General features: G+C 33.4%; 3 protein-coding genes, 1 long non-coding RNA gene and 1 other non-coding gene across 8 annotated transcripts; 4 read left to right on the forward strand and 1 right to left on the reverse strand.

The window, feature by feature from the left end:
* Positions 1-2,086: 2,086 nt before the first annotated feature.
* LOC132057136 (RHOMBOID-like protein 1) lies at positions 2,087-10,973 on the forward strand. The gene is made up of 6 exons (XM_059449597.1): positions 2,087-2,636; positions 5,383-5,546; positions 8,980-9,143; positions 9,265-9,524; positions 9,973-10,099; positions 10,700-10,973. Exons 1-6 carry the CDS (start codon positions 2,314-2,316, stop codon positions 10,820-10,822), a joined length of 1,161 nt encoding a protein of 386 aa, XP_059305580.1. The 5' UTR covers positions 2,087-2,313; the 3' UTR covers positions 10,823-10,973.
* Positions 10,974-13,875: 2,902 nt separating this feature from the next.
* On the forward strand, positions 13,876-32,063 carry LOC132057135 (ribonuclease II, chloroplastic/mitochondrial). Of its 4 annotated transcripts, none has more exons than XM_059449593.1 (14): positions 13,876-14,160; positions 16,245-16,404; positions 16,515-16,628; positions 16,727-16,804; positions 16,872-17,000; positions 25,676-25,897; positions 26,084-26,266; positions 27,289-27,351; positions 27,473-27,579; positions 27,659-27,808; positions 28,169-28,328; positions 28,865-29,260; positions 29,668-29,892; positions 31,192-32,063. In XM_059449593.1, exons 1-14 carry the CDS (start codon positions 13,886-13,888, stop codon positions 31,315-31,317), a joined length of 2,388 nt encoding a protein of 795 aa, XP_059305576.1. In that variant the 5' UTR covers positions 13,876-13,885; the 3' UTR covers positions 31,318-32,063. The 4 variants fall into 4 exon arrangements, with proteins under 4 accessions (XP_059305576.1, XP_059305577.1, XP_059305578.1 ...); XM_059449594.1 differs by lacking the exon at positions 13,876-14,160 and adding an exon at positions 14,802-14,820; XM_059449595.1 differs by lacking the exons at positions 13,876-14,160; positions 16,245-16,404; positions 16,515-16,628; positions 16,727-16,804 and adding an exon at positions 18,626-18,992 and having other exon boundaries at positions 16,886-17,000.
* LOC132057137 (uncharacterized) lies at positions 19,003-19,774 on the forward strand. The gene is made up of 2 exons (XR_009415081.1): positions 19,003-19,128; positions 19,181-19,774. It is a non-coding gene; the product is annotated as an uncharacterized LOC132057137 (long non-coding RNA).
* LOC132058636 (U6 spliceosomal RNA) lies at positions 26,564-26,668 on the reverse strand. Its single transcript, XR_009415360.1, has one exon. It is a non-coding gene; the product is annotated as a U6 spliceosomal RNA (small nuclear RNA).
* A 17,876-nt stretch (positions 32,064-49,939) lies between the features above and the next one.
* LOC132057138 (expansin-A9-like) lies at positions 49,940-54,192 on the forward strand. Its single transcript, XM_059449598.1, has 3 exons — positions 49,940-50,229; positions 50,952-51,270; positions 53,449-54,192. Exons 1-3 carry the CDS (start codon positions 50,076-50,078, stop codon positions 53,756-53,758), a joined length of 783 nt encoding a protein of 260 aa, XP_059305581.1. The 5' UTR covers positions 49,940-50,075; the 3' UTR covers positions 53,759-54,192.
* Positions 54,193-72,089: the final 17,897 nt, after the last annotated feature.

A 72,089-nucleotide genomic window follows, 5' to 3' on the forward strand; every position in this document is an offset into this window, starting at 1 on the left:
CAAAATATAAAGACCAGCCCAAAAGAAGGGCACTCCGCGCAAAAAAATGATTTACATCACGACAAACTTAACAACCGTTCAGGAGTATAGTGTGCATAGCGTGATGTATGAGATTCCTTCATTCTTACGTAAAGGTCTCGAGTTCGAGCTCTGAATATGAAGAAATTACGTAAGGAGCGTGCCGTTATGTGCCCCACATAACATAATTTAAATTAGTAGATTAGTGAATTCCAAATACGAACTGATTATTACTTAAAAAAAGGTCGAAACTGATTGAAGCATTAAAGGTATGTATTATGCATTCTTGAAGGAGCAAGTCCTGGAGATATAAACGTGTGTACAAGGACACACAACCACAGAGACATAACTCCAAATATGTCGACATTTTCTTTTCCTGGAAATTAAATATGTCAAAGATTTGACTGAGTCAAAATCCTAAGAACAGTTCAAATGCTCACCATCTATGTAAAGCATTGTGCTCATCACATATTTTGTCACTTTTGATTCAGAGAGAATCACAGGAAGGCACATATTAGGCAGAAAAAAATAAAATGAATGACCGTAAATACTAAATACTTATCCGCATTCATCGTTTAGCTAAATCAAAAAAAATTAGTTAACCTGAAAAGTTACAAATTGAAATGGAATTATATATCGGTTAACCATAATATAAACATATATGAAGAAAATAGGTTGAATACATCGACAACTCTTTTAATTTATCAGTAAATTTTATTTATACATTCAAACTATGAACGACATGTTCCAATTGAAAGATCTGAACACATGATAAAATATTCACAAGCGTTCATTACCTAGATAGGTTAATCACATAAATATGTCTCCTCCTTCAATTATATACATTAACGACAATTGGCCGGAACATGCATGAGTAGTTTTACGGCCTTTGAGGTTAATGCGTATAATTAAGAGACAATGGTAAAAAACACACCTTTTCTATCACATTTTTGTGACTTTTATACCCCAACTACTGGTTGTTCGTTTTATCAAACTGAACTATCGCCATCTCTATATATAACCCACCCCAACTATCCGTTGTTCCATTTTCCTATCTGAAAACCCTAAATTATATTCGGTAGGAAAAGGAAACAACTGATAGTTGAGGTATAAAACTTACAAAAACTGGTAGGTCAAGTGTGTTTTTGATCATTAACTCTATAATTAATGAAATGACAAATTTTAAGATTAACTTATCTATGTAATGGGGCTGAAAACGCAAACAAAAATATGAAAATTTTGAATCAGAAGATTAATTGTTATAATCTCTTACAATTAGTTCACAAACAATTAATGTCACGTGGAAAAGTACAATTGCATAGGTCTGTCAAAAAATGCATTTGACCAAAATCTACACAGCAAGAAAGTGGGTGTTTTCACTCAAAAATTTGTCTACACAGCAAATATAATGATATTCAACAAAAGTATATACCTTTTTTAAATCAATTTTTATAAAAATAAATAAATAAAACTTCTGATTTTAATTTATTTTTAATAATTATATTTTACTCCCTCCGCCTCAATTTATGGGACACAATTTGATTTAGCATAAAGCTTAAGAAATAAATAAATAATTTTGAAAGGTCTAAAACAAATTTTAGACATCTATATGGCTATAAAGCATTTAAGGATAAAAACAAAATTTTAAAATTAAGTTGTTTCTAATTATAAAGAGAGGTGATATTTATATGGCTATAAATTATTTTATTACACCTCATAAGTAGTGTAAACTTTTACAGTATAAGGAGTATAAAGAGTATAAGTATTTAAATTTAAAATTGTTATTTGTACCCTGTATGTATTCGAAACTGAGTCATATAATAAAATTAGTTAGTGTAATCAACCCTTAATCATTATTGGATTTCCGTAATCTTATTTATTGTAATTTAAACAAAAAACAAAACAAAAAAGAGGAATAAGGCTACAAAAGGAGAAGAGTGTAGGAAAGTAGAGCTCGTCGGCAAACAAAAGCAAAAACATCTTCGTATATATCAATCAACCTGTTTTTAATCCTTACACTTTATCCTCTCTTCCTAGACACTTTAACTCCTTACCAATCTCCCCAAAGATAGGAAGAGAAAAAAACTTAACTTTCAAGAACCAATTCTTGATTTTCCGGCAACCAATTCTTGATTTTCCGGCGACCAATTCTCAACTTTCCTGCAACCAATCCTTGATTTTCCGGCGACCAATTCTTGACTTTCCGGCCACCAATTCTTGATTTTCCGGAGACCAATTCTTGATTTTCCGGCGACCATTTCTTGGTTTTCCGGCAAGTCTTGATTTTCCGGCGAGATGGGCGGAGGTGTTCCAGCAGAACCAGAGATCCAAATCCAGGTCCATTCAAAGAAAGGGGGTAACTCAAACTCAATATATCCAGTAGAGCCAACAAAAACAGGAGGACCTGGACCTGGTGTTTATAGAGAAATTAAGCATTTCAAGAAATGGTTTCCATGGTTGATACCAACTTTTGTTATTGTTAATGTGGTGACTTTTTTGGTGACTATGTTTGTGAATAACTGCCCACAGAATTCGGTTTCTTGTTTTGCTGGATTCTTGGGTAGGTTTTCCTTTCAGCCTTTCAGTGAAAACCCTCTTCTTGGACCTTCTTCTAACACGTACGTATCTCTCTTATCCCCCCCTTTTTTTTTTTTTTTTTTGCTTTCTATAAGTTGATATTTTCAGTATTTGTTTTGTGAAATCTTTAAAAGCTTTATGGTGTATTCATGCTCATCTCTTTAAGAGAAGCCCCATGGGGCGTAGCAGAGGCAGAGCCAGGATTTTTAGTTTATGGGTTCTGCACCATAATTAGATTTTTTGTACATATTTAATGAATTTCTTAACAAAAACACATGGTTTGAGCTAAAGTTATTGGGTTCTGCTGAACCTGTAGCAACCATTGTGGCGCCGCCCATGATGGGGAGTCTTAGTGGTTGAGGCCTAGGAGAAAAACCTTTTCAAAAAAGAAAAAGAAACTTTAGATTCCAGGTTTAAGTTGGTGGGCAGGTTTATCAGTACCTATACTTTTGGGCTTTAGCAGGTTGCCTGGTTAATTAATAATTAGTGGAGGGACAGCACGGTGGCCTAAGGGATGGATGGGCCGGGGGAGCTTGTGGAAGCATCAATTTTTATCACAAGTTGAAGTTTTTTTCTTGTATTCACTTATAGGTGTGGTCGAGCTTAAGTTGTTTAAATTAGCTTGAATAAGAAGAGACAAAACTCAATTTGATTATGGTTGTGTCCTTTTGATCAAGTTGTCGATAGCCTGGGCTCTATGATAGGCCTTATTTAGATGAGCTTATGTAGAGAAGGAAAAAGGGGGTTTTGGGTGTGTGTGTGGGGGGGTGGGGGGGGGGGAGGTATCATCGCTCTCGTCTGAGATTTGACTACCGAATCTTTCTGTCTTGGGTAATTGGAGAAGAGGATCTTATTGGTACAGATTGAGTTAGGCACACGGGAGGCGCAGAAAGTAAGCCGGATCAAAAGAGAGTTGCACATGCTTTTTCAGTCATTCTTTTATCCTTATCTTTTATGAGAATCCAAATCAAGCTACGAGGAGCTTTTTATTAAAGTTTGTGCTTTAGTTTACTTAGCTTTATCTTGTACCATAGGTTGCACTTACATTTCTAGCTTCATACTGTATCAAGAGAGAGTGAAAATTGCACAAAAAATGATGACCCCAATGCAGAAAAAGCAAAAACAAATCAACTGGCTCGTCCTCTTTGTTAGACATGCAGCATCTTTTGGTAAATTTCTTCACCTTATATGGAGGTCTTTTTTTCTTGTGTGAAGATCATTTTGTGAGCACCAGACCACGATAACCCCTTTAGGAAAAAAATGTATTTCCAGGTAGCTTTTGTAGGGAGAGAACAGTCAGTGAGGCTACACTTTGGTGACATGAGTTGATTGGATTTGGCATATTTTAAGGGGTAGCTTTTACTTGAATGCAACAGTTTGTTGCAGAAGATGAAAACTTTGCATTCACAAGCTAATTTTGTTTTGATCGATAAATAAAACTAATTTTGTTTGTGAAAAGGGAGAAAAAGAAGAGAGGAAGACTTCTTATTTAATTGGTTTGTGGTGAACAACAAATAGGAGGACTCCTTATACTGGTGTTTAAACTGCATCAAATGAGTTCTTAGAAACAAATAGGAGGACTTCGTTTCAATTTTTTTTGTCTTACTTTCCGTTTTAGTCTGTTAAAAAAAGAATGCCACTTTCTATATTTAGTAATTCTTTACCCCCAACATCCTAAATGGCATAATTAAGACCACAAGATTCAAAAGTCTTCTTTATTTTCTTAAAACTCTGTGCCGAGTCAAACTAAGGCAAGGAAATTGAAATGGAGGGAGTATATGATAATGGAGATCCTTTATGCAATTGAGTGACGTTTCCTGGTTGAGAAGTAAGTCCAGTTTTGCATTCCTCAGCCTTTTTTTTTTTGGTTCTCCTAGAATCTGCTGGCTTCCTATACTAATATTCATCTTTTGTATCAAGTGAGCTAATCGATTTAGTTAGTACTTTTTCTTATAATTACAAGTTGGTTCTAATATAGGTTGCTTAAGTTAGTTCGTTACTCATTATGTCTGTGTCCATAGTTCCATATTTACTTTATCCTTTGTTTGACTAGCACTACTTTGACGACAATAATATGAAACCTAAATCACGAATTAGTTGTGTAAGATATATGAATCCCCTATATCCATTTTTCTCTATTTGGGCCCATTTCATTCCGCTACTCATTAAATTTATCTTTTAGGACAATTCAAGGGTCTTCTAAAATGAGAGATTCTTTAAATTTCATACCTATCCCTACACTGTCTGCAATCTTTAAACAAACTAAAATGACTCATGTCAAATGCCGGAGTTATTTTTTTGAGAATGTTTCAAACACCGGAATTATTGTAAGTGTGTTAATATCAATTAAACCTTAACCCAATTTATTTGTATTGACTATACAAATATTTTGCTTCCGGTGTGTTTCTGATTTGCTAAAACAGCATGGATTGAAAAGATTATAGGTCTTTTGGAAAAGCTTCCATTTCATGTGATTATTGGTTCCAACTCATCCTATTTTAGCACATTCAACATCCTTATCAAAATTTTAGAACATCCAATAATCGTCATGCCACCTTTGAGCCGGCACATTTGACTAGTCATACACTTCAATATTTGATCAAATTACTGAAACTTGCTGATCTTTTACTGCATTGAGGTTGATGAATGAATTTACGGCATTCTTTTTTGTGTTGATTTTCTAGGCTAGTGAATCAATTTTTCTTGCTTAAACGTACGCTGCATTTTTGGAATAGGTAAACATCAAAATCACATGTAAAAAGCCTTTTTTCTTTCCTTTTTATTTAGACTAGAGAAGATGGGTGCTTTAGACGTGGATAAGGTGGTCCACGAACATCAAGGGTGGCGCCTTTTTACTTGCATGTGGTTGCATGGTGGAGTTTTCCATTTACTGGCCAACATGCTGAGTCTTTTAGTGATTGGCATTCGGCTGGAGCGAGAGTTTGGATTTGGTATGTTGTTCTTATACTCCTATAATATTCAGAGCTCTTACCTGCATTTACATTTGGGTTTTGTTCTACGTTGCTCCTATCAAAGATCTGTTTCTGAGATTAGAAAAAACTTTTTCTTGTTGCAGAATCACAATAGATGTTATGTTGCATTTCCAAAAGTACTAAGATTCCAGATGCTAAGGCTTAGTTGCTACAATTTTCATTTCATTTGTTATTCACTAGATTTTTTTTCCATTAGGAGTCGCGAGATTTATGAGCTCGTGCTTCTCTTAGCTGATATTAGAGTTTGAGAAAGCATAATTTAAGACCTACTTATCAGTATAAAAGATTGAAATGGGTACTTGGATTTAGTATGTTGCTGACTTGATAATGTTACGCCTCACTTTTCTTTTTAATGAAGGTAATAAAATTTGATTAAAAGAAGGGCAAAAACAGTCCGTTTATAAGAAGTATACCAAAAGACAGAAAACCTGTAAAATATAGTTTTCTGCGAATGATAATTAATCTTCTATAGATATAGGAACCATGTGGGTGCACCAAATAGAATTAAGGGATAAGAGACTACTCCTCAAGTGTACAAAATCCTTCTCTACTCAATCAAAACCTCTCATATTTTTCTCTCTCCATACCATCTAAATAAGTGCTAAAAAAGCAACATCCCATGCCTTTCATCTTTTCTTTCATCTTCCAAGAATCCAGCTAAACATGCTTCTTTAACCATGTAACATCACCCACTGAAGTCCCAAACCATCTCAGTATTACCTACCACAGATGATACGCTATCCAACAATGTAAAAGGAGATCATTCTCGTCTTCTTGTTAGTTTTTATACATGAAGCACCAACTGACACAAGTAATCTTTCTCTTCCTCAAATTGTCAGCCGCCAAGATCACCTTGTATCTAACCAAAAGAAAACATACCTTTCTCACACCCTAGGAATCCATACCGAGAGATGAGGAAAATTTGGCTCCTGCCAACTCTGAAGCTTCTCATAGCAGGACTTAACGGAGAAGATGCCATTATTCCCCCTCCCCATCTCAATTCATCATGGCTAACCTGTGAAGTACTTTTTTTTTTTTAAGCAATTCAGCCAAGCTATGAAATTCTGTGACCTTCGCAATGCTCTTTTATATCTGTTGGACTAACATCTTCTTTTAGAATGAATGTTAGCATGAATTTATGTACATGTTTGGAAGCGTAGTTCCCAAGTTACTGTTCTTTGCACTACTTATGTCCCTGAAAACTTACATGGCTTCCATTACCCACCCGAATGATACATTCCCATCAGACTTTTCGCACTCCTTTAAGATATTCCTCCAATATCTACACCCATAAGGAAGTATGATACTTTTTGTCCTCCATTCCCCTCCCAAGATCCCATATTTCTCTGCGATCACCCTTCCCAAGGGCATTCTCTTCTACCTCGAATCTCCATAGCCACTAATCCAATAAGGCCTTGTTAAAAACTCTCAAATCGTAAATTACGAAGTCCAATGCAACACTTTTGTATCGTGACCGCCTCCCCATTTACCAAGTGAAATTTCCTGTCCCAACTTGAGGCATCCTATAGGAAATCCCTCTGAAGTATTTGCAGCTTTCTTGTAATACGATAGTACTAAGCATGGAACAAGGATTTGAAATATGTGGGAAAATGTTCATCAGAGTACTCTTAACATGCGAGCGTCTTTTATACCCTTTCTATCACGGGGTTCCAAGTTGTTTGGTCCTTACTGGATGCTCCAAGTGATAAACCAAGTAGATAGTAGGAAGAGCCCCAACGTTGCAATTTAACACATGTGCTAAGACCTCAATCTTCTCCCGCTTGCCGACGGGGATAATCTCGCGTTTTCTAACCACTCGGAACCATGTCAACACTGGTCTCAAGTAAGCCAACTGATCTTTGTTAGCATCACAAAATACTAAAATGTCATCAGCAAACAAAAGGTGTGACAGTCCACCGACTGTGGTAGAAACCCTCCTCATGTAACTCCTATCGGTCATCTTGCTCAGCTCTTCCATCACTAGTATGAACGGCATAAGCATAGAGTGTTGCCCTGTTTCACTCCTCTTGAACTAACAAAGAAGCGACAAAGTCCACATGGTGTGCCATTAACTAGTACTGAATACTTAGGCTGTTGAAATGCAAAAGTTGATTGAACTTCATTTTACATCAAAAGCCCATCTTCAGCATAATGAACAAAAAAAATTCTCAGTTTATGTGATCATAGGCCTTCTCAAGATCCAATTTTGATCCTCGATTCCCCTTGCTTTCTTCTTGAATCAACTACTTCATTTGCCACCTATGATGCATCTAGAATTTTTCCCCTTCCGCAAAAGCATTCTGCTAATTAGATACTCTCTCATCCAAGACCTTCTTCAGTCTTTCGGAAAACGCCTTAGACATCCTATAGATGCTTCCCACTAGACTAATATGCTTATAATCCTTGGTACTCCGGGCTCCCTCTCTTTGGGGAACATTGACACTTAAAGAGGCGTCGAATCTTTCTGAGTTCTCCCATATCCTGAAAAATCAATGGTTTCCATCACCTCATCTTTGAATTATTCCAACAATAACAGAAAAATGCTGAAATGGATCCATCTGGTCTCAAAACTTTATCTCCTGCACGACACTTGATGGCCTCACGCCTGCTGCTCCTCCTTTTCCCCAATAGGTTGGAAATAGGTAAAAGAAACCAAGTGATATTATTTCTCCTGCAATTTTGTTTGGTGCAAGAGATTTATTGGACCTGTGCTTTCTACTTTTCTTTGATAACAAGTTTTTGCAAAAGTTTCATGTATTCGAGGCTAAACAAATGCATCACTTTCTTTTTTCTATAATAAAAATCCTCACATTTCTGAAAATCCTTTCCTCTACTTGCCTCATTTTGTAAAAGGATTATCTTCTCCTGTAAAAATGTTGGCGGTAAAAGGTGCATTTGAACAATTTATAAATCCAATTGAATAGAGAGGTGCTTCGATTGGTATGTGTTGATATAAATCTGTCAAACTGTGCTATTTTCTCTATTACCGATTCAAAAAAAAAATGACATACATAACCTTTGGTCCCTTGGTGCTCATTTATACAAGAGGATTCATTTCAATTAATCACATTTGAGATTTAAAATTAACTATTCTGAAAAACAGTTGTCTGGCGGCCTTGTCCTGTTAGATGCTCAAGTCTCCATCTTGTTTTTTTTTTTTCCCCCTTTTCGCTTAAAAGGTTTATGTGGCGGAATGCAGTTTTTATATATATCCATTTAAATTTATTGCTTATATATGTTAACATGGTCTGAGCCGAATGCTGTGGGTTTGATTGAACCTGCTGTGAAGAGCTAGATCCACCTCTGGTTCTTAACTTAATCTTGTGTTCTTACCTGTTATTCAGAAGTAGTGGACTACTGTTTGCTTATTTTTCTTTATTGTGTTTCACAGTACGCATTGGCCTGCTCTATATCATCGCTGGACTTGGTGGCAGCTTGTTCTCAGCTCTATTTATTAAGTCAAATATATCTGTTGGTGCTTCTGGTGCACTTTTTGGATTGCTGGGAAGCATGCTTTCTGAGCTCATAATCAATTGGACTATATATGCCAATAAGGTATCTATCAAACAGCTCTCGTCACAGTTCACACCTGCCATTAGCGGTCGGCTTTCTGATCATTTGATTGAGAAATCATCTTATTAAGCCCTTTGACGTATTTTTTCCCCCTTCTCTGCAGCTTGCGGTTTTGCTGACCCTTATGGTCATCATTGTTATAAATCTTGCAGTAGGAATTCTCCCGCATGTTGACAACTTCGCTCATATTGGAGGATTTATGTCTGGTTTTCTGCTTGGTTTCGTATTTCTGATCCGGCCCCAGTTTGGCTGGGTGAGCCAGAGATATGCATCCAGCGCATATTCTTCAACATCAGCTAAACCTAAATTCAAGGTGTATCAGATGGTCCTATGGGTTATTTCTCTCATTCTTCTGATAATTGGGTAAGTTACTTTGTGCTGTACCTTGTTTTTCCTAAGTTGTACAAAAGATAGATAAATAAAACTAAGTTATTTTCGTGATATTTCTTAATTACCTCTCTACTTAGTGAAACATTTATTTGTTGCCAGCTTGTAGAATCTAAGTGACTTGTTATTTGTAGGATGTAGGTCCCATTACTAATGTTATCAATTACTTCATGTTTCCATCTCCATGATTCTGACAATTATAGCCTCTAAACTATAAACTTAGAATACATATGACTACCTTGTATCAGATATGCAAAATGTGTCATTTAGAATAAAACATGTGATGCTTCTCAGCATTTAGTGGCAAAAACTTAAGATGGTTAAATAATATGGTAATTTAGATAAAGAAGATTCTGAATTTGATTTTATCTTAGTATTTGAATGCCATATTTTGTAGCCATTATCTATATTATCCTTGGTGTAGGTTTACTGCTGGCTTGGTCATGCTTTTCCGTGGAATAGATTTAAACGATCATTGTCCTTGGTGCCATTATATGAGCTGTCTACCCACTTCAAGGTGGAGTTGCAACACAGAACCTGTTTCCTGTATGGTAAGTAGTTACTGAATTTCCTGTTCCACGAATCTAAATAAAGCTCCTTCACTCTCGTGACATGAGACGTTCATTTTCCAATTCTATAGTTACAGAACTCAGGTTAGGAGAGTGGATATTTTCCGTAGGGATGTAAAGTTGCACTTACTATAGCTTCTATATAAATGTTTACTTGACAACAGGTTAAGGATTTTCGCATTTTAATCACTTAGGGGTCGTTTGCTTGCTGGTTAAGAGTTATGGAGGATATAGTTATGCATGTATTATTTAATCCATCTTCTACCATGCATAAATAATGCCTAAATTCTTTCCTCGCTTATACATGTAGGAGTTATGCGGGATTGTAAGCTGGTAACCAAAGACCGTACTTGGTGTCTTAAATTTTATACATAACAACTAATACTACGAAACATGGTACTGGTTATGCTGGTTTTAAACAGCCAAACGACCCCTTAGGCTTCGAAGTTAATTAAAAGAAAAGGTTGCAGCTACTTCTGAAAACAAATCTTTTCAAAGCAATCATGCTGTATTTTTCATTTATTATTATGGAAGTTTTGGTGTGTTTGGTTTGGTGAGTTGAATTTGATTTCGTTATTGCAGTCTGAGCAAACAAGTAACCAGCTTACCTTGACGTGCTCCAACAGTAACAAGACGAGATCATATTCTTTATCGAATCTAAATACGTCTCAGATCCAGGGGCTGTGTAGTCAGCTATGCCGTTGATTAGCCATCACTTACAATTTGTTTGTAAATTGATGTCTGCTATTCATAACATTCATTTGATTAACTGCTTTTTCTTGTATTGGAGAACATTCTTATATAGTAAAAAATTACACAGAGTTCATATTGGAAGCTTTCTTAACCTGAGTTTACATTTATGAATGTGTTTCTTCCCAACACAAGCTCTTGTAGTTTGAGTAGAAACTTTCCCCTTAGAACTGTGATGTCAGAAGCCGGAAATTGGTGTTAAGTACTGATATATATTAATTGATAATCTGGTAAAGATGGTAGTTAACTTGCTATTACATGTTAGAATTAACTGATGGGTAAAAGAATCTTAGATTACTACTCCCTCCGGATCAAAAAAAGAGTTCACTTAGCCTTTTTTTCTTGGATAAAAAAAAGAGTCCACTTAGCAAATCAAGAAAGAATTAACCTTATTTTTTCATATTTGTCCCTATTAAGTGTTATATGATCAAATTCCAATACCTATTTAATTAGGGGTGGTTTAGTCAAATTATTTATTTTTATCTAGGAGTTAGTATTTTCTTAAGCGGTGTGTAAATGACTAAGTGGACTCTTTTTTTGATCCGGAGGGAGTAATAATTAATACCATCACTACTACTTCTAACACTGCTACTATTTCGTTATAAGATTACTAGATCGTGGTCAAAATTTTGGGTAACCATAGTTTTATGTAATTTGAAAAAGACCTGCTTTTCATTAAATTTGCCAATGATTAGATATTAACTTCTAATTTGTGACATTTGGCTCCTTGTAACTTTATATTTAATTACTACTAATTCTTCCACGTGACATGTAATGTATATCTGTTGCAATGATAAAAAAAAAAAAAAAAAAAAAAAAAGGCATAAATATAGGGGAGTCAACGAACGAGTAGTAAGGCTACTTACAGCAAATATTGAGGGTGTTGCCAAACAAATTGTTATTCACAGCTCAAATTTAACGGATAGAGTTTGTAAAATATTTGACGAAAAATCAAAATTATTTAGGAGTATTTAAAGGATTACTTTAAACTTATCCTGAACAGAGGGGACTACTTTTGTCATTCTCTTGTGCATATTCTTACAGAATCAGTCAATCAGCTCAATAGTTAAGACTTAAGAGGAAAATTTGTATTGTATTTTATACCAACATTGAGTAGGATTAAGTGTCTTTTGGAGACATAGAAAGCGATTAAATATGATTTGGTGTAAACATTAAGTATGAATATTTTTCACATTTGGTGTATACATTGTATGAATCATTTTTCACATTTGGTGTATACATTAAGACGTTTCAAAATATTATTAGAATATACATTGGACTGAACTTTTTAGTTAAGTATTGAAGATGAAAACTGGTAAAAATTTAATTGTTGTAAAATCAACCTAAAAGAGTATATCAAAAGATAAAAGCATGAACAATAAAGAGATAAAGAGAGAAGAGATTTCTTATTCATCCAAATGCGTTCAAGTATTGTTCAAGCGTTCAACCGTTACATTCAATCCTACTATTTATGGGAATACATTGAGAACATCAAAGGGTGTGTCATCAAAATGGGTAATAACATTTGGGGTTATAGAAATAAAGTGTGGGAGTAGTGGTCATGAAGTAATGTGAGTTACTTCTACAAGAGTTATGAATATGGGAAAGGTGGGACATAATGGTGAAGAGTAGTGGGGGAAACTATATGACATCCACATTAATATATTTCATAACAGTAAAATCATTTTTCACTAATAATATTATAATTTTTTTCAAGTTGAATACATATCCAAACACAACTTCAACTTACAAATACCATTTTCCAAATTCAAACTTCAAAAACTATGTTCTAAGTCCAATTCGAGTAACATTTCCATATTGACAAGGGGCATTCTAGTAAAGCAGAAGTCCCAATATCTCTTACAAGAAGTAGTAAAAAACTAAACAGTGCTTCAATTAAAACCAAATCCCCAATTCCTTTTTTCCTTCTCTTCTCTATACATGATTCAACTATCACAACCACCAATTTCTAGCTCCCCCACACACCAAAAATCACATAACTATAATAAATTAAGATAGATTTTATATAAATATTGAGTGTGATTAAGTATTCTTGGGAGCCGTTTGGACATAGAATGATTTTTTTTTTTCAAAGAAGAAGTTTCAAAATATATGTAGGTTATACATTGAACTGAATATAATTAATTTTTGAAGATAAAAAATTGGTCAAAAAATTAAAATTATTTTTCAGTAATAAAATTTTTACTAATTTTTTCAAGGTAAATACGTGTCCAAACGTAACTTCAACTTTTAAATTTTGTTTTTCAACTTTAACTTCAACAATTATTCTTAGTTTTTTTTTTTTTTTTTTTTGATTTCCAAATCCGGTATCTGGTACCTGGGTTGGAGCTGGACTAAATTCGGATTCACGCCATGTAGGCTCATTTGAGAAAAGCGCTCCCTACCTAAAGGATCTTTTTCACATCCAGATCTCAAACCCAACTCCATCGGCTTCACCACATCCATTGATGGTAATTATTTTTAGTCTCAATTCTATGTCAACACGCCTACTTAGAATTCTAGTAACATTTCCATATTGACAGGAGGCGTTCAAAGTAAAACCAGAACCAGCCAAAGCTTCCTTTTCGGTCCATTTAACAAAAGAACACGGTCTTTCCTTTTTTTATAAACTATTCAATTCCAACTTTCCACAGTACATATTTTACACCACAAGATTAAACAAGATATTGGTACATTCAACATATGTTTAGATTAACAAAGATAAGATTCAAAAGTCTTTTTTACTTTCTTAAATTTTGTACCAAATCAAAACAGATAAATAAATTAAAACGGAGGGAGTAAGTACTTTTTTTTTTTCTTTTTCAAATTTCACAGCTTTTTTTAATATCCGAGCAACATTTCCATATTTACATTCTAGTAAAACCAGAAGCCCCATTATCTTTTTTATTTTTTGGGTCTTAGAACAAGTAACAAAAACTAACCAAAGCCTCAAACTAAAACCAAATCCCCAATTGCTTGCCTTGCAGCTTCTCCATATACATATACACACATGACATCATGTCCAAGTATCAGAACCACCCATTTCTAGCTTCCACATCCATGGCGGTTCGCGCCATGAACACCTGCGTTATTTTCCGCTCCGCCGCAACGCCGCCGTTAGTCCGATTAACCACCGCCTCTTCTCGACATAAAAACCGTTCGAATTCACATTCATTTCTCCGTTATCCTCTCATCAGCCACGTGGCAATTCGGAGTTATTCAGTTGTCGAAATGGTCATGGAAGAACTTGCTTCTATACGTAAACGTGGCGGCAGAGTTCGAGCTACTAGCAAGTACCTTCTCACCTCATTTTCTAGTACCTTTGTTATTCTACTTTAATTTTTGAGATAATGTTAAAAACACGCATGAACTATCACTATTTCACAAGTTTCACACAGTTATACTTAAAACACACCTCCAAGTGCTGATTAGACCAACTATCGGTTGTTCACTTTTCCTACTTGAACTATCATCATATATGTATTAAAACACACTAAAACACACCTCGAAGACGACAGTTATTCCCCTTTCCTACCTGACTATCACCATATACGTATTAAGTACAGTCTCCTCATTCTGTAGTACCCTTGTTATTCTACTTTAATTTCTCAAGTTTATAATGGTAAATAAACACACTTGAATTATCACTTTTTCGATAGTTTCACACCCCGATCGATGTAGTAACTACCTTCTGCTTTGTTTTGTAGTACCGCTGTTATTCTACTTTAATTTCTGAGATAATGGTAAAAAAAACACCTGAACTATCACTTTTTCGTGAGTTTCACATTCAAACTATCAGTTATTCCCGTTTCCTACTTGAACTACCACCGTCTATGTAGTAAAGCACAACTAGTTGAGTAGATGGTGATAGTTCATGTAGGAAAACTAAACACATGATAGTTGGCCTAATTAACTTCGATGTCTGTTTTAATACCTAGATGGCGATAATTCAGGTAGAAAAAGTGAACAACTGGTATTTTAAAAGGGAACAACTGGTAGCAAGTATCTTCTGCTCATTTTTTTTTTTTTTTTGAAACTGGTAATTTTGTATTCCTCAGCATTAAGGGTATGCTGGCCACCTCCAAAAATTTACACTTTACTGAAAGAGAAATACTTGCAGTAATCCTAAAAAGTCCACTAACTGAACTTCCTCTTCTACATATTGTTCTTTACACCAAAAACTTAATGAAGTAAAGACCTTCCATTGGATCTTCTGCGCAATGAACTTTCTCTGCCTTTAAAAATTCTGTCGTTTCTTTCCTTCCGAATGTTCCACCAGATGCAGGCAGGAACTGTTTTCCACCAAATCTTCTGACTCTTGCTCCCTCCCCTTCTTATCCAACAGCTTAGAAGGTCTGCAGTGTGGTCAGGCATAGTCCAGTTCACCTTAGCCAAATTAATGAACAATGCCCAGACTCCCTTCTTCTTCTGCTCATTTTGTAGTACCATTGTTATTCTAATTTAATTTATGAGATAATGGTCAAAAAGGCTCACGAACAAATCACTTATTCGCTTTTTTTGGCGAGTTTTACACTCTAACTATAGTTGTTCCCTTTTAATACCTGAACTATCACCATCTATGTATTAAAACACACCTTGAAGCTGACATTTGTTCCCTTTTTCCTACCTGAGCTATCACCATCTACTCAACTAAGTTATTGCGAAGTAAAAACTGATTAGATTATGAAAGTAAATGTTCTTGCATTTATTGATAGTGCACTATTTATTAGTCTAGTTCCTACGGTTTTTCTACTTATCAATTACGCAAAAATAGTTAGTCGAAATGAGTAATTACTAACTAATTTGAATGAAACTTGACTTATGAGTTGTTAGTCAAAATTGACGAAATAAAATAAAGAAGATTCCAATAGGACAGTTATTGTATGAGGTTCATTTGAATTTACTGGGCAAAATTATCATCTCTATGGGATTAAATCACCGAGTTATTGCAAAGTAAAAAAACCGATGAAATTGTAGAAGTAAATATTCTGGCATTTATTGCTACTGAACTATTTATTCTTGTTCCTACCATTTTTTCTACTTATCATTTACGTAAAAACAGTCGGTTAAAACGATTAGTTATTAATTATTAACTAATTTGAATGGAACTTGACTTCTTAGTTCTTAGCCAAAACTGACGAAATAAAATGAAGAAGATTCCAGTAGGACAGTTATTGTATGAGGTTTACCCACTGCTAGACGCAGGCCGCATAATAGATCGATATGAACATCATGAGCTGTCCTGTAATAAAACCAGTTGATTGTTATTCTACTTTATATTTTCATGAATTGTTGTTTTTTGAACTCTAAAATAAGGAGTTATTCCACTGGGTATGTTGTTATAAATAAGGAGTTATTAATTTGGAATCTTTTATAGGCTGGAATTAGCAAGCACAGGAGAGCTGCTTGAGGATAAGTTGAAAAAAGGGACACTACAAAAAGGATTATTGCTGGAGTTTAAGAAGGATTCTGAAAGGTTGTTGCTAGCAGTTGCTCTTAAACCTGATGGAAAAAAGAATTGGATGGTCTCCGATCAGGTTTTAATAGAAACAATTAATGAGTTCGTTTTTCTGGATTACTAGGCTTATTTGCTTGCTTAGTTACTGATGCATTTCCAGTTTATTTTATTGGAAATTTAATGATGCAGAATGGGATTACAACCTCCATTAAGCCACAACAAGTAACTTTTATTGTTCCTGGTGTTGAAAACTTTGAGCCCACAGAAGTATCAGAATTTGTGCAGAAAGCTCATGATAACTTGGTTGGTTCTCTCTTGCTGATATTGCTAACTCAATAAAGAGACATTAGAGTTTATACCCTTTTTAGGATAAGATTGACTTTTTGAGTGCCCACTGATAGGATCCAGCACTGCTTGAATTTGCGTGGAATGAGCTTGTCGAGAAAAATAAATCAGTAACAGTTCAGGAACTAGCTGAGGTAATCTCTCTGGAATTCATATGTCGACATTCATTATTCTTTTGATGACCTTTTCTCATTCTACCAGATGATTTTTGGTAGTGCGGAGCCTCTTGAGACCTATTGCGCCCACCTGCTATTATCAAGAGATGAGGTGTACTTTTCAGTTCTGGAGTCGAAAGGTCTTTCTGTATATGGACCTCGGACTGCTACCCAGGTATAATACAATATTCCATCAGTTATTTTGGTTAACTGAAAATGCATCATATGTTTTCATTCGGTCTTATATGACTGGACCTTTTTTTGAGCTCTATATGTTGTTTCTTTTCCATCTCTGTTATCTATATCATTTTCTCTTTATGGATTTTTCGCTATTCTTTTCTATTCTGGTATTTGTTTCTGAGATTGTTCCGGGAATGAAGATCCGAGACAGTTGTGCTTTGGCAGATCTTAATTGCTTACACTGGAGCAGGTTTTGTTTAGATTTGTATGAATGGAATTTATCTTTGAAATCGATAGAATCCATTCAGCCAATCTCCTCACATGTTAGTTAACAGAGGAATGAGGATAAGTGGCATTTTCATCTGCATCTGTTAAATGTATGCCGTTGTTCTATTTACTATGTGAAATGAGGTTCCCAGTTTGAAACTTTTTAACCTATCTAAAGCTAAAAGAAAGGATATAAGAATTAGCTTCTCATCTGTTGTAACCTATGTTGCTCGGACTCTTCAAAAATTTCAAAGGGTGCATGTAGGATTCTCCAAAAGTAGTGTATTTTTGGAGAATCCAGGGGTGCGGCATCGAAAGTGAAGAGTCCGCACAATTTACGTTGTAACTATATGCAAAAGCAAAAAAATATCTTTATCTTTGAAAAGATAGCATTTCTGAGGTAAAGGTCATAATACAATTGGTCAGCGATAATGAAGTTTTCAAGTTAATTTTGTAAGTGAATATGTAAAGCCCTTTATCCTTTTAGAAACTAGATTAGCATGATATCCTCTCATATAATTCAAGTTAGGTAAATAAGCTAATGATTCTTTCATAGACTACGCAGTTCATTCGTAGAGTTATGAAGAGGTATGCTAGCACAGGAACTCCCACCTGTGTACAACCTAACTGGACAAGAAGCAAAGTCCAACAGGATATTAGATAAGAAACCAATAAAATCGCAAAAAGATTACATTTAGAATTTTGCTCTCTTTTATAGTCTTATTTATATCTATTTAATTTTAATACCTGTGTTTTTTAGATAAGTTTTAAATTATTATGTATAAAAGAACATATTGTGGATATTAGTTAAATCAAGAGAGCCTAAATAATTGTAACGTCTTTTCCATATCAGTTCATAATGTAATACTAATAGAATGTAAAGAATGCAACCTCTATGATAGTAAGTTCATCAAGTGTTTTCCTGTTCCTCTGATTCATCAAGTGTTTTCCTTTTCCCCTGATATTTCAACATCAATGTCTTTTGATTTAATTTCTTGGCGAAATGAGAATAGGGATTTTGACTAAGTCTTTAGGGGCTAGATTATTAATGGTTCTATTTCAGTCTATATGAGTCTATTAAGTGTCATTATTTACTTTCCAGTTCCATAGGTCTTTTAGTTGTTAGCTAAGGTCCTTGTTATTTGGGTCTTTATTAATTGGACAAGTGTCTTTTGTTGCCGTTAGGGCTAGTACAAGTGTTGTTCCTTTTTAATCGCTTGCCAGCTACAGTATCTAGCAATGGATTCTGTACAAGGAGATCATTAATGAAAAACCAATTTCCCCTTTTTATCTTTTGTCTCGCTATTTCTTTTTCTTAATTTCAGTAGCTTGTTTCGCTACGTTTGATATCAGAGCCGGCTTTCCATGGCATTCATAAGTTTCGATGGTTGAATCTAAGCCTAATGATGGAGATGAAAGGTGGAAACAAAGGGAACAGTTGGAGTTGAATCAAGCCAGATTCAACTCTAAAGCTTCACAGCGCCATGAGGAAAGCAATCGACCTTCCGAAGCACTGATAGGTCAGATGGAAGGAGCCCCACAATTGGAAGCCACGGTATCTGGTTGTTCAGTGGCAGCTCTGGCACTTGGCGGGTCATCCGTAGAAAGAGGAGAGTCATCTATAAACAAACTCCCCAGACCAGGCTTATCTCCTCAAACACCGGTAATGCCCCAGTTGGCGCGGGGAATGTTGCTGCAATCAGCTCCCTTCAATCCTCAGGTTTTGTCTGCTCCCCTTAACATACCACACTACACACTTTCATCCCCATATCCACCGGCCCTGTTTCATCCTATCACGACTGTCGTGCACTACCCTTCTACACCCTTTTAGGCCTCATTTTTTGCACTTAATGGAGGTCTTAATCTTTATCATTCAGATCTCAGTCATTAAGTCCGTTTATTTTTTAGGTCTAAATCTTAATCATTCAAATCGTACCCATAAGTGCGTATTGTCTTTTTTATGTTACAATTATTTAATGGGTCTAGATTGATCTGAATGATTAGTATCTGTAGCAAAGTCTTAATATCATTAAGATGTATATTTAAGGATTTGTAAAAAGATGGCAGTTCACCAGTTTCATCCATTACCACAGCCGCCATCGGCCTCCATTATCAACTACCACCGCCGCCGTCCAGCATTATAAACGACCACCTACCACCCATAATTCCACCATTATCAGCCACAAATTTCACTGTTGCCAATCACTATAGTCGACCGTCACCACCGCTAGTTAGCATTTGCAATTAATCATCTCCACCAACCACCATTACCACAACAACTACCAATCACCACCGACAATTTACAATCACCAGTCACCATTATAAATCGCTAACTACCATCATCATTCACCACTACCATTAGCTATCACTATCATCCACCACATCAATAAGCTGCTGCCACTAACTATCGCCATCAACCACTACTGCTAAGCATCATCACCACTAACTACTATCCACAACACCACCATTGCAAACACCATTCCAATCGGAGCATACTAACTACTACCCACAACACCACCATTAGCCAACACCATCCCAATCAGGGCACACAACTACCACCACCACCACACCGCACCACCAACCGATGTATAATATTTTAAAAATATTTTATGTATTAGATTGACTAGGTAGTTTATTGATTTTATATTTATTAATTAAGTAAAGACAAGTTTTATATTCATATCTTAATACAACATCTGAATATTCAGAAGTGTATTCAGATTCTGACATCTAAATCTCAATGCACACTTTAATATTCAGAAGTGTATTCAGATTCTGACATCTAAATCTTAATGCACACTTTAATATTCTGATGTGTATTTAGATTCAGACATCTCAATCTTAATAAAAAATGAGGGCTTAACCTTTTCCCAACCAATAGTTAGCTTCAGTTTCCCTACAACTCATCTCAATACTCAATTAACACCACTTGTGAGTTCTATCCCAGTTGGCACATGCAGTACTATCCTTTTTGCCAATAATGCCTTATTCTCTGCCCCTTTTCTTCAACCGGACCACCAAAGCAATTTTCAACCTAATACTCAAGCTAACTTCCAATCCATCAGCCAAACTAACATCCAGCCAATTACCTTCTCACCTGTGCCCACTGCCCCCTAATAACCAGTTTAAATCACCCAAGATTAAGCTAACCTTCCCTGATTTTGACTCTAATAACCCGCGGGGATGGATAAGAAGGCGTGGAAGGTTCTTCAAGCTGTATCAAGTGGCTTCGGAATCGCGAATGGGCATTGTAGCAGTCCATATCAAAGACAGAAATGACCCTTGGTTTGATGTGTATGTGTTGGAACAAAGGGGGGCTGTTACTTGGGAACACTTTGTTTGGATGTTTGTAGAAGGTAGAAACCTTAGACCCATGCATGTTGTAGTGGAATTTGACAGACTCCAACAAGTATCCACAATGGAGAGTTACTACGAATTAATTCGGTTTTCCGGTTCAGTTACGGTTCTTTTATTAAACAAATTCGGTGTTCGGTTATGGGTTACCGGTTCTTTGGTACTTCGGTTTAACTGAACAGTTACCATGTGAGGATTCTGTTAATACATGCTGCAAGAAGTTTTCATTCCCTTTTCTGTTAGTTTTGAGGATTCTGTGATAATCTATGGTTTTCTTTTCAATTTTATTATTTTCCCAGTTAACTAGTTAAGGCTCTTAATGATGAAAAGTGATGAAGTCCATTGATCCATCTTGGTTCGTCTAATGCAAGTTTCAGTTTTTACTCTTGTGTGGTTGATTATAGTATCTTATTATTCCATTACCACCTCCTTGTTGTGCTCTTTATTTATAATTAATTTACCACAAGAAAGAATGGCTTAACAGTGAGCTCTTCTTGTTTGTGTGGTAAAACTGTCATTTCATTTCTGCATTTTCTTGATTTTAATAAGTACCCTTTTGTTTATAACTCATCTCAAGTTAAGAAAGAATTGTCTTCTTTTGTTTGGTTGCTTAATTGATCAATGTTGGTGGTTCTTTTAATGCAAGTTTCAGTTTTTACTCATGTGCGGTTGATAATTTATAACTTACCACAAGAAAGAATACCCTTTTGCTTAAAATCATAATAAGTTAAGAAATAATTGTTTTCTTTGTTTAGTTTCTATGTGCAGTGTAACCATATGCCCAGGGTTGTGAATTCCGATGAATTGAAATAGCCCATTTTGAATTAAAAAAAACATAAAATAGCTCTTTTTAAATTAAAAAGAAAGTCTATTTGACAAGCCAAAAAAAAAAAAAAAGAAAAAAAAAAGAAGCCCATTTCAGGCCCATGCAGAAAAAACCGAATTAGAAAAACCGAACCGAATAACCGAACGCCCACCCCTAATTTTTGGGCCATACTTGTGCAAATTTTTACCAGTTTTTTTGATGAAATCCTTGTTCATAGAAAGTAATTGGAGGAACATTTAGTGCATTTACGGGCAGAGTTTCGATTGCTGATGGTTCACAAATTGTTTGCCAAGCTTTCTTGTGCAGTTTTGCCCAGAAAGAAGTTGAGTATTCAGGCCATGTTATCTCAGGCGATGGGGTAAAGCACTGACGCAACTAAGATTGAAACAATGATTAATTGCTCCCAACCAACTTGCTTAAAAGGCATGCGCAGGTTCTTGGAACTTACCGGTTACTATAGGTGTTTTATTAAAAATTACGCCTTAATCAGTAAACCCTTGACAAGAAGGGGACTTTGCATGGAATGAAGCAGTTTCTCAAGCTTTTGAGGAACTAAAACAGGCCATGGCAAGAGCTCCAGTGCTTGTGGTGCCAGATTTTACAATTCCTTTCATTGTTGAGGTGGCTGCTAGTGGAATTGGGGTTGGTGTCGCGCTGATGCAATAGGCCCACAGCTTTTATTAGTCAAGCTCTTAGCCCTAAGAATTGGGCCTATCCGCTTGTGAAAAGTAACTATTGCCTTCTCTTAGCAGTTGAAATATGGCGGCAACCTTTAATCAAGTCATCTTGCAATTCAAACAGATCATTTCAACTTAAAGTTTTTGGGGGAACAAAGGTTTACCGCCTCTTTATTACACAAAGGCATTACAAAATTGATGGATCTTAGTTATGAGATTTATTACAGGAACAGAGAAGAAAACATAGTGGCTGATGCTTTGTCTCGGAAAATGGAGGCAGATAAGGCTAAAGAGAAAAAAAGCTAAATGATTAGGTCTAACATTGATACAACCATAATGGGCTTTGGAAGTGATGGACAGTTATTTGGATGACCCGGAGGCCCAAGATCTCATTGCCTGACTTAGCATTGACCAAATGCAAATCTTGGTATCTCTTTCAGAATCGATTACTTCGTTTTAAGGGTTGAGCTTGGATTGGTTCTACAGGAGAACTCAAAAATGAAGTGGTGGGGGACTTGCATACTTCAATTCGGGGTGGCATTTAGGTATTCATGCCACTTATCAGAGGGTTAAGTCCATTTTTTATTTGGCCTAATATGATCAATTATGTGGAGGTAGTAAAGGGGTGTGAAAATTGTCAAAGAAAGAAAGATGAAAGTGTGGCTTACCCGGCTTATTACAACCTTTACCAATTCCCAACAAGGCGTGGAAATATATTTTCATGGATTTCATTGAAGGGCTACCTAAGTCACAAGGCGAGATGTTATTTTGGTGATTGTAGATCGTTACACTAAGTATGGGCATTTCTTGTCCCTGGCTCACCCCATAATGCTATCTAGATTTCTCATATCTTTTTTGACAGCATTGTCAAGTTACATGGAGTTCCCTGCTCCATTTTTCAGATCGTGACCCAATTTTGTGAGTTTGTTTTGGTAGGAATTATGCAAGAACTTGCACGTACAACTGAAGTTAAGCTCTTCTTACCATTCTCAAACGGATGGTTAGACTGAAAGGTTAAATCGCTGCTTGGAGAGTTACCTGAGGTGTATGACAGGCCAAAAACCCAAGATTGGGCTAAGTGGTTTTCAATGGCTGAATTTTTGTATTATTTGAACTTCCGGTCATCAATTGGCATGATCCCTTCAAGGCTCTTTATGGTCACAAACCTCCCTTAGCCTACTTTTGAGTTAATTGCCCATACAAAGCTCGAATCTGTGGATCAATTGTTGAAAAAAAGACAAATAATCAACAAACAATTGAAAGGGAACATGGTCAAAGCTCAGAATCGCATGAAACAATATGTGGACAGCAAAAGGAGCGAGCGAACCTTTGAAGTCGGGGACGTGATATTCATTAAATTATAGCTATATCACCAAACTTTTGTGGCGGTGAGACTGAATCTGAAACTGGCTTCCATGTTTTTTGGGCCTTACCCAGTAGTGAAGAAGCTCGGAGCAGTTGCGTATCAACTCCATTTGCCGCCAGGAACACGAATTCACCCTGTTTTCCATGTCTCCCAACTGAAGAAAAACTAGGGGTGGAAATCTGAAAGATTTTCTGGTAAAAGAAACACCCTTGACCACTAATGATGGATAACTCATAGTAGAACCCATAGCTATGCTTGATCGACCTGTGGTGAAAAGGAGGAACAAGGCGGTGGCCCAAGTTCTGGTCCAATGGGCTAATTTACCCACTGAAGAGGCTATATGGGAAGATCAATCCTTTCTCACTTCGCAATTTCCAGATTACGAACCTTGAATATCAAGCTTCTTTGAAGGGAAAAAGAATGTGGCGAAATGAGAATAGGGATTTTGACTAAGGCCGCATTTGTTTTCATTAAGATTAAGATGTCCGAATCTGAATACACATATGAATGGTTAAGATGTTGTTTCTAGATTTGAACATTGAATGACTAATACTGTTTGTTTTTCAATATTTGAATGTGCATAATCTATTTATTGTTAGACACTAAAAATATTTATTTCAAATAAAAAGTAATTAATGCAGAAAATAAAGATGAATTGTTTAGCTATTTACTACTTTTGGTGTAGAGAGGAGATGATAGGTCAAACAATAGTAATCTAATGGAAATAGTAACACTTTTGAAGGAGGACTACATATTTGGATGTAGTTATACCTGTGGATTTATAGATTAACTGTTACCATTCTCAAAAAAAAAAAAAAAAAAAAGAGTAATTAAATATTAAAAAAAATATAAATTTAATAAGATTAAATTATTATTTGATAAAAAAATGTTCACCAGTGATGGTGGAGATGTAATGGTGGTGATAGTTGGTGTTGTGTCTAGTAATGGTGGTGGTAATAGGTGTGATGGTAAAGGTGGTCGGTGTTGTAGTGACTGATACGATGTTGGCGGTTGGGCAGTAGTGGTGGAGTTGGCTGATGTTAGTAGTTGGCGTGGTGGTGGCTGAAGAATATGTGGTGGTTGACGATGTGTATGGTGGTAGTTGGCGGCAGTATTAGTTGTGATGGTGGAGGTGGTTGGTAGTAGGGATTAGCCGCAGTGGTGGTAGTGGCTGATAGTGGTGACGGCGGGGATGGTGGTGGCAGTAGATACAATAATAATGATTGAGGGGTTAGGTGTGGTAACGACTGACGGTGTGGTTGCCAGTAGTGGTTGTGATGGTAGAGGTGTTTGGTGGTGGTGCCTGGTGGTTGGCGACGGTAGCGGCAATTGTGATGGAAGAGGGTGGTGCCTGGTGACCGTGGATAGCGGGGCGGTGAAAGTTATTCACACAAAAATACCTCTTAATGATATTAAGACTTTGTTCAAGATCTTAATGATTAAGACCTGTTCAAGCATTCACTTTTGGTGTTAATAATATACTGTTAATTACCCAAAAAAAAAAAAAAAAAAAAAAACCTATTTAGACCTTAGGCCATTAAGTGCATTTGTCAGATTCAGACCGTCATTAAGTGCAAACAAATGAGGCCTAAATATTTTAGGCTAGATTATCAATGGTTTTATTTCAGTCTCTGTGTGTCTTTTAAGTTTGAGTAGTTACTTTTCAGTCACAGAGGTCTTTTAGTTGTTAGCTAAGGTCCTTGTTATTTGGGTCTTTATTAATTGGATAAGTGTCCTTTGTTGGCGTTAGGGCTAGTACAAGTGTTGTTCCTTTTTAATTGGTTGCCAGCTGGCCTAGCTACAGTATCTAGCGATGGATTCTGTACAAGGAAAGTTATCATTAATAAAACCAATTTCTCTTTTTTATCTTTTGTCTCACTATTTCTTTTCCTTAATTTCAGTAGTTTGTTTCGCTTCAAATTTTTGTGTGTATTAAATGTTTGGGTAAGATAAATGAATTGTTCTTCTTGCTACTACCAAGTGCAACACAGATGCATGAGAACTTGCATATTTACTTGTTGCATCAGTTCTCATAATCTTGTAGAGAGTTTGAAGACTTGCCTTTGAAACTTACCATCTTTCATGGTTGCTTCATGGCATTTTCTCTCACTTTGTTATATGAAGGCCTCATTTTGCTTTTCTCTCTTCAATGCAAGTAACTGCCTGTCCTGAAAAATTAGGTGGATGAATTTTTGCGAAGGAAGCTTGCTAAACAGGCAGCTGAGAAGGAGTTTGCGGAACTTATACAGTTATTGCGATCTGCTAAACAAATGCCTCCTCAGGACAAACCCCCAAGATCGTCCTGGAAGACTGAAGAGAGAACTTGGCGCAGGATAGAATCTCTTGAAGCTTTTGCCATTGATTTTTGCAAAAACGAAGATCAAACGAAAACAGCTGGGATGGTAATCAGTTACCTTGTTAACCTTTGGTTATTGGATGAAAAGTATCCTGAATTTATTTGAGAATAACAAATGTTATCTCTGTTCTGTTAGACTCTGTTTTTACTTTATGCACATTTATTCTTTATCCAAAAGGATGAAAAACTAAAAGAGAAACTGTATCGTGCTGTTTGTCTTCCTCTCTTTTAGATTTTGAAGGCCATGGGACTAGCGAAGACTTCATCTGCAGCAATGAATCTCCTCATAGATATTGGGTATTTTCCTGTACATGTGAATCTTGATTTGTTGAAGTTAAACCTCCCTACTGATCATCGAGACGAGATTCTGTTGGCCGCAGAGAGTCTTTTGTCTGCATCAACAGACCTTGATGAGGTATGGTTGCCTTTAAGCTTTTTACTTATGCCGTCAATATATATATATATATATCTATATTTTTTCCTGTCTGACCGAACTATTTGCCCTTGGACTTGGGTATTACAGATTGAGTGTGGATTCCTCTTAATCTAGCTTTTCTGGCATTGCGTTTTGTAAAATTCTAAATTCTTCTTATTTCATACTTCATTTTGGTTGAAGAGAAAATTCCCATTTGTATAGAAGATTGTGACAATAAGTTAAAATAAGGTAAATTGAGCCACTAAACACCATAATTTGCTGTACCGTCTTAGTGTGATGTCAATGGAATACTTTTTTTTTTTTTTTTCTTTCTTGCGCAGGGGCCATGCTAATCTTCTCTGTATCGTTCCTTCAGGGGCATCTGATAAAATGGAATACTTTTGATTCATATAAAATCCAAGAGCAAACTTTTTTTGTGAATCAATACAAGCTTGTTACTATTAAAAAAAAAAAAAATATCCAAGGGCAAACTAGTTAAGTTCTTGATGAGTGTGAATACTAGCCTTAAAAGGAGCAGTTGTATGTGGAGCGGATGTTTTTTAAAAAAAAAATAATTAATAAAGCAATATTTTTCTTATTTGTTTCTTTGCTTATCTGTCAACAGCAAAGGTGTTACATGCTGATCAAAAGGTTTGTGCGGAATACTTGCACACAAAGAGAGAGAGAGAGAGAGAGAGAATGTGTGACCATTAGCTTTATTAATGCACCGGAGAAATTGCTCCAGCGGTTTTAGAGTAGGAATTGGTCAAATTTGGATTCTTGATAAAAAAGATCCTATATGAGGATTAAAGGAGAAGTATTTAAAGTGGAATCCAACATCTCTCTCTTTCTATTTGTGCAAAACTTCTGGTACTGAGAACCTTTTGTTTTGTCTAGAACCATAATAGAGAGATGTTGATTGTCTGAATAATTCTGAAGCATTTATTATTTACAAACTCTTTCTTGTCTATTTTTTATTTATATCTTATCAACCACTGATTTACTGTTATTTTGGTGCTTAGGCTGATAGAATAGACCTGACTCACCTGAAGGTTTACGCGATTGATGTTGATGAGGCTGATGAGGTGCGTTATACATTGTGCTTTCATGGGAATTATGTCCTTTGTGCTTGGACTGTGTATTGGAGTTCTAAAAAGCAATTTCTAAAATATAATTCTCAAAGTTCCTAAAGTCGTGCTATTGCAGCTTGATGACGCATTGAGTGCAACAAGGCTGCAGGACGGACGGATTAAAATCTGGATACATATTGCAGATCCTACTAGTTTAGTTCAGCCAGGAAGCATAATAGACAAGTACATAATATATGCCTAGAATTTTGGTTTCGGTGATAATTTTCTGAGGCATTATTTTAATATATTGCTTTCTTTACAGAGAAGCAAGAAGAAGAGGAACTTCAATATTTTTGCCTGGTGCAACATATCCAATGTTCCCTGAAAGGTTGGCCATGGAAGGCATGAGTCTGAAGCAAGGAAAGCTGTGTAATGCTGTTACTGTTTCCGTTGTGCTGCGGTCTGATGGAAGGTTAGCTATTAATGAAATTGTACTGAGAATTTTGTTGTCCGAGATCCCATCAACTCTGAAGTCTAGGAATTTGCAGCTTTCAATAGTGGTTCATGATTTACTCTATCTCGATTGGGTTATTATTGAGAAGTTCCTTAAATATTCATTTTAAGTTGCTGCTTGGCTTAATCTTCTGCACAAAATGAATTTGTCATGAACTGTCAATTGTTTATCTCATTTTCTGGATCTTGAAGATCTTATGATATCAGGCTTTTATTATTTGAAAGAGAACTGGTTTCTAAATGAGGTCATGCTTTGGATTTTAAATAGCTTAAGAAATGAACATTTGGGAGAAAATCATTAACATAGTGGATTTGGCAGCATTGCAGAATACTCGGTGGAAAACTCAATCATCAAACCAACATATATGTTGACATATGAGAGTGCAACAGAGCTCCTTCATTTGAATCTGGAAGAAGAGATTGAATTGAAAATTCTTTCTGAAGCAGCTGCACTCCGGTTAAGATGGCGTCGAGAACAGGTACTTGCATCTTATCTGCCAAACTTCAAATCCTCTTTCCTATGGATAACTATTTGGCCGTTGATGGAAATTTAGAAAACATGTCACCTTTCTCCACCGCACTCTGCTTGAGAGGTGCTACTGTCTCCAGCTACACGTATATTGTTGGCTGTGTTCTACAAGTGCTTATATATTACCTTAGCCATGTTTGGTTTTGCATTTGCTGCAGTCAGATGTTTGCTCATGTACTTCAATTATTCATGATAGGTATCTTGTCCATGATTGTATTCAAAAGCATCATTGATATGTTTTGAGTTCTTTGTTTGCACCTATTATTTGTTTGATGCTGTTCTCTGTAGCTTCAAATTAAACACGTAGTATGAGGTCTTGTAGTAACGTTTAGAAAAAATTAGTAACTTGCAGTGTTGTAATACAATTTACTACTTCTGCATGACAATATCGATGTTGGTTCTAGTGTTCTAAGAAGATTGTCTGCTATCGTGCAACAGCGTATTCTGATTCTGAAGAACCAAAATTGACAAAGAATGTTTCTGCAGGGTGCTATAGACACGGCCACCTTAGATAACCGAATTAAGGTGACTAATCCAGATCATCCAGAGCCATCAATCAAGCTGTATGTTGAAAACCAGGCTGATGCCGCTATGAGGCTTGTTACTGAGATGATGATACTCTGTGGGGAAGTTATAGCCACTTTTGGTTCGCATAACAACATCCCTTTACCATACCGAGGACAGCCTCAATCTAATATCGACACGTCTGCATTTGCACACCTTCCAGAAGGACCCGTCAGGAGTGCTGCTATTGTTCGAACTTTGCGTGGCGCTGAAATGAATTTCAGGAATCCTATACGCCATGGGGTGTTGGGACTTCCAGGCTATGTTCAGTTTACCTCCCCTATTCGAAGATATATGGATCTCGCAGCCCATTACCAGGCAAGCTCTTCAAATTTTAAACTACTATTGCTGCAAAGATTTCTGCAGTTGCGATAAGTAAATTGTTCAGCATTATCAATAAGACAGGACATTCTTGAATTTGCAACTTGATACTGCATATTAGATATGCATGGATTGTTTTCTTCACCGTAATCGAGCCTGGATAGAAACCCTACATAGAGTTGTTTGTGTTCATGCAAGTGTAGAAGTACTTGCTTTTTCATTGATTGATGCTTTCAGTTTTCAATATCAAGTAAATTATTATGCGTGCAGTTATTTCCTCATTTTTCTACCGTGTTGATGAATTGATTCTGCAACATATAGCTTTGAGCCTTAGTAATGTGTGCATGATTATAACGGCAACAATGTTTTGTGAGGTTCTGATGTTCATTTGGTTGTGCATATAGGTAAAAGCCTTTCTTAGTGGAGATTCTTCTCCCTTCTCAGCTGGTGAGCTGGAAGGCATTGCGTCTACAGTAAACATGACAACCAGAGTTGTAAAGAGGCTCTCCAGCAGCAGTCTTCGTTATTGGACATTGGAATACTTGAGAAGGCAACCGAAAGGAAAACGGTATCGTGCCCTGGTCCTTAGATTCGTCAAAGACCGAGAAGCTGCAATACTGTTGACGGAGGTAAGAGATTATAATTGCTTTGAACTATGCTGAATACCAGAACTGCAATTATTTGTCTGTCACTGCTTCAGCATGTGAGATATGTTCAAAATATGGCCTATAAGTTTTTATTAGAGAACGAACTCATGTTTAACATGAATCTTGCTGTTGACCCTTTCTTGCTTTTTACAGCTGTTTCTACATTGCTGCTGGGGCACCCCATTTCTTTCTCAAAGTGAATTTCTCCTTTTTTTTAGTCAATCTTGAGGTCTCTATTGTATCTAGATTTATGTTGATATTGGAAGAAGCGCAGACTCGGACCCCTATAGAAAAATGAAGTGGGACCAAGGATCTTCCTGGCATCCACCCTGTGAGGAATTGAGGCATGATAAGTCCTCCCTTATGTATATGTATGGTTTAGATGAATTTGCTGCTAAGCTTTTCAAAGAATCATATAATGCCGTCTAGGATTTATATGAGACTGCGCAGCTTGAGATTTCTATAAAGGATTGACCAGAGATATGTTCTGAGAGGCAATATATGAGTTAAAATTCTCTTGTTGTTTGTAGCCCCCAGGGCTTTGCTATAGTGGTAAGAACACAACTCTTGATGTTTGGGTTAGGCGCACATCACTGGTTTGAACGCTGCTGGAGACAAAACCCTGGTATTTAAGTGGAGAATGGTCTTGTATTTTGTAGCCCCCAGGGCTTTGTTGTACTTTGTAGCCCCCAGGGCTTTGGTGTAGAGACAAGAACACAGTGCATGATGTGTGGGTTAGACGCAGGTACTGATTCGGACCCTACTAGTATGTAAGCTCGATATTTAAGTGGAGAAAGCTATAGGAGTGAGGCCCATTATTCGCTGGGTTTCAACCTTTGCTACTGGCTCTCAGTCGGTTATCGAAATAAAAAGTGTTGTACTTTGTATGAGATCATTAAAGCACAGATTTAAGGCTAGTGCTGTTTTATGAATGCGAGTCAACACAGGTTATGATTAACTGCTGCTTATTTTCACCAAGTCATGCTTTTCATGTTGACCTCTACTGATCTTAACTTAATTTGTGCCAGATTTGGTGCTTGAAGATGTAGCACTCTTCAAAGTTTTAGCGCAAGCCCTATAACTTTCCCTAGATGTCTCAACATGAACCTGAAAAAGGAATATCAATTTGCCCCCTCTCCCTTTCTCTGAGACACATATCAGGCAACAGTATAGTAGGGCAAAAGATATTCCCGTGGTGTTCATCGGGTTTAATGGTTTCTGGTGGTTGCTTTATTGCACTCTTGCTGGTTTTTGCTATAATCTAATGCAAACCTTTTGCAGATTGGAGTTCATGCTTCTTCACGGGTGTCTAATGGTGTACAAATTGGTGATGAAGTACATGTGCAAGTTGAAGAAGCTCATCCACGTGATGATGTTCTCACTCTTAAGGAGGTTGAGGCGGTATAGGATATTTGTTTGTGGAAACCGGAGAGCTTATGATGGAGACAACCATACCTAACATTTCGTTGCAACAGTTAACAGAATAGTTCCTTGTGCATGTGTTTAGATAACTTCTCTCTAATGTGGGCTTTCAAAGAGTTCATACCTTGGAATTGAAATATCATTACAACCAGTGTCAGTTGAGGGCCTCAAGAAGCTCTTATAATAATTCTCATGTCAATGACAAGTTATAGTTGATCTACATGTTGGAGATGCAAAAACATAAGGCCAATTACGTTTCTCACTGTTGTCTATGTTTGAGCTTTGGAAGTGCTGATAATATCTGGACAGCCTAATTGAGTATCAATCATCTATATTTTGAGGTTTGACTGAGCTGTACAGATTTTGGTCAATATGTACCAGTTTTCGATCAGTCTCTTTTGTCTCATATCATCAAGTTCAGTGATGGTCGGGATTTCATAGAGGATAGGATTTGTTGTTACTTTGTTACGCGAATATAAGCAAAGTGATCCCAGAAGGAAGAGAGGAAAAGGATACAACATACATGTATGTAAATGCATTAAGGTTCAATTTCCTACATATCATACCCATTATGTCTTCATCCCGTGCACTATTCTTTGATTGTTGAACCTCATTGCCTTTATGGAGCCACAAAATGTAAAAGGTATTTCTCATTCTTTGCATTGAACTTTCCCAATGCAAGTAAAAAATGCATGGATTGTATAAGTTTAATCCTTTAAACTGTTCATTTTTGCCTCTTCGCTATTCTAGATTTGTCAAAACGTCTTTCTTGCTTGCACTCATTAATGTTGACTTTAAGAGTTGATATCATGTTTTTGTCATCTGCCTAAGCTTGTGGTGGCAGACTTACATGGTATTTATGTTGGTGGAAGATAACAGGTATTACCGTAAAGAAATGAAACACACTTTGGCATTGGTAACATTCTTAGCTATCTCATGGTATCTTGAGTGCGTGCATTTTAATTTGATAGGTTATGACCTAGGGTGGTGCCTTCAGCGATGATTGTTACGTTTCATTTGTATCATTTTAGTTCTGGACCCCAACAATGAATATGAGTTCAACTATGAGAATCATCCTTGCTGAGATAGAAGCCTTTATAGGCGATTCACAGTTAAAACTATTTATGTCACCCTATCTAGAAAAGACAGTGTCTGCAAACTAAGAGGGGTATGTTTGGTAAATAAACAGAAAATAGTGCTAGTTTAGGTAAAACACTATATGGGTGGGATGAGGTGAGGGTGGGGTAGGAGTACAAAGGGTTGGGGTGGGGAGCGGTATGCGAGGGTGGAGTCGGGAGGAGACAATTAGGGTGGAAATCTGGCCATTTGTAAAACTTGTTTTCCCCACTTTTGTCCGGTAAGTTATTTTCTTAAATTGTAAGGATCTTGTGTTCTTAGAGGCTATTATCTTAATATATTTTAACCAATCAAAATATGAATAAATTGAACATATACAAATATTTTCCCGCTACAAAGGAAAACAACAACTTTTTCCATTTAATAACCGAACTTCTTGTTTCCACAGACCTCTTTAACATATCGTACATAGGTTTTTGGAGGAGTTCTCAAAGGGATTCATAATTCATTGCTTACATATTTAGAATTATTTCACATGTCATCATAGTCAAAATATTGGTCAGCTAGGTTTCAAATCGGTGAGTTTGTTCCATCAACGGTAAAGGCAGCCCTGTGCACAAAGCATTCTTCGTTAGCGAGTTCAGAAAAGGTCCACACTCCATGGCGAATGTAGACAAGCTACCTAATGCAAGACTAAAGGATATCTTTCCTATGGATCAAAACATTAGTGGTATTGGTAAATTTTGATTTTAGTTTAATCTTCAATTAACTAAAATGTATGCTTTTGGTCCTTTTATGTTAGAAATATATTATATTTGGACTATTTTATAACTATATTACCCTCAAATATGGAGTAACTATACAAGCTTACATAATATATTATTAAAAAAATAGTCAAAAACGTCCAGAAACTAACATAGGGCTCGGTAAAATCTTGGTCGGTTTCCTCCTGAGTTAATTGGAGGTAAATGTGCTTAGGCCTCATTTGTTGAAGTAATTAAATGATGGAACAAAATTTAATTCTGAAAATTTGTAAGATTCACAAATAATGGGGAATTAAAAAGGCAGATTTAAAATAATTGGAGGTGAACTGTGCTTAGACCTCATTTATTTGCACTAGACTTAATAAAGGTCTCAATCTTAAACATTCAAATATTAGTCATTAAGTGAGTTTAGGTTAGAATAAGAGGAACTGGCTTCACTCTTTGTTAGTAAAAGTTTTGGGTGCTCTGCTAGCTAAATGAAGTTGGAAACTTACACTTTTGGTTGGTCAAATATGCAAAAAATATACACTATTATGTATTAAAAATGTGTGTGTGCTATATACACACACACAAAAAAGTATACATTTAATGGTTATTATTTTGGTGGACGACTATTTATGTTAATTTCTCAAATAAAAGGAAGGCTCTGTGGGTGGGTGGGTGGAGCCCGGGAGGGGGGGGGGTCATGTTTTGCGAATTCTCTGTTTATTTTAGTTCTTGGGCCCAATAATTTCCATTAGAACATTGTAACATTGCCATTGTTAAACGGGCAATTCGCAGGATTGCCCTTCCTTTGGGGTGGTCGTTATTTGGTGCCCCTCAAATTGTTAGTCTTTAATTTTTGCCCTTCGCGTTGCAATTCTAAGCTTCGCATAGAAATCATGAGGTTCTGGATTTGAACCGCCGCTCAAGCATAAGATTAAAAAATATTTTCGCAATGCAAGGTTATGCCTATACCGGCATAACCTTGTTAAAAAATAACTAAAGTTATGCCGGTACCGACATAACTATAAGTTCCACCTTATAAGTCAAAGTTCCGCCTTAGGGGCATACTTTTAGTTATGCCTTAAACTAAAAGTCTGCCCCCATAAGGCATAACTAAAAGTATGCCCTACAAGGCGGAACTTTTCCTTAAGGCATAATTAAAAGTTTGCCTTATAAGGCAAAGACTATTTCTTAAGGAAATGTTATGCCTTATGGGGCATACTTTTAGTCATGTCTTAACTAAAAGTCTGCCCCATAAGACATAACTAAACTATGCCTTAAAGGAAAAATTATGCCTTATGGGGCAAGACTTTTTAGTTAAAGGCATAACTAAAAAATCTCGTCGATAAGGCATAGTTATCGGTACTAGCATAACTTTAGTTATTTTTTAACAAGGTTATGTCGACACAACCAGACACGTGTCCAAACCTTGCATTGCGAAAATATTTTTTAATTTTATGGTTGAGCGGAGGTTCGAATCCAAAACCTCAGTATTCGCCGACCTTTTCAAGCGACGGGTAAAACTTAATGACCACAAATATGAGGGGCAATATATAAAGACCACCCCAAAGGAAGGGCAATCCGCTCAATTTCTTGTTGTTAAACAATAGTGTGGAAATTCAAGACGTATAACTGCTTGCATTGCATGCCGACTTTTTTGGGGGCCTAATTTCTTGGGTCTCCCTTTAACTTGACACCTTTTATTGTGCGACACAAACCTCTAAAGGGCATCACGGTTAAAAGAGAGATATACATTTGGTTACCATAAGACTACCAAGACTTCTTTTTCACTTCGGGTTATGTTTGTAATACATAGGCACATTGTGTTTATCTTACACCCTTTTTCAATCTTCATAATTAATATAGTAATTAAAAATTAACCGATAAAGCATATGTCCATGGTATTACTAGCAATAGTACTAATCTTTTGATCTAAAAATTCAAAAGTTTATTCACCATTGAGAAGACTAATCCCAAAAAGAAGGATTTTGTGGTATTCTCGTAGCGACAAATCTAATAAGAACTTGACAAACTATGATTAATTCAAAAAAGGATATTGTGGTATTCTCGTAGATGACACATCAAATAAGAACTTGATGAGCAAAATAACCGGCCACAAGAAGACTTATTCAATTCCGTTCTTTGTACCTTGTGTAAAAATAGTAGCCAACTAAAATCGGTGTGGATATATATTTAGTTAGAAGTTTGCTTCATGTACCTTATAAATCATTTGCAAAATTTGATTGATATGATGGTGACCATTCAACCTAAATAATGTAGATGGAAACAAGATCTAATATAAATATTATTATTTATTTCTAGTCCCCACCTTCATGTTCTGTGTTGGTTATTTCACAGATTATGTGAGGACCCCTTCAAGGGAAAAAACATGTGGAGTAATTGTGTAAAGGCCATAAGTGATATAGTAATTGTCTGAAAATGAGAAGCTTTAGTACATGATACAGATCATTTAATTTTCATATCTCTGAAATTTGCTGTCTCCTTTTTGGAGGTATATACACATGCTTATAATTCAGATTTTTCTGTTATCACCATGCAACTTTGTTTCCTTCTTGAGTTGATATGCATTCGCGTGATCTAGTTTACTAAATATGACCAAATGTTCAGGTTTTGTATTTTTATACATATAATATATACACCTATACATATAATATACATGATCAGTGTATAATTTTTGTATATTTCGGCCATATTGATGAATAAGTTTGTCGAACAGTACATATTGATAAGTTTTCCTTGTAATTATATCCCCCAACCCCCCCGACAATCACCCCGACCTCAAATAAATAACCTTGTCTTATCCGTACTAAGTTGATTTAGGTGACAAAAAAATAAGAAACTGAATTATTGATGGGGGTATATCTGAATATAATAGATGGCATTTGGAACGAACAAAAGGTGAAAAAAAAATCTCACCAATTTTTTTTTTTTTTTTTTGGGTCAAGTTTTGGAATGGTGTTTGTTCAGTAAACTTTTTCACTCCAAACTTTGAGTTTTTTCTTCTTCAATTTTTTTTTTTTTTTGGGGGAAACTTGAATATCCACTTTTAAGAGTTTCCAAATTAAAATTTTGCTTTTTATACCTAATTTATTGAAACTGAAGTAGATCAAGAGAAGAGATGATCCCTCGCCGAATTGGCTCAAAATGAGATGAGTCAGGGATCCAGAGTTTTTAGTTCTAAGAAAGGTTTGACCCGTGGAGGAGGACATCTCCGTCTGTATATCTATTTGCAATAATTATTTTTAGGTGACTTGATACTGTAATTTTCTTATATTTAATTTTGACGTATAGGAGTTAAATTCTTTAATAAAACTAATTGATTACAAGGCAAAGATAGCCATTCTTAAAAGGAAAATTTACTTGTCATAGCTGCCCCTAAGACTTAATTATGAATAATAACTATCTTACTTAATATTTAATTTTCGTAGCTATATTATTCTAAAATTACATTTCATAGCTACCCAACTATATTTCAGTTACTGTATTTCCTCATCTCCTAAATATATGGTCCATTAGCTACTCTATCCCTAAATACACGGTCTTCACCTCCTCTTTATCTGCTCACCCCAGATCTGAGATCTCACCCCTCTCTTTCTCACCTACTCTATCATTCATTTATGTATAAACTACAAGAAAACAAATAGATTAAACCTGAGAAGAGAGGGAAAAATTAGAAATTGATGGGAAAGGGGCTTTGGTCATTGGTTAGGAACCGAAGGAAGAGAAGAAAAGATTGAATTTTTTTAGGAATAAATCCATGGAACAAGATAGTAAATCGTTACGGCGGGACTGGAGGAAATTTTGGAGAAGATGTCAGAGGAAGGCCAGGGACGGCGAATTTTCGGTGTTTTTTTTTTTTTTGGAGTGGATGGAGTAGAAACACCATTGATGGTATGGGGTTTTGGAGAACCCACCAAGTGTTTGATAAAATGTTTCGGTATATTTCGGTGTATTTACGTATTATTGCAAACAATATATTTAATTTTCAATATATTTCAGTGTATTTTTTTTTTTTGCCATTGACTGTGTATTTCAATATATTTCAGTGTATTTCTGTTTATATTTAATTTTTTTTTGCCATTAATTATGTGTATTTCACTGTGTTTTATCTAATTTCAGTATATTTCAGTGATGTTATGGAACCTCATACGCTTTGCATGATACATGGAAGCATTAATACTAATTACCATTTAATTTGAAAGAACATATTTATTTCCTTAAATACAGCCGTTTTTTACTTAGCAATGATTTTGTATTTCATTGTATTTCCTTAAATACAGCCGTTTTTTTACTCATCAACGATTTTTGTATTTCGTTGTATTTCACTGTATTTCATTATATTTCAAAAAGGCGAGATTCAACTGAAATACAGCCAAAAGCAGCTACGAATTGTAAATCTTCAACTTGTAGGTATGATTAGCTAGAAGTTATTAAAAGGTAGCTATTTGTGTAAGTTTCACTTCTTAAAGAGTCAACTCTAGCATAATGTATTATATTACCAGCCTCATTTATATTCTGAAAAAAAAGACAAAAGTAATTAGCAGCATTCTTTAACCTTGCAAAGTAAGTGTACGGAACAAGTGGAAGTGTACGGAACAAGTGGACTATCAGTCCTTTGCTTAGTGAACACATTAGTCTTAATTAATTGTTTATATACACTAAATTAATAAAACATGTTCTTTAAGGAATGTATATATGATTGATTTAGATTTTTCTCTCCATGATTTGCAAGAATTTAATTTAAATGGAATTGGTCAGGCGGGTGCATTCACTAAGATGTCTAGCACAAGATATCTAAATGTTGCCTTTTTTTTTCTTTTTTTTTCTTTGTACTTTTTTAAAAATAATTTTCGTGTAGTTGTTAATCGACATGCTGAATACTTTGCCCATGTTATAATCAGATTTCACTTAATTAGTTTTTTATTTATCTTTGCTGACATTTTCTTCTTTTTCTTTCAAATCAAGAGCCAAGTTGGATAAGATTCTTTATTATTATTATTTTATCACTTCGGATCTGTAAAGATTAATCTATGAACAAGATTAATAATTTTTATTCTGCATTTCATAATTGGACATTATTCTAATATGTGTATTTATATTTAAGCATTTCTAGTCATTCGAAATAGAATCAAGAACGAAGAAATTTAATTAAACATGAAGTGTATATACGTATATGTAAAAGGAAAAGGAAAAGTGGTGCAATTTTTGGTAAATATTTATCTTTTCCTTTTAATGAAAATAAACTTTATTCAAGTCATAAAAGATATCTTAATATTGGAGCACCAACTTGTGACAAGAAGACTTTAACTTGACTCTATTTTATGATTGAATGGCAATAAGCACCTTATTTAATTCTATGTAATGATTAATGAAGATTACGTACTTAATTGGGAGCATTGCTCTCAAAGTACGTAAATCCAAAAAGGTTACTCAATTAATTATGAATTTAATTCTCTAAAGCAATAAAATCATTCGTTTGCATGTGATTTTAGATCCCAAGAACTTCCATTATACAAAGTCAAAACCCTTTGAAGGTCAACTCAACCTTTTACTACAATATTTTGCAAAACACAAAGCACTCCGACAGTAATGGAAAGGATGGTTCAATTAAATCTCATTCGTCAAAAAATTATATCGTGCTTATATATATATATAGTGTGAAATGTTTGGTTATATATAAACTATTGAATCTACATAACATAAAAAAAATCTTATAAGCTATGATATTCTAGTATTTTTTGAAGCATCCCATATACATATCGTAATGCAAAGTTTGCTTAGCGCATGCATTAGTCGTTGAAAATCCAATCTAATCATGTTATATTCCCTATTTCAATTATAGCATGCAAGAGAATACTTTTCTATGAAGAAATTTGAGTATACGTGTCGTATAATTTGTCTGCATGCTTGAATCTCAATTTTCTTAGTATAGACATATACATTATAAACGAGGAAATGAGATCTCTTGCCCTCTTACAATTTAAATAGAAAAAATTGGACTTTTCAAATCTCTTATGTGTTTTTTTAGATCTCTATGTGTAGAAATGAAGATCTCTTGTAAAAAAGTCATAATTTTTTTTTATTTTTTTTTTAAAAGTTTGTATAGGACCAAAAAACCATTTCTCCTGATAAACTATCATCTAATGTAATACATCTCATAAAGTTTTTAAGTATAATTTTATTACCTTTTATGCTTTTCATTCGACTTTCATATTCCAGAAAATTTAAGATAGCTACAATTTCTTCTATCATCTAAAGCAATTTTTAAATCTCCTTTGTCACTATATATATTTTAACTCATGCATGCGTGGTTAAGATGATAGAAGAAATTGTTGCTATCTTAAATTTTCTTGAATATGAAATTTTCTAAGATAGCTCTCGATATTTTCGAGTTTTTCTTTTTTAATCCCTTCAAATAAATGAAAAGTTAAGCATAAATGTGAGGGAGCATAGCTTTTGTTGCAATGCGTGTAATGACCAACAATAATGTGGTTGGTTGAGCAGTAAATAATCTTAAAGTTTTTCGACGTTTGAATTTAAATATCTTTGTGATCTAAATTTTACTTTTCAATGTTCATAAAGGACATTAGTTTGATGCGATGAAGTGTTTCTTAAATAACAGGCTGTAGTATTAATTGCCAAACAATGCTAGCTGCCCGATGAAAATGTGCAAGCACCCTAGAGGTGTATTTAGTATGATAGAGGTACTTTTTTAATAATATATTTCTAATCAAATGATTTATTTATTAAGAATGTTTTATTGGAAAGTATTAACTGGTATTTGGCTGAAGAGTAGAAAATAAAACTTTTATGAAAGATTAATAATAATATTAGTATTAAACATATATATATATATATATACACTTTCGATCAGCTCATTAGTGATCGAGGGAAGTTATTTTCCTCTTTTAGTGAAAAATATTTTCTGATAATCATACTGACTTATTGTCTAAAAACTTTTTCCGAGAAATATTTCCTATTTATCATACCAAACACGCCCCTCTAGACTACTTGTTCAGTCTTTGGTCCAATTAATTCTATCTAACGGCTTGATAGAGACTTGGTTACCTTCATAATATACGTATCATATGGTTTTCGGAGTTGAATGTCATGTAAATTACTAATATCAGATCACTCTTAAAGGTTGCAGTCAAGTGGTATTTAGGGTAATTAAATATTTCTCCATCTTTAATTAGAAGTTTTGAGTTTGAGCTTTGGGATGAAATCATCTTTAGGAATACTTTACCCTAGAGTGAGACTTTACGGTGCGAATCCTGATTGTCGTCCTAAAACAGTACTGGACAAACTTTTTCGGAAACAAATAAAAAAGAAAAAAAAAAAACTAATTCCAGATTGCTTGTCAATATTTTTATTTCTTTGATTTTTTTTCATCATAGCTCTTTTATTATTGTATTTTCAAACCTATTCTGAAAAAGATTTTTCTTGAACCTAGGATCTGTTGAAAATAACCTCTCTATCCCATCAAAGATAAAAGTAAAGTTTGCTCACACACCATCCTCTCCATATTTAACTTATGAGGTTACCGTGAGTATGTTATTCTTGTCGTAGATTACTTGTCTAATTTGTAACACCTTAGAAAATGACGTCTGAAATGGTCAATAAAACTTAAAAGACTCAAGTTGACTAGTAATATTACAGGAGTTAGTATTTCTGTTCCTAAAAGTGTGTGTAGCATTCGTATTGTTATTTGTGGATAAGTCTACGGTAATTGACGAGGTTTTTACACTTTCTATTTTTAGTGTTCGATTTTCCCGGGGATCTTGATTTAGTAAAGTGAAGAAAATAAGAAGGTGGGTGTTCTCAGCTGGCCACCATAAATTCAGCTGACACTATACTACTGAAAGAGCACCGCGGCTAATAAATTTTGATCAGCTGAAAGGGTTGGTTTATAGTTCACATGTCTACACGTGTACATGCACCCTAGGATTTGCTGGTTTTGTGGGGGTGGGGTAGGATATGTAGATAGAATTCTAAATGTTGATACATCGACATTACTTTTTTTTTTCCTATCCGGCATCTACATTTGGGCCTGACATAATTTGAATTCCCGTCAGGAAGTCCCACTCCATACTTTGTTAGTGACACTACCATTATATCACTTATAAAGTAATTCTGCGCAACGGTAATTTTGAAATGTATTAGTTTCACCGAATAGTGTTGATAAGGTATCAAGAGGTAGTTTCATATATATTACTCAAAGGTCTCGATTCGAGAAATAAAAATAAGAGGCTCGAACCATTTCTTCTGACTCTAAGTAATGTCAATGATAGGTATTAAATTCTAAACTTATAATTTTAGAAAATATAACGGGTTCATAAGAAAATAATTCCAATTCTTGATTTACCACATGTTAGGCCTTCATATTATATTATTTACATTCCAGTTGGCAAGCTTGACGTGTGGCTATTTAGAGATATAGAAATCTCTTTATATGATCTTGGTCAATCCTCACATGATCATAAGCTAGTTTTTGGAATTGAATTAGGCTCAAGGTCTATTTTTTTATCACCTAAAAGTTGAATCCATTAATTTTAGATTATGAATCCGCCTCTAAAATAAGGTTGCTCATGAGCAATATATCATTTATGTTTTACAGTATGAATTCGACAAAATTCTATGGCTTTGGCCCCAAACTCTATCTTTGTCCTTAAAAGTTGATTTAATATGTATATATTATAAATTTAGAACCCAATAACTTCAAAAGACTATAATTCAAATCTCATAAATTTCAAATTCTAATTTCACCTGTGATTACGTATTATAACATAATTACAGTAAATCTCTAGTCTAAATGCTACATATTAATTTGTGACATGATAATTAATCTCTTATAATAGGTTAAACATGTATATATACGAAATGTGTAAAAGAATTTATTTATGCTGCAAACATCCATACTTAAAATGAGATAGTTGGATAGATCTAATTTTACAGTTGATAATCATAATGGTAGGTAGCTACTAAGGTGGGGTTAGCTTGGTGACAAATTCACATGCAATGCCATTCATGGGCTTCTTACTATAAGATTTTGGGGGTTGCTCCACAATATTTGGTATTAAACCATTTATGATGATTTGGCAGATTTACTAGATTTGGTTGGTCATGGGCGCTACTTGTCCTCTTTCTTTTCACTTCTTCAAACAATTACCTGTATGTGTCATAGTATACTTTTTATGTTTTATTTGCACGTAGAGATATATTATTGTCAGATAAGTAGGATACACCATACTTTTACACATAAAGAAGTTTTCACGGGGGCAAGTATTTTTGAGACAAGCACCATATTTTAAATTATTTATGAAAGTGAAACTTAAATATATGAGATTAATTTCTAAAACTTGCACTTGATAGACTCGTAATTAAGGAATTAGAAAATTGCTACTTAATTTATCCTGCACCACTAAGGTTCAAGATTTAAAAGGTTTTACCCTTTTTATCTTTTTTGTCCACTACTTACTATTAAGGGACTTAACCCAACAAAAAAAAATATATTAAAAAGACAGAATTCTGAAGGAAAAAAAAAAGACAGAAAAAGTTGTGTATGGTCGAATAATGGAAACCTAATAATTACACAGAAGGACATTGTGGCTTCTTTTTTAAGTAAATACAAGTATATAACGTTAGCACAAGAAAGACATTGTAGCTAGGGGGTTCATGGTCCGGTTTGATTCGGTTTTTGATTAAAATCAAATCAAAGCAATCAAGTTAGTTTTTTTTAATATTCAAACCAAAATCGATTATTTTTTTTAATATTCAAACCAAAATCGAACTTTTATAGTATAAATTCCATCGGTTTCGGCTTTGTCGGTTTTATCGGTTTGGTTCTGCTTTTGCGGGTTTTAAGGATGTATTTTTATAATGCAAAAACAATTGGTACAAATGAGGTACAAAAATTTCATATTATTCATAAATGGATAACGGAGTTTCAAAGAAATATTGACGTACGCTTGAGACAATATCCAGAACATCTTTCAACTGAGAGACAAAATCAGAGAGGAAATCATTGGCCTCTTGAATCTACCCGTGTATTTACTGAGTGGGAAGCTCTTGGTTAGAAGTATCAAATCAAGTCTTTTGACTGAAGTGAATAACGTATTATTCATAATTGAAGGTTGATATTAACAATTGGAAAACTAAGAAAAGTTTGAATTTGAGATGAAAAACTAAATCTGGGAAAATTACATTTTTACCTTCAGCACTTTATTATTTTACCTTAAACATAAATGGGCTAAGGGAACAAATGGGCTAGACTTTCTTCTCTAATTATTTGAGCTTGTATTGAACTTGGAATGCCCTAAATGAAGAAGATAGATAAAATTTAATTAATATATACAATATTTTATATATGTATATATTTATCAGTTTGATTCAGTTTTTCTTGTGTGTTACACCAAATCAAACCAAATGTTATTGATTTTTTAAATTAAAGTCAAATCAAATCAAACCGAGCCAGTTTTCGGTTTGATTCGGTTTACCGGTTCGAATCAATTTTTCGGTCTCATTTGAACATCCCTATTTGTAGCTTGCTTTTTTAGTATATAAATAGTTTAATTAGCACAACCATGAGGCCATGATTAGAGATGCTAATAGACGTGAAAATACCGCATTATATGTCCAGTTAATTAGTTAGTAACATTTCCCACTATTCTAAGTTGCACTAAACAAGTGACCCAAATTGAAGCCAACAAAAAGAAAAAATTACAAACCATATGCCCGGTGTCGGCTCAAACGTAAGGTAATAAATCCACTTTCCCTATTTTGGCTATTTGCTTTCCAACTAAGGTTTCCAAAATTAGATATTTCAATTTGACCTGTTTGATTGATCTATAAATTCTGAAATAAATCTTTTATCTCATATTTAATATAATACAGGAGTATAATTTTAGTAAAAAAAAAAATAAGTGTAAAATCTTTTATTTGAGGCCAAGGTCTATCGAAATAACTTCTCTACCCCATAAAAATTAGGGTAAGATCTCATAAATCCTACCCTCCTAAAACCTCACTCGTAAGATTATACTGGGTGTATGCTGTAGTTGTTCTCGTTGTTTAAGTGTAAGATCTTTTATTAAGCTTTGACTTTAGACTTCTTACTTCTATTGAGCCGCCGGTGCACACGCCGAAGAAATGAAAGATGGAAGAAATAATTAAATAATGAAACAAAAAACAAAAAGAGGAAAAGACGGGCAATAAGTGAAGGCACATGGGAGGTTGGATTTTGCAGATGTAGCAGCATAGTTTGAACTTTGAAGAAGTAGAAGCTTAACTAAAATGAATTATTATTCAATTCACATGTACTACCTTTGGCTTTTCTCCTAATTCTTCTATACTATCACGGTCTTTCTATACAATATCCACGCACACACACTCTGGTTCCTTCTTCAATGTGACAAATTATGAATATCATTATAGTAAATCCCCTTTCTAAAGTAAATTGAATTGTCAATGTTTTTCCATTAGACCCTAGTTTATTTAACAACGATGAAGCCTCATATTGTGGTGGCCTTTTTTTCAACACTTACGTGAGTAATTAATTTGTTTGTGGCAACCCAACTGTAGGGGTTACTGCTAGTAAGTTTCAGCGACAAGACTATTCTCATACTCTCAAGTATTACCATCAAAAGTTGTCACAAAAAGTCTCATTTCCTGTATTGAACATTCAAAGTTACACCTTACGATCAAGTCATTATATGAATTATTTGACGACATACCTAATATCTTTGAAATGTGAACCTAGATTCATTCTTAGTAAATAAGTTCGATGTAAAGAAACTGCATTAAAGGCTAAAAATCTATCTTAGATTAAATTGAGGTAATTAAGTTTTTTTCTTCAATTTCTAGTAGCACAACTGATACAAAATTTTGCCGTAGATAGCCCACTATGGGGTTTTTAGCGCTTCTTACCAAAGAGAACTCTATTTCAGAGATCGAAGCTTGCTAAGACCTCAGAATATTTGAGTAGATGAACATTTACCATTCCACTCCACTCAACACACAGGCCTTGTTGGTGTTGAGGTAAATGACTTGATGGACAATATATTTGTACTTCGAATTACCCGTTTAAAATCGTCAACAAGAAAATGTTTTAATTTCTTACTAAATGCAAGAATTTAATTTGAGTCGAATCTTAGAAGTTCCCTAATTTGTCATTTTCTACTCTTCCAATTTGGTTTTTGATATTTCAAAATTTTAAATAAGAAATGATCCCAGAATTTACGTGGATGATCTATTTCAAGTTCTCAACTCTCGTATCATAGTTCGAAAGGAAAACTTGTCTGTTCCTATCCATTTGTGGTGCTTTTATGATAGAAAACATCATAAGCATCAACAATGTCACATGGTTTCAGTTATATGCGTGTCTCAATATACATCCACGGTTACCTAAAATCTGTATTCCAATAATTGGATATAGTTTATAGTACATATTATCACTAGCTGCAGAAATGCTGCTTCTAAGGCAAAAGGTTTTTGCACGCAAAAGGCAGAAAAATTAATGCTATTTGGGTCTCAAGAGAAGAAGAAGATGATGAAAAGAAACTGGGTGGGGTCGGGTTAAATGGGTGGTTTTCTAAAAGAATCGGGTATTTACAATTGGGGATGAGTCATTTGATTCTGAGCTTGACACGTGTCTCTCCATTAAAATTAAGGGCAAATTTGCGCCAAAGTATAATAGAAAGGGTATATTTGGACCAAAAGTATAACGAGGATATATTTGACCCTTTACTAATAGTACAGAGGTATATTTGACCCTTTACATATATTTAGTTATGAATTTCTACGGCAACTTCAAATAAATACTATATTAATAGTTATGAATTGATAATTAATTTTATAATAGAATATTTATAGATACTTAATAGATTTCTTAATATAATATACATGATCTAGATATAAAAAAAAAAAAAAAAAAATTGGATTCATGTGAACCAATAATCTCGCCTCTAGCTTGTTAGGAGAGGGTAACACTTTGCGTCTCACAAAATTTTCCTCTAAATAAGACTCTCAGACCACTTGTGGTAAGAAAATCAGGACACACCTAATAGATCCATTCCTATTTGTAAGTTAAAATTGCATTTGGACATGAAAACAAAGTTCACTTTTAGTATGAAAACTCAAAATTAAAATTGAAAAACTTCTGAAATCTATTTTTCATATTTTAATAGTTATATTTTAAGCTTGAAGTTCAAATGATGAGCTTGTTTAATAAGCAAATATTTATTTAAAATAGTTTTAAATATTGGTGAGGAATATTACAAGAGTGAAATCCCCACTTGCATCCCAAACTGATAAACGTCTATCATACAGTGTCGAATCCCCGAATATATCAGACGTCAGACCTATAATATAGTGCAGAAAAATATTTCTCGGGGAAATCAAATCAAATAAGTATTTTTATCTATAAAAGTTACAAATTGAAATAAAAAGATATTTTAATTAATCATTACGCCAAAAATATTTGTTATACTGACACGTCTTATATCAATTATTTTAGGTTTATTTAATTTAAACATCAAATGTAAGTAAAAACAAATTCAGATTAATTTGTTGGAGTCGGCTTCTCTCCATTTTTTATTGTCTTCACTCTTCATTTTTCAAAGTTTTTATTTGGATGAATGACATGTAGTTCATTTAATATTAACAATTTAGATTAAATTAATTAAAAAAGAATATAATCATGAGTAGCATAATAGATATTTTCATAAATTTACTCCAAAAAATTTGCCAATTCACAATTATGACAGCTGATTTTTTATTTATTTATGGCAGCTGAATTACGATCTTATGTTAATAACAAAACAGCTAGTTAACTATTCCAATTTTAAAAAAAATTCAAATGATAGCTTGCTTCAGCAGCTAGCAGTAATTGAATGGAAAACACTCAAAGACATAGTAATATTTTGGGAACTATCACTACCATTCAAAATAACAGTATTATATTACCATAAAGACGAATAAAAAAAGTTTTGTAGATTGATTAGCATGAGTGATCGAGTTCAAGGGTACCAAGACGGTAAATGAAAGCAACTTCCAAATATAAAAGTTTTAAATTTGAAAGGGCTGAGTGCTGCATATTTTGTCACTAGGGGTGTTCAAATGAGACCGAAAAACCGATCTGAACTGATAAATCTAGTCAAATCGATTTAATAAACCGAAAACTGTCTTGGTTTGATTTGATTTGATTTTAAATTTTCAAAAACTGATAACATTTGGTTTGATTTGGTGTTAAAAAAAAAAAAAAAAAAAAAAAAAAAAAAATCGAGCCAAACTAAACCAAACCGATAAACATATATGTATTTAAAATATGTATATGTTTAGAAATCCAATACTAATTCAAATAGTCAGAAAGTAAAGTTTGGCCAATTTGTTTGAACTGCAAGATTTACTTTTGATTTTGAGATCCATTAGACCATTTGATTCCTAGTGGTGTTCTTGTATATCTAATGCGTTCCGGCTTCTTTTCTACTGATTTTGCATATCACTAAATAAGATGCAAATTTTGATTCACAAGAAGCAACAGTTCTCATGTTAAAGAACAAGTTATTAAATCTTGATCTTGTTATAAAATTTGTTCAGTTTCTAACTGAGCGCTCCAGGTAGTGAATGACTTTTTTTTTTTTGGTTGAATTAGCGTCACTTGCTTTGTCCTTGTGTACCTTACTTGTATCAATTTCATTGCATTATAAAATACGTCCTTAAAACCCACAAAAATCGCAAAAACCGAACCAAACCGAGGAAACCGAAACCGATAGAATTTATACTATAATGGTTTGGTTTGGTTTCAAATATTAAAAAAAAAAATCGACTTAATTGGCTTGGTTTGGTTTTGACCAAAAACCAGAACATGAACGCCCCTATTTGTCACTAATAAAATATTATTTAAAGCATTTGTCAGTATGGTGGATATATGCCAATCTTTTGGGAGAAATATATGAAAATATTCATCATCCCAATTAAGGTTCAGATCTTTATTTTAATTATTTAATTTATACCATTTATTTTAGAATGAAATATGTATCACTCATGCAAATAAAAAGTTGGGGAAATGAAAAGGAGCCAAAATCTTCACTTTCATATTCGTAGCCTCGTAGGCTGTTATGTTACCAAATTAGAAAGAAATTGGATAAATACTTATACATATCACGGTAAAATAAAATAAGAAGGTTAATAGGTAAAATTATTGTACTTTAGCAACTAATGCCGTTGAGTGGTCAAAAAGCTAAGGTGGAATTGTAAAGTTATTAGCTATCTCAAGTTGCTAGGTACTTTGGTTTAGTTGCCATAGCATCTAAATTATTATCATATGCAATATATCCTAAGCAACTTGTTCAAATTACATAGTCAAGCAACAAGAATTTAGTGAACCTTTTCATTTGTCATGTGCATTGATCCTCCACTTCAATAATATCTGTAGGATTCAAAATTCTCGAGTCAAATATTTGCAATTCTTTGATGTAAAATCGAACATCAAATCCTGTAAATATAATTTGCAACTACAAAAATTACACGAAAAATTATTCTATCACAATTTATTTGATTAAGAAAATATTATAAATACAACGCTTTAATTAAAGAAAACATATTTTGACATCATATATATTATCATTATCATACTAATTTAGAGGTGTTGAGTGAAGTTGTTCAACTCTTTAGTGCCGTGTCTCTGCTATCGTGATGCTTGGCTGAGCCTTCCGAAGTTAGATATATGAAGTTCACTAGCCACTTTTCGACTCTGTCTTTGAAATATAATCATTATCATGGAGTTTCAAATTTTGCAAGTGAAATTCTATGACAATATCTTGGAATTTCACCTGTGAAATTTAACAATCCACAACCATAATTATTTTTCAATTATAAGAGTTGAAAAGTAGCTATGTGTTAATTTTACCCAATACTTAAGGGCTTGTAGCGTTAACCACACAATCAAGAAGCTCAAGTTTCTTCAACATAATCTTCAAGTTTTGCCATGAATTTAAGCATAAATCATTAGAACTTCATTATTTCATTCCCATGTGCCAAGAGGCAAGAGCTAGGGAATCTTCATCACCACGTGCAACTCACATGTACACTTGTAGCATAACATTTTCTCCAATTCTTTTTCTCCATCAACACATAAAAATGGGTCCTTATCTTTGATAATAGGTTTAAAATAGTCCCTTAAGTATTACTTGAGCAGATTTGGTCCTTTAAGTTTGTCAAGACTGAGCATTTTTTGTCTTCATCAAATATTTAGCAAACTTTAATTGTTCAATCTATTCGGAACTGTGAAAAGAATTTATAACCAAAAACACCAGAAATTTTCTTTAAAATTTCAAAAACCGCAACATAAAAGTACACCCGACACAAAAAACAACAAAAATTGTTCCTCAAATAGTTACACTAAACTCTTGAAATACACCAAAATTAAAATAGACTATTAAACTTTTACTTCCGGATGTGAGTTTTCGTTTTCTATTTTTACAGTTTCGATTAAATTTAACAGTCAAAGTTCATTAAATATCAAAGGAGACCAAAAAGAGCTCACTTTTGACAAACTTAAAGGTCTAAAACTATTCAGATGATACTTAACGCATTATTTTGGACCTACTATAAAAAATAATGAGCCATTTTTATCATTTTCTCAACTAAATTACCACAAAGTCAAAAAAATATTAAAAAAAATAAAAATAGAAACAGAGCATTAATTACATGCCCTGCCCTTGTGACTTTCCCACTCAATAAGTACCCCTTCACCTTCCTCCCGCTTCTTCATTCAACCTCCCAAAACCCCCTTTCCCATTTCCCTCCTTTCTCTCTCTCTTTCTTTCCTTGTTCACACTAAATACACTTTTCTTCTAAGTGCAGTTTAGTGTGAAAAAAAAAAACAAAAAACAAAACAAAATGGCTGTAACAACTACTCTTCTCTTCATTACTATTACTCTTCTATGTTATGTCATTGCTGTCAATGCTAGAATCCCCGGTGTTTACACTGGCGGCCCATGGCAAAGCGCCCATGCCACTTTCTATGGTGGCTCTGACGCCTCCGGCACTATGGGTACGGTATCTCTCTCTATGGTGAATTATCCACACGTTTTTACTGCGCGTTTGGACATCAAAAATGTGAAATTTGAAAGAAAAAAAAAACAGTATTTGGAAAAGGGTTAAATAGCACTTTTTGTCTTTTAGTTATTAATAAATTTTAGCCTAAGTGTTTGTGATATCTGACTAAACACATTTAGAGTTTAATTATTTGAAATGTGCACTTTTAATTTCTTTGCTTGTGAATAATCACAAATTTTCTGAAGTACACTGTTTCACCATTTAATTAGTAGTGTGTTATGTTAATATTGTATTGTTGTATATATTTTTGAGGTTATATACTTCTAAAAAATGCCTAAATGTAATATTTACTAAATAAAGGGATCAAAAGCACACATTTTAATTAATTGAAGGTTAAATGTTGAGTCATATATTATAAGGACTAAAATAAGAATTTATCCATAATTAAGGGACCAAAAGTATTACTATTTTTTTTCTTGAAAAAAATTTGAAAAATTGAAATTGTGTTTGGACATAAATACAACTTGAAAAAATATTGAATTTGTGTGAGCTATTTGGAGTGAACATAAACTTGTTTTTAAAGTTTTTCGAATTCCAAATATTCTGGTTGAATTCCGGAAACTTATAACAATTCTGTATCCAAACATGAAGTGAAAATTATCCAGGTCCAAACAGACCCTAATTCGGGCAATCTTTTCCACTTTTTTTTTATTACAGGTGGAGCTTGTGGATATGGAAATCTATACAGTCAAGGCTATGGAGTGAACACTGCAGCATTAAGCACAGCATTATTCAACAATGGGCTAAGTTGTGGAGCATGTTTTGAGTTAAAATGTGTTGATGATGGGGACTGGTGTCTGCCTGGAAATCCTTCAATTTTTATTACTGCGACAAACTTTTGCCCCCCCAATTTTGCTTTGTCGAGCAACAATGGCGGGTGGTGTAACCCGCCACGTCCCCATTTCGATCTTGCTATGCCGATGTTCTTGAAAATTGGTCAGTATCGTGCTGGAATTGTCCCCGTTAGCTATCGCCGGTGAGTTTTCTGATGCACATTCTCGTTTCCTGCTTAATGCTGGTATAAATCTATGTGTAAAAAGTAGTGAAATTTTAGTATATATGAATCTATAACTTTAAAAATATAACGAGTCAACTTTAAAAATATAAATCTGAATCAAATGCCTCTTTATGTTATTGATCTTTTTGCTAGCCGTGTATATTGGGGGATTTTTGCCTAACTGATTTTTTGTGGTTTGCACCAATATGTTTTGTTTTTGTTCTTTTGCATATATGCTAAAAAACACTTTGCCTCTCTTTATGAGGGGTATTTTTGACATTTAAAAAAGGCGGGTATGGGAAAAGATTTGATTTCTGGAGAAAATCCGCCAATATTATGATTTTGTGGGCAGAAATTGAAACTGATTTCACAGTTTTTGACCATACTGTAAATTAATGCTAGCTGAGTATGTTGAACTATTAGAACTAACAATAATTTGTTCGGTTTCAAGTTAGAATTGGAATTTTAGATAAGCTTGTATTAGCTTATTAATTACGGTTACCCTCATTCAAATAATTATTGTTTTGGAAATAAATTCTTCCTGTTTGAGTATTGGGGAAGTTGAACCATCATCCTTATGTCTTTAACTCGACATGGACGGAAAGAAATTTGTTTTGGAACGTGTGTTAAATATGTTGTAACATTTGTATAATTATAAAGATTTGAAACTTTTAGGCTTAATCATGTTTTAACAGTCATGGGACTATTTGAAGATAATTGATTGGGTGCGAAGTTAAAGTCGGAAAAAGAAAATATTTAAAATTTGTGATCTTAAATACAGTATGTCATAATTATTTTTATATTAAGAGTAAAATAGTAAGAAATTTAAACTATGCTCTCTCCGTTTCAATTTATGTAAACTTATTTGAGTAAAGCGATATTTAAAAAAGAATGAAGACTTTTGAAACTTGTGGTTCAAAATAAATCTTGAATATTTGTGTGGCTGTAAATCATTTCATGAAGTGAATTTATTTTCAAATTAAGAAAGAGGTCATTTATTTTGACACGAATTAAAAAGAAAATAAATTCACATAAATTGAAATAGAGGGAGTATTATTTTTAAAAATAAAACGGTTCCATTTGGGACACCGACAAAAGGTGTAGGTTTGCATTAACTTGCCAACCATTTCTACAACATGCTGAGGGTAGTTTTATTATCACTGTATAATTACATTGAATTAGAGTTTGGTCCCCTACAAAGAGGTAAATAAAATGACGCGTTTTCGTACACCGCGTAAGAGGAATGTTAAAGTTGCAATATTGAGGTGATTTTGAGGGTAACAAGGTAAATGTATCATTTATAACTGTAGTCCTGGAAATTGGGATTTGTCCCTGCTTCGAATTCAGTGACTCGAAAACATGGCTCACATTTTCCCACGCACTTTTGGCCCCACCATCAATGCACGTGGACCCCCCGTACCCGAAATACCGGTCAGCCTAGTGTTGTTATTGCCAACATTTTTTTATTTTCTTTTAGAAAAAGTCATTTTTTATTCGCGATTATTTAATTTTGTAGCAATTAGATTAGAAAAACTTTATCACGTGTAAAACGTTATTAATGCAACTACTTTAATTGTATGCAGACATCTTTTGTTTAATAAACAAGTGAACCCTAATTTCGCATATTGGAGTTTAGATTTTTGTGAGATAAAAAAATGTCTTGCACAATTAGTGTTAGTTGCGTAAATAGTAAAAAAAAATTCATTAGATTATATTACTCACACAAATTTCTTCATTTTCAAACTTTGCATTTGGGATTAGAGCCAAAATGTGAGTTTTGAATTTTATAAAAGACAGTTTACTAGATAAAATTATTTTTACATATAAGGTGCTATTTTTTAATGAAATTACATAATTTGAGTCAAAAATATTAAATTTACATATGAGTATCATTATTTGTTCAAAACTTTTGGCACAATCCCATATAATGGTGTAGATTGGATTACTCCTTAATGGAAAGGTGTTCATTTTAATATTTATATATGGTGACAATTGCTCAGTTTATTTGATTGAATTGATAGATTTTTTTTATTTTTTTTTGGGCATGTTAAAAAGATTGTAACGTCTCCATACTTAGAAACTACAATTTTTAAGTGAATTCTTTGTTTGACAAATTATTTAACTATTTTATTAATTTTTAAATTTTTTTTATTACAGGGTACCATGCATTAAAAAAGGAGGTATCCGATTCACAATAAACGGTTTCCGTTACTTCAACTTGTTGTTAGTAACAAACGTTGCTGGTGCAGGGGACATACAGAAAGTCCTCATTAAAGGAACAAATACACAGTGGATAGCAATGAGTCGTAACTGGGGGCAAAATTGGCAAACTAATTCTCCTCTTGTGGGTCAGGCTCTTTCCATTAGGGTTAAAGCTAGTGATCATCGTAGTGTCACTACTATCAACGTGGCACCATCTAATTGGCAGTTTGGACAAACCTTTGAGGGCAAAAATTTCCGGGTTTAGATCCAAAATACATTCACTACACTGACCCGACCCGAAAACAGAATTGCTTACAACTTACAAAAAAAAAAAAAAAGGATTTTTCCTAGACTTAAGTGTTTTCTCCTTTTTAATGGGAAAGTATTGAAGTCCTAGGGAAATTTAGTATCTTTTTTTCACTTTTATTAGTATCAACTTTATGAGGAATTGGTTTTTTTCTTTTTACTTTAGTGTCTGTTACTTTTTTTTTTTCTTTTCACTTTTTGTTATGGAGTGGTGTGAAAAAGTAATGGAGGCTGAAGTGGCTGCAAAAGCAAAACCAAAAAAGATTAGGGTAAAAGCATGTAGCCCGCAGCTCTATATTTGCGTGTTATAGTAGTTAGTGGTGTGTAACGGACATCATGTATTTCCTATGAATGAATACCAAGATATAATATATAGTTTCGGTTTTATATAAATTTTGGTCTTGCTTTGTTCTACTTCATTTTTTCATTGGGATTGCTTATAAAAAAACTGAAATAGAATGTTTATTATAAGTGGATTCAGAATTTGCACACTAAAAAGGTTCAACTGTTCAAGTTGGGAAATCTTTACATAATTTGTTTGATTTATTGAGTTTGACATATATTGTCTGTACTTATTTAGTAAAGTGATAAGAAATTGACTTTAAGCCTAAGTCTTAACTCAATCAAAAAGCTAACACAAGATGAGGTGAGGATTGCCTAAAAATATATCAAATAACAATTACCTACCGATGTGAGAACTCAATACCCTGACACGCCATTGGACGTCTGATGGGTGATTAACATTGGGTAGATTATGAAATGGGATGAGTTTGACCATGATTCATGATAGAAAATAGATCTTAGATTTAACTACCCTAAGAACTTGTTCATAACGCCTAGATCATGAAAGGAGACTCATCCATCTATATGAAAACTCAATAGTTATTAACATATAACAGTGTTTGGACCAAAGATATGAACCCCAATAATTTATGTGCTACATCTGCCTATCTTAATATAGTGCAATTTACTCAACTAAGAGATGATGTCTCTATCTCCAATACTAAATATTTATCCCCAAACACACGGGAAAATATATGACCTCCTCGGTAAAAGCGTAACCGAAGAGGTAAATTGATGGCAGTAAAGCGTAACCAAAGAGGTAAATTGATGACAGTAGCGAAAAACGTTTAAATAAATGAAGAGCATTATTGACCGACTACAAGAAGAAAAGCAAACTAACTTGGGTAAGTTCAATATTTGGTCAAAGACTTAAAAGTGATACAATGAATAAAGATATGGGAAAAGCTGCAAATATATCCCTTAATTTTGCGATTTAGAGCAGAAATTCTCTTATTGAAAAAGGTTACATATATACACTTGTCGTTACACAAATGATGCAAATATACCCGTTATGCTGATAGAATCTTTTAAAAATCATTGAACTTGTATTTTAATTCTTTTTTAAAATGTCATGTGACTTTAAAAAAAAAAAAAAAAAAAAAAAAAAAAAAGTCTACCATTCAATTTTTAGGAGAATTATTGTTTAAAGCCACGTGGTAATTTTTTGCTACTGGGTCAAGTCTGGTTTTTTTAAAAGATGGGTAAACTTACTTTTTTTTAAACCATGGAGGTATGTTTTTAAACGAACTAGATACCCGATCCACCAGAAAAAAATGGCCACGTGGCTTTTTTTTTTAAAAAATTGTCAACGAAAAGAGTATATTTGCACCATTTGTATAACATCAGGGGTATATTAATATGCACTGTTTTTTAACGAGAGGTATGTTTGCTCTAAATCGCAAAGTTAAGGGGTATATTTGCACCTTTTCCCTTGAATAAATAACCTTCTTTTACCAAAACTGAATAATTAATGAAAAACTTCAAACCAATAATAATTGAACCATGAATTTTAATTACTAGTTTACTACAGATTAATGAGAGTTGGGGAGATGTACTGAATTATGTAGGATTTTTGTTCAACAGTTCAGCTCTGTCGCTTACTGTGCTTAACTAAATTTGATTATGACTTCCTCTGTTTCACGCAGCCATTTTAAGCTTGACTTAAATACTGATATTAATGTTTTTATCACCATTTTTGGTATTTATTGACTGATATGGCTCTGTTGCAAGTCTTGTTTTGCTGAATTCAGCATTTTCTTTTTATTTCTCATCAAATCTCAATTAAACAACTCTATGATGCGGGATCAGAATTTTAAAATTATTGAGTTCGTAATTAAATATTTATATATAGTTAGTTTCTAATAGAAATATAGAATTTTAGCAAAAGCTATTGTGCTAGTATAAATCGTACCTAATACTGTATTTCCTATCTGTCACCTTTAATTAGGGGTGGAGCCACCTGCTTCGTAGCAAAATTATATTGTACAAATAAGTAATAAATCTTGTTTGTGTATTTATTAACTGTTGAATTCATTTGAGATAAGAGAAACTTCTAGTGTTGTGGTAAATGAAATTCAAAAATTACTTTAGGTTGTAAGTTTAAATTAATTTCAAGTGTGATTTTTCTATATTTTTTATCTCCTTACTAGAATTCTTGAATCAGTCATTGCCTCTAACCACCATGTCAGCTTCCTCCACACAATTATGATTGTCCGCTATTGCCAACCATCGACTTACAACTATCATTACCAACCACCATCGTCATTAGCTTTTAAAATGTGGTTCATCAAAAAAGACTATTCATAGCGCACTATGTAAATTAGTATTTTCTCTAATACAATGTGAATATAATATTAATGAAATAATAATTTATTTGAATTTTATGTTTATTAATTTTAAAGAGACACGTTATTGAAATTCATATGCAGAAAAAGCAAACAGTCTTAGACCCACAATGTCTTCTCAGACACAAAGCAAAAGACCCTAACATGTAGTTACTTTAGTCCAAGTCATCTAATTGATCATTCATCCAATAAAAGCCAAGATGAATCAATTGCATCGAGTCTTTAGACCCATTGTAGGCCTAAGAGTACTTGTGATTTCATTGAACTTGCAATACTGCATTCAGTGAACATAATTTTAGAGCCCATGTTCAAAGTTTTTCCAACATGTAGTAATACTATTTAGTTTGTAACTAATCACGTACTATAGGTGACCACATTCATTTCATAGCTCAATTATATATATGTGGAGAGGATACTCGTAGGACCACTTAACAATCAGTACATACATCCAGCTTACCATTTGTGTTTTCTGTCACGCCTGATGAATTTTTATTCTATTTAGTCTGTCTCAAAGAGATTGATACATTTTTATTTAATTTTTTAAATATTTTAAACATCTCTATTTTACTCCCAATTACATAGTCAACTTGTGTAAAATATTTATCCTGACTACTAATTGGGAACATAGTAAGTAAAAAATCGAATACTCCAAATGAACAAATACGAATTAAACTTGGAAAAGAATATTCCTTATCCGTGAAGAATGAGGAGCAAAGGGATTGATCAAGAAAGATTATGAATGGATCCGTACGAGTGTACTGAGACATAGACAAAAGTATCATCCTGAGATGATCACTCATCGCTATTGAGAACCAACTATGCGTCTATATTGAGAATTCAAGTATCGTTACGTCATTAGTTCAATTATTTTTGTAAGAACTACCCATAATAATTAATCTGTAAAATGAATATATTTATCGTAAAGAGATTCATCATTTATGAAGCAGGGAGCTGAATTGAATTTTATTATGAAGTAGTATTTACGAGTTTGATTCAATTCTTGAAATCAAACACATACTATTCGAACAAAATTATACTACAAATTTTGCAAGTATTCTTAATGAATAACTGTTAATGGACCTTGATAGAATGTGAACGTGTACCATTTTCTTATCTTTCAAGTTTATCGGAAAGCACATATTCGCCCTAACAATTAAAGCGATAACAAAAACAATGAACAAATGTCATATCATAAGGTGAAAACGTATTTTTGAGGTAAGCAACGTTATCATGATTTTTCTAGCGTTCCATTGATGATATTCCCTCCTAAATTAGCTAAGTAGGGGTAAGAGTTTGTTTTCTTAAAGTGATACCATTTTTTGTTCTGTTTTTGTTCTATTCCACACTATAACATTCATCTTGGCGTTACATTCCTAAGGATAATATTCCAATTGTACCTTTGTTTGGAAGGATTAAAGCACAAAATGTTGCCACAAAAAGTTGCGGTAGTAGATACCCTCATAGGGAAGCACGTTATCACCCAATGCTCATGACGCAGTTGGATTAGTCGAGCCCAAATTAAAGTGGATACTCAATAACGGATGGGGAACAAAAGAAAAAGCACAAGATTATATGACCAAAAATACCAAGGTCCAAGGGTAAGAACCTAGCTTGCTATGAAAGATCATTTAAGAGATTCTCAGTCTCTTCGGAGATTAAAGTGATGAGGTCGCATAGCGTCTTGAAACTCAGTGCAAAACGTGATAAGATTTTTTTTTTTTTTTTTGATATAAAATAATGTGATAGGAGATAAAAATATTATTGTTATCCTGTGGAGGGCGGCTAGTATTCCACTTTTACCTATGATTGGATGGACAAAAACACAAAATGTTTAGACAGAAACAAAATATCAAGGTTAATATTCCATTTTGACCAATGTTAGAAAGGATAAAAACGTACAGAAACAAAAAATATGAGGCTGGTAGAAATGCGTTCTACTGACACTCAGAATAGAAAGACAGCATCGATGCCAATTCTTTTTGCCTTAGATGAAAAAAGAAGATCAAAGCTTAGGTTCTATAAAGATATTTGTCACATTGAAAAAGAAAGAAAAATCTAGAGCTTTTAACTTTTTTTTTCAAATAGTTTAAAAATAGGGATAAGTCAAATTGGAATATGTATCTTATCTTTCACATCTTTTTAAACCTTTCGGTACGAGAAACGAACGAATTATTTAGAAAAGAAATTACTTAACACCACTTGACACTTAACAATGCCTTAGCGCTTTTTTTTTTTTTTTTTTTTTTATGGCAGTGAAATTCTACATTTTTTAAAGATTTTTTTAATCAACCAGATGGACATATTTTGGGTTCTATACATTGATAGCCAAATATATGCAATTCGAGATGAATTATTTATACCCTTTTAACTTTTTGTAATACACTTCTCTTTGTCTTTGGGAATATATCTTCCTATCACATATTTGTTGTTGGAATAAATATAATAACGTCTCAATCCCAAGTTATGTTGAAATTGATTGTAACATTTCTCTATCATAATCAATGTGCTTCGCATGTGTTGTCTTTGAAACAAATGTTGATCCACAATTTGAAGTCAGAAGTTCAGAGTATCACTCACGCATATTACGTATCATTGTGTTCGGGGGAGGGTGGGGGGAGTTAAAGAGTCAAATTAACTAGATGTTATGCGGACGTTAATAACGCAAACCTTGAACGAAAATAAATGAGATAACAAAAGAAAATAGGGAAAAGGCTCAAATATGACATCCAACTATCAGAAATGGCTCATTTATGCCACTCACAATAGTTTGGCTCATTTATGCTATCGAACTATAGGAAGTGGCTCATTTATGCCATCGATTAATAGGGAATGACTCATTTATGTCACTCATCAATAGTTTGACTCATTTATGCCATCGTCTGTTATCAAAATGACTCATTCATGCCATATTTCATTAAAGCTGGTTTTACAATACCATATATGACACGTGACCTCCAACAAGATTATCGTTTTGGGTGGGTAAGCTGTATGTAGGGCTGTGCATGTTAACGGTTAAACCAATAACCCGAACCGATTATTGAGTTATTGGGTTAATGGTTCAAGTTAATAGATTATCGGTTGGTACCGGTGGTGTTTTTAGGTTATTGGCTTATTGGTTCGGTCGCGGGTTGGCTATTTTTGTTAATCGTTACCCGATAACCCGATAATAATTTAATTAATGACACTTCTACCCTTTCATATATATTATCATTTAAGTATCTTGCTTGATTCAATATTAGGAGATGTATGAGTCTAATATCAATGTTCAAGGAAGTAGTTTTAAAACAAAAGAAAAATAGAGATCCGTATGATTATTTGATCTAATAGATGAGGTGGAAGAAGTATTCTCTCGCACTCCTCATTTTCTAATTACCTGTGCTAACAAAGTTCCATTCTCGTTCATAATATCTGCTTGGATCAAATGCTTCTTTGGTTGTCATCCCATAGTTTATTTGGGAGCAATAGAAAGTATAACTGATTGTTGACAGACAAAGCAGGTTCCACTGGTGGTTAAGCCATTTTTTTGTTGTGTGAAATCTTAACGGTTAACCCGATAACCGAACCGATAACACACAATAACCGATTAACCGATAACCCATTAATCGATATTTTAACGGTTCTTTAACGGTTTAACATATCTACAAACCGATAACCAATAATTTAAACCGATAATTTTGAAACCGAACCGAACTAAATACGACCGATATACAACCTAAATTGTATAGTGGATTTTTTATTAATTTGATATTTAAAATTAAATTTGGTTTAATTAAACGACATAGACCTCTAATTGGAGGCCACGTGTCATATCTGTATTATAAAACCGGCGTTAATGACAAATGGCATGGATGAGTCATTTCGGTAACGGACGATGGTATAAATGAGTCAAACTATTGATGAGTGGCATAAATAAGTCATTTCCTATAATTCGATGGCATAAGTGAGCCATTTCCTATAGTTCGATGGCATAAACGAGCCAAACTATTGACGAGTGGCATAAATGAGTCATTTCCGATAGTTGGATGACATATTTGAGCCTTTTTCATATAAAAAATTAGAAAAATAAAAATATCATATTAAATATGTTATTTTTTCTCCCAAAAAATAAAAATATAATAAGAATATTAGGACAAACATATGGCGAGAGAGGACAGGGTTGGTAGCTTTAATTTTCTCTTTTGTCATATGATTCTTCAAGCAAAAGCAATCCCACAATTAACAATCCTACACCGTCACCAAATTTTTGAAAACTTTTGAACGAGGAGCATCTTTCCTTTCTCCTTTCCAGTGACTTCTTATTTAACTTTTTACCCAAATTGTCACACCTAGAGCCCGTTTGGATTGGCTTATAAGTTGGCTTATAAAGAACATTTTTTTTAAACTTTTTTTGAGTGTTGGCTGGCCAGCTTAAAGTCATTTTGTCTTAAAATAAGCTCAAAAAAATAATTGGACCCATTTAACTTAGTTTATATAAAGCTGACTTATAAAAAAGTGAAAAAATTATAAGCCAAAAAAAATAAGTTGGACTACCCCAACTTATTTTTTCGGCTATAAAAACGCTTGACTTTAGAGTATAAGCCAATCCAAACGGGCTCCTAAAGAAAGATATTTCTGCCAAATCTGATAAAAGACAACAGAGAATCAATACTAAATTTAATTTAAAGATCAAAAAGGTAATACTAGTAGTTTATTCTAAAGAAAACCATTTCATATAGTATTACTTGCAAGCTAGAGATTAAAAAGTATTGGAAATTGGATTCGGGTCACCCATGTGGGTCAACTGAATTCATATTCATTTAAATAAATATATAATGAGTTATATATTATTATTTATTAAATAAAACGGGAAAAGGGAGAAGACACAACTTTTGGGAAAAGTCCCTAAAAGTTGTATCCCTTCAAAGACAATAAAAAGGATTCTGCGGAAGAAAAAAGAGTAACTTTTTCATCTACCTCTTTCTCCCAACAAAAGACAAAAAAAAAACTCTCTTCTTCTTTGTGGCAAAGAACTTCTGTGGAAGATTCCTAATTATTCGTTAGAGCAGTTTCATTCTCTGTAACTCAGGTACATCATAGATTGTGAATATTTATGGTGTAGTTCGTGTTATTAACATGTGATTACATTATCGACTAGTGAAACAAATATTGGAGAATCCTAGGAAAACTGTGTGTTCTTGTAGATTGTGTATTTTTCCGACATTGGTATCAGAGCATAGGTTTTTATTTGTTTCCTAGTCTCGATTCGCTCCATGAAAAACAGTGTTGGAAGATTCCCTATTTACTACAAGTCGAAGTATTTTTTTGGGGGGGTGTTTAGGAACGAAACAACACTTTCTTTGTTCATAGTTTTTTTTAGAGATAAGGGTCAAAAACACACCGTAACTATCACTTTTTTTTTTTTTAGTTTCATACCTAAACTATCATAAGATCGAGAAAACTAGCTAAACTATCACTATCCAGTTTGCAAAACACACCTAAACTAAATGTATGAACTCACTCTCCAAAAGGCAAGTGATGCTGAAATTTTCTCAAAAAATTTGTCCACACGGCATAAGTAATGCTATGGTGGCACCTATATGGAAATTAAAAAATAATATTTTTTTATAAAAAAAATGCAATATTTTTTTTTAAAAAATCAGCATTTTTCTAAAAAAAAACAAATCTGGATTTTTTTTTAAAAAATCTGAAAAAAAATATCAAAAAATTTAGAAAATCGAAAAAAAAAAGATTTAAAAAAAATGGAAAAGTTGGTTTTTTTAAAAAAGAAAAATGTGAAAACTAAATAATTAGTTTTCTTATTTTTTTTTTAAATAACTTTTCCATTTTTTAAACTATTTTTTTTATTTTCTACTAATTTTTGATATTTTTTACAAAAATTATTATTTTTCAGTTGTTTTTTTTAAAACAAATAGTTTTTTTTTTTTTTAAATTTCCATGTAGGTGTCATTGTGACATTATTTATCCGCATGGACAACACTTGGTAACATTTTTATATAAAATGAAGAGTGTAGATCACATGTCATTCAAGAATAATTTGAGATGTGTTTTGCAAAATAAATAGTGATAGTTTAAGTAGTTTTCTCAAAAAAGATCCAATTTAGATATGAAACTAAAAAAATAGTAATAGTTAATCAGTGTTTTTTAAAAAATAAAAACTGCAAATATAAAGTTGCAGATTTTTTTGGTATGTGCCGTCGTATTTAGTTTCACCGGCTTCAAAGATGATTGCCTCTTTGTTTTTTTATTAAACTGATATAACAGAACGTTATGCCTAATACCTATGAGAATCATAATGCCTTATTAAAAGGTTTTGTGGGTAATCAATAAAAGGCCAACATGGCTTTACAACTTGTTTTTTTGTTTTGATCATTCTTCTTAAAGTTTGTGTATGCACATGTCAATTCCTTAGCCATATGTGGCTGCCATGTGATGCTTCAAAGTAGAGATGGAATTTAAAGTGATTCCTTCATATCTACAGTGAGCTATTTTCTCTTTAGAAAAAAAAAGGGAAAAGGATTGATCCCACTTGTTTTTTTAAAAATTGTTCCATGAAATAGGCAGTAATGTTACTCAAATGATTACTCAGCATAAACTTTTTAAGATAAAATTCTACTGTTTGTGGCGTTCTGACTGTTGTTTGTGGACGACGGTAGTTTTGGAATTTATTTTTCCACTTGGTGTCTCCAGAATGTGATTTGGAAACGACATTTTTTAACGAATTTCTTCTTGATCGAGTTTCTCTTTGGACCAAATCTGTAAATTTAGTGACTGATGTAAAACGTCACTTAAATTAAATTGGAATCAATTTTCAAGTTCTTGATAGTGAATAGAATCAGTATTCCATCAAAGAGAAGAATACAAAATATAATGAAAGAAATTGATAAAACATTTTTTTTTCTTTAACTCTTTATGAATCTCTCTTTTTTTTTTTTTTTAATACAAATTACAAAGACAAGATTTTGTATGGAATGGTTATATTGATCCTGCTAGAAAGTGTATGGCGTGGAGAATTTTTGAGAAGATTGAAAGAGAAGTAATAGTGTTTGACCATTTAGAATGAAAAGAATCCAATGGATTATTTTTAGCATTATGCATTTAGTGTTTCCAATTCCAGAACTTGCAGACTTGGTGTCTGCTAAATCAGAACCAATATTTAAGAGATTGAACATGCATATATGATGAATTGAGACTTGGAAGAAGCATTGATTTTGAAATTTGAAGTAGAGGTCTTGTTTCCGCACCATAAATCTTCAAAGCATGTTTGGTTAAGTTAAGATCTAATTTGTTTGGATTAGGTTTCAATCACGCCTACATGGAAATTTTAATGTCACATTCTTGTTGATATATACATATGTGAACATATATTTGTGATGAGCCTTTTTTTTTTTTTTTGGTATGCGTTACAAAAGGAAAATTATTAGGTCTTGTACACTTGATTAGCGCAATTGTCTATGTGACATAATTATATTCGTATAAGTATGTGCACTTGTATGAATTTTAAATTTATGTTTATCTGGTCTTGAATTTAAATAATTTAAGATAAGCATTCCTTAAATAATTGATTATGTTAGATTCGTTGAACATTAGAATTTGGATGATGATTGAAAACATAGTGAACATTCGATTCCGAATCTAATGTGAAATAAGTTTTAATATAATTACTTATTGTAAGGATAAGTATGTATATGTATATGAACATCAGGCTCTAAAATGTACAAGATGTCTCAACTAGTTTATACTTTATTATTAATATGTCAACTGCTATGAGTAGGGGTGTACAAAGTAAACCGATAAACCGCACCAAACCGATAAACCGAGTCAAACCGAGAAAAAAAACCGACTAGTGGTTTGGTTTGACTTGGTTTGGTGTTGGAAAAAAAAAACCCGACCATAATTGGTTTGGTTTGGTTTTAAGTTAAAAAAGTTAAACCAAACCAGACCAACCCGACATTACATGTATTCAATTTTTAAAATATTTTATACATAAAAATATTTATTTGTAATGTAATTTATAAATATTTCTTAATTTTTTTCATAGTTTTTCATCTATTATCATATTATTCAAGCTTGAACTTAGGATTTTGAAGGTGAATAAGTTTTATATCCTATGGATGTTAGTAACTCATATAAAGTCCAAACCTAAACCAACTCAACACTAATACTAATAAAAGAATTTCAATTTACCCATAGAAATGACAATAATGTTGGATATCTATTCTTTAGTTTTGCATAATTGGTTTAGAGAGTGAAAATACATAACTTAAGTTTTTTTCTTGTCATGTAATTAATACTTATTAGCCGTACTTATTTTAGCATGACTTAGTATTTTTAGATTATGGTCATTTTCTTTATGGCTTATTAATTAGCAATATTTATTTTAACCGATTTTATTATCTTTTGTTGAATATTTTAATACAATGTCATCACTCTTCTCACATTTTGTGTTATTTTCTTATGAAACACCTTAATTACATAGTTGTATCTTACTAGGACTAAAGAAATATTTAACGTAAAAGTTATATGTTTTGTATCAAGATTATTCCGAAAAAAAAAAACCCCGAATAACCCGAGAAAATCGAATAACCTTAGAAAACCCGAGGTTGAAAAACCCGAATTTTATTCGTTTGGTTTGGTGTATAAATTTAAAAACCCGACGCAATTGGTTTGGTTTGGTGTTTAAGAAATCCGAACCAACCCGGTCCATGTACACTCCTAGCTATGAGAATATTAGCCTCTGGGCTCAACATAAGTGAAAAAGCTGAACGTTGACGTAATACCCAGTATGTCCTAAAATAAAACAAACGGCTCTTAAGGCTTTAGGTGTGTCTATAATGCCTCAAAATGTATCTTGTTTGATATTTTGGCACATACGAGGTATGGTACTAGTTATTCCTACGATGGTTTTATTATACTGGATATTATTTATAATTTCAGTAAGAATATTTATTTGTGCTTGTTTGCTTCAAGTGTTGTTGCAAATATACGGCATGCTAGACTTGACCTTAGTGGTTAATAATGAAAGAATTGTTTAGCCAAACAAGGTTACGTGTCTACTTATTAATATTGTCTAGCTAGAAATAAATACAAAACCATTTGAAAAAGTTAATGCGTCGATGCTCCATTGCAATTTATTCCACCTGACATCAATGATTCAAACAAATGCAATTCCGTTTAAGTAATTGTTATTCCATATGAGTTGTGGAAAGCAAAAACCTGATTTGAGTTTGTGCAACTTTTATTTCATAATCCATTTTCCCCACATGGAATTAGTTCCAAGGGGAAGGAAGTTTATCTTTCTAGGATACTCTAAATAGTCTTAAAGGGTTGTGTTGTTCATAAGTGAACAAAAGTGGCATTATAATTGAATTTGGTTCACTTGATGTTATATTCTAAGTGAATATTTTTTTAAGTAGGGTAAGATGGGTAAAGACTTGTCTCTTTATGAAACTACGGACCGAATTGCTTCCGCTGTATATACCCAAATGGCGCTTGTCCAGCTTATCGAGGACATGACTTTAGATAGGAGATTATGGAGGGCACGAATTAGAGTAGAAGGTTAATAAGTAGTTGAGTGTTGTCTTGTTTATCATTTCATACTAATAGTTGTAGTATTATCCTTATAGGTCCTTATCTTTTGATTCCTGATACTATTTATTGTTGCTTGTACTTTGATTATCAAATTATTTTAATTTCTATAGTAGTTCACCATGCCTTTTATACCGCTTTAAATTGCTTGTTCTTGTCGCTAGTATTATTTGAGTGCTTTTTTTTTACTATGTTATTTATCATATTATCTTGCTGCTATTACTACTACTTATTATTATTATTATTATTATTATTATTATTATTATTATTATTATTATTATTATTATTATTATTATTATTGTTTATTATTCATCATAATTTCTCATCTCTCTTTGAGTTGAGGGTCTATTGGAAATAGCCTCTCTACCAGTCAAAAAGTTGAGATAAGGTCTGCATACACTCTACCCTCCCCAGATCCCACCTGGTGGGATTATACTGGCATGTTGTTGTTGTTGTATATACTCAAATGGATTTAGGTGGATTCAATTGGTGATTATGGATATGTTCCTATCACACCAATATACCATCAAAAGATAATCCATTTAACATTGTTGGTCCTAGTGGGAGTAACTAATTGATTGATAATCAGTTTGTCAATCTCAACCTCGACGCACGAGTCGTCCTTGCATTCTCCCTCATCGATTTGAGATTGAAGGGGAAGCATGTATAGTTACTCCACTTGATGAAAAGAGCTCCATAGTGTAATGCACGCTCCTACATACTCTACTAAGGATAAATAGTTGCAACAATGGAAACTGAAATGGAGTATGTGAAATCAAACCAAGTGGGAGTTGATTGAGATTTTAGATCTTAAAGCTATTGGGAATAAAGGATTCTCAAACTTAAGCATAAGGCTTGAAGCGTCATGTATTCTTGATCCATAAAAATTTCTATTTCTAGAGGCCAAATTTCGAGTGGGAGGATGTGCCCTCATACTCCGCTAGACAAAAAATCTGAGTATGTTCTTCTTGCTATTGATAATATAAAATATATTGATATTAAGTGTAATTTTATGTCAGAGACATAGTTGTACATTGAGAAGTGAACATGAAGTACATTTATACGCATCACTTGGTAGAAGACCAATTAACAAAACTCAGAGCATTTGTTGCTTATGAAAGATATGATATCGTTGGTTTTGCGTAGTGATGATGTCTTTATAAATCCTAATTTATGTGGATCATGTTTGCGTATAAACTGCATTTTGAGGTAAACGTTAGTTGATGCATAAATTATTCATTATTATTGTTTCATATACATAAGATGGGTTTTATGTTTAGAACATAAATTTCAAGTGTAAGTATGTCGGACAGACAAAAAGATTGGCCTATTCACACGAGCAATCGCCTCTATGGTCTAGGTGACAGTTAGAGATGAGACAATTATAAATTAATTATTGTCAGAAATGATAAAAGAGAGCTTGAAGTTTATAATAAGATTGTCATTTATTTTTGTGTTTAATCATATGTGATTAAAATGTGATAGTTTGTCTTAATGCCAGATGTGAGTTCTGATGGATAAAATGTATGAGTAGATTTGTGAACTCAACGTTAGACATGAGTTGTCTGAACTATCATCTGCACAGTATTTTAATTTGACAAAAGGCATGCACTCCACGAGGAAGGAGTAAATACTGTGGTACATGACTCATACCACGTATGCATTAGTGACCTATAAGGGCGATACAAGTTTAAGCTCTACTTATTATCGTGTGAAGCCCTGAAAATTATGAGTAATTTTCCCTTTGTACCCTCAAAACTTTGATCAGTTTCTCGAGATTCAATTTGGTGTTTGCTATATTAGAGTGTTGCCAAAAGATTATGTCGGATACGGTCTGGCGGGGCATTTCTAGAAAAGCATATCGGATTGAGATTAAGAGAATCATGAGATGAGGAAGATCATTAAGTATTGTCACATCAATTGTGTTCATTGACGCGTCCTTTATATTTGTCTTAAAGGCAGGAACATAATGATGAACTCAAATTTAAGACAAAGAGATTGTGAGAGATATGAATGTGATAAATGATCTAGGGTAGTGCATACTTTAATCTACTCCAAGCTCCATTATCGAGATACTAAATATTCCTAACAGATGTCTAGTAATTGGGCTCTCGAAGTATGCACTGGTCACACGGTCTATTCGTTATGTTTGAAAGTTACAGAATAGGAATGAGAGTTGACCCACTTTGTGTTAGTCGGAGATGTTGGAAATTGGATTTGGGCCACCCATGAGGGTGAACCGAATTCATATTCATATAAATAAATATATAATGAGTTATATATTATTATTTATTGAGTAAAATGGGAAAAGGGAAAAGATACAACTTTTGGGAAAAGCCCCTAAAAGTTGTATCCCTTCAAAGACAATAAAAAGGATTCTGCAGAAGAAAAACAAAGTAACTTTTTCATCTGCCTCTTTCTCCCAACAAAAGACAAAAAAAAAAAAAAAAAAAAAAAAAAAAAAACTCTCTTCTTCTTTGTGGCAAAGAACTTCTACGGAAGATTCCTAATTATTCGTTGGAGCAATTTTACTCTCTGTAACTCAGGTACGTCATAAACTGTGAATATTTATGGTGTAGTTCATGTTATTAACATGTGATTACATTATCGACTAGTGAAACATATTGGAGAATCCTGAGAGAACTTTGTGTTCTTGTAGATTGTGTATTTTTCCGACAAGAAGGACCATAAGATAAGGGGTCGTTTAGTTTTATTAAAATTAAGATGTCGGAAGTTGAAAGATATTTAAATATTAAAATTTATATTTAAATTGAAATATTAAATGATTAACACAGATTGTTTTCTTAAAACTTGAATATTAGATTTTTTTTTTTCATAATCGAAGTTCATTAAAATAAAATTCAAATAAATAATTTAAATATTATATTCACAAATTATTAGGTTATACAGTGATGGTTTGTGGTGGCTGGCCCATGATATTCGATGGTATTGGGTGATGGCAGTGGTTTTTGTACGGTAGGAGTAATGCGGTGATGGTTGGCAATGATGGTGGTGGTGATCAGTGGCGGAGCCACATTATCAAAGACGGGTTCAGCCGAATCCACAACTTTTTGTTCACACCTTGTATTTGTCTTAAGAAATTTATGCAATATGTATAAATTAGTAATTTAGAACCCAGTAACTTAGAGGGTTTGAATTCGGAACCCACAAATCTCAAATTCTAACTCCCCCTCTAGTGGTGATAGTGACCAATGATGGTTAACATTAGTGGTGATGGTTGTAATGGTGAAAGTAGTTGGTGTTAGTCGGGGGCAGACGCACCTTATGTCAACTAGTGTCATCTGCCACCGCTTCATTGAAAATTACTAATAAATATATATGTATACTAGTGAATTTGTCCACGCGAAGTAGAAAATCTCAATTGATTTTTTACTATCAAAATTTTAAAAATATTTTAAATCTTTACTTAGTCCGCAGATTCATATAGATTGGACTTTAAGTCTTAAATTTGTTTTATTATTGACACTTCATGTTATACTTTTTTCTACCTGTTCATCATCTAAAAGTTTTCTATGGTAAAGAGACACTTAAGTTTTGTGCTATAACCCATATAGGAGTAACTATAATCTTTTTTATTTTTTAACGAGCAGATTTTTTTTTTTTTTTCGTTAATTGGTCTCTTTATGTGCTGTGCAGTAAATTTTCAAACATGATTTTCCGGATATATGTATTCAAAAACTTTCTTTTCTAGAGTTGAGTAATGTCATATACCTTTTATAAGAGAAGAACAATCTCTTTTAAACTATAAAGCGTGTTAGCACATAAGGTAGAGAAAGGTAAAGTGAAATCTGATCATACGTGAATGAAGATACTTGTGAGGATGAAATATTAAGATCCCTAACCTCCTTCGGCTGAGATTTAATCAACATATATTTAGTAGGTAATAGCCATTTAAGTGAAGTCATTTAGACAATTAATGATAGATTGTTGGGCTCCCCAAATAAAATAGAATATTTAATACCTTTAGTATAAATTACAACTCTGTTTTTTTTTTTTTTTTTTTTTTTTTGCACGGATTTTCCTTCAAAGGCGCTGGTCTTTAATTTTTGCCCCTCAAATTGTTGGTCTTTAAATTTTGCCCTTCGCTTAAAAAAGTGGCCGAACCTCAAGGTTCTGGGTTCTTATTAGTAAAAAAAAAAAAAAAAAAAAAAAAGGGCGGGGGGTGACCTAATAATACTATTTAAGACTCTATATTACAAATCATAAGGATACTTTTTCTTATTTACAAAACATACCAACAAAATTACAAAGTATATCAGATTTTGGTTTAATGGGATCCCACGATTTTAGGCTTTCTTTTTAGGGAAAGGAATCTGATTTTAAATGTGGGCTTAATTTTAGGATAGTTACCAATCAACTTCTTCTACTTTTTTAAAAGATTTATCTCCCTCTCCCTTTCCTTCTATGATAGACACCATTTCTAGACCTAAAATTCATTTTCTCTCCTACAATAAATTTTCAAACCAATATTACAAAGTATTTTTTATTACTGACTTGTGTATTAATTGTATATAAATATTTGTTTTGTATCGTTTTGAGATATGTATGATCATTGTGTGTTTGAAATCTTTATATGTTATACAAACTGTAGTTTTCAAAAATGTTGAAAACTAATGTATGTATGAAATATGTATGAAATTTGCTATATCATTTAGATATATGCGGTACAATGAGTATAAAATATGAATAAATTCGATATGAATTAGTGTATGAAATGTATATGGAATCTGGTTTGTATCAATCAGAAAACTCATTATACATATATACTTTCTCATAATCTATACATACTTTGATCATATTTTATACAATTTATATGTACTTTATCATAATCAAAATATACATACAACTTTTACACATATTTCATACATAAAAATTATAACGACTTTATACAGTTATACACGTTGCATAAAAAAAAATTATACATATTTATTTTCTAGTGTATGAAATTTGTATGGAATCTGGTTTGTATCAATTACAAATTTATTATACACATTTTCTCAAAATTTATACATACTTGATTATATTTTATACAATTTAACTGTACTTTATCATAATTAAAATACACATAGGATTTTTATATATGTTTCATATATAAAAATTATAACGAATTTATACAGTTATACATATTGTATACAAAAATTATACATATACTCCCTCCGTTTCAATTTATATGAACACATTTGACTGGGCACGACATTTAAGAAAGAGGAAAGACTTTTAAAACTTATGGTTTAAAATAAGCCTTGAAAATTTGTGTACTCGTAAATCATTCATAAAGTGAATTTGTTTCTAAATTAGAAAAGAGGTCATTCATTTTGGCACGGACTAAAAAGGAAATTGGTTCAAACAAATTGAAACAGAGGGAGTATGTTTTCTGGTGTATGAACTTTGTACATAAAAATTATCGATTAGAATGGACTTTTTGAGTAAAAGTTGGAGAAAATTAGTGAACAATATCTCTTAATTTTGAATGGGGAGAGAAAAGTGGATGAAATAAAAGAGCAAAAGTTAGAGAAAATCAGGGAACAACGTCTCTTAATTTCGAATGGAGAGAGAAAAGAGGATGAAATAAAAGAGCAAAAGTTGGAGAAAATCAGGGAACAATGTCTCTTAATTTTGAATGGAGAGAGAAAAGTGGCTAAAATAAGGAAAACAGTTTATTTAATGTGTTTCAAAATCAGAGAACAATGTCTCTTAATTTTGAATGGAGAGATAAAAGTGGATAAAATAAGGAAAACAGTTTATTTAATGTGTTTCATTTACTTCTTTTTAATTTACCTGATTCGTATAGATTTTGTAACAAATCTGTTGATATATTTTGTAAACTGAAAAATATCGTCATGTTATCTAAATATAACCCACTTACTATGTACATATATGTTTTTTGCAACCCCCCCCCAAAAAAAAAAAAACGACACTGTTTGGCTACCAACAATTTAAATTTTAAATGGTCCATTCTTATCACCAACCATAATTTTCTTTCAGTTGAATCTAGCA

The sequence above is a fragment of the Lycium ferocissimum genome, chromosome 5 (assembly GCF_029784015.1).
Source record: "Lycium ferocissimum isolate CSIRO_LF1 chromosome 5, AGI_CSIRO_Lferr_CH_V1, whole genome shotgun sequence".
NCBI lineage: Eukaryota > Viridiplantae > Streptophyta > Magnoliopsida > Solanales > Solanaceae > Lycium > Lycium ferocissimum.

Bases quoted from the DNA above. Each gene is read 5' to 3' on its own strand.
- LOC132057136 (XM_059449597.1), top strand. From the start codon at position 2,314: ATGGGCGGAGGTGTTCCAGCAGAACCAGAGATCCAAATCCAGGTCCAT. The intron at 2,637-5,382 runs GTACGTATCTCT...CTTTTTATTTAG, and splicing joins CTTGGACCTTCTTCTAACAC to ACTAGAGAAGATGGGTGCTT. The intron at 9,144-9,264 runs GTATCTATCAAA...CCTTCTCTGCAG, and splicing joins GGACTATATATGCCAATAAG to CTTGCGGTTTTGCTGACCCT.
- LOC132057135 (XM_059449593.1), top strand. From the start codon at position 13,886: ATGTCCAAGTATCAGAACCACCCATTTCTAGCTTCCACATCCATGGCG. The intron at 16,629-16,726 runs GTTGGTTCTCTC...GCCCACTGATAG, and splicing joins AGAAAGCTCATGATAACTTG to GATCCAGCACTGCTTGAATT. The intron at 28,329-28,864 runs GTACTTGCATCT...ATGTTTCTGCAG, and splicing joins TAAGATGGCGTCGAGAACAG to GGTGCTATAGACACGGCCAC.
- LOC132057138 (XM_059449598.1), top strand. From the start codon at position 50,076: ATGGCTGTAACAACTACTCTTCTCTTCATTACTATTACTCTTCTATGT. The intron at 50,230-50,951 runs GTACGGTATCTC...TTTTTATTACAG, and splicing joins TGACGCCTCCGGCACTATGG to GTGGAGCTTGTGGATATGGA. The intron at 51,271-53,448 runs GTGAGTTTTCTG...TTTTTATTACAG, and splicing joins GTCCCCGTTAGCTATCGCCG to GGTACCATGCATTAAAAAAG.